The following is a 72,089-nucleotide window of genomic DNA, read 5'->3' as shown; positions in this document are numbered from 1 at the left end:
GCGCCTCTTGTAGTATATTAACGGGAAAGACCTAATCGTCCGTTACTTATGAATCACAATCTGTTCGGTTAAAGCCTGTAACGCTAGTCATTTTCGAACTGTATCTAATACCCGCTTAACCCGGGCTAGGGGCCGTAAAGCCTGCCATGCTTATTACATCTGCATGATGCCTTTATGAACAGTCGCAATCAAAGCACGACTGAGATACCTTGTTTAATTGTAATTTGACCTGGAACTCATTAATGACTACGAATTTGAACTTTGATAAGAAATTCATGTCTGGAATATCAGCTGTCTGCACGGCATCATTGAAAACTGATGACAGCTTCTCTCTTGTGTGTTACCGGCTTTATTTCCTATTTGTATAATTTCTTACATACCTTTGTCTTTGGGAGCTATTGTTAAACGTTGTTTTGGAAACTGATCTTGCGATTATCGACTTGGAACGCCCTTTACGGACTACAGATGGTATACGAATGTCGAAAATGAGGTTTATATCTATTAAATGTTACAACAGTACAAGTTTATTGGGTTGTTGTACAACTAGATTCATGCTCACTTCTGAAAAAAAATTGAATGTCGCTGAATTTTATGCTCCATTCTAGAAGCAGTGGCTTCTAGGACAACGGTAGTGTTGACTTCATCGCCGATGTCATAGCACGGCGTTTCAATAATTTCACTGTATTTTAGGAAAGAACGCAGAACAAAAAAACATCACTTGTACGCGAGAAAGACGGAGGAGCAAAATTGAATTTCTTCAGTTGTACTAAATTCAAAAACTATATCATAGCATTAATTTTAGACGTTGTTTGGTGACATGCCGGTCTTCTCATTCCCATAAACCTTCAGCATCCCTACAATGAATTTTGCACTGCTCAACTCTGATATTTGTTATGCAAAAACTGCTGACTATACGCTAAAAAAAACAAGAAAGGTGTTTGGGGAGACGAACACGACTTGTAAATCAATGGATTTTACGTCTGTGGTTGTCCATGAATGATAAACGCATGCAGCACAAAACTTTGTGAAATGTCCCTTCGGCTACACGAAACTAAATCGGTTGTAAATGATCTCAAATTGATGCCCTATGCAGCAGTTCTTTGTTATCAGATGTCACGTCATGGAGTGAATGGATAGAGGCTGCGTCGCAGCCTTATTCCAAGCAATCTTACAGCAACGTGATTGATTGGACAAAATTCTCAAGATGGCTGCCTCGGCATACACCAGCTATTTGTGCAGTAGTGTCATTTTGTTCTACATGTTATTCGGTGAAATCTCATTAAAATAATAAAGTATGACACTGTTTAGAAAGCTTGAGTATCCTGTTTTCCACTGAAATAAACTTTTAGCCACATACAGTCATGTCCTTGAAACAAAAAAACAAACATTATCGAATATCTTGACTTTTGTAAAGTTTCATAACAGTAACTTTTACAGTGTTTTACTTGTATTATTTTATAATTCACCTATTAATAGATAACATCCTGATATTCTTGATATTTTATATCAGGCTTAACAGGTATCATTTATTTATTTATTATATTTTGATTGGTATTTTACGACGTGATCTAGATTACTTGACTTATACTAAGCCGGCCAGCATTATGATGTGAGGAAACTGGGCAGAATCACGTTCGGGGTCAAGCCCGGGCAAAACGCACGGTCGGAGAGGAAGGACAAAAAGTTAAAATTATTACCCATGTTTTCAAATACTGAAGAAACCAGACAGTTTGTGTTCGTAATAGAAATAATACAGAGCTAGGATCTTTGTAACTGAAATTTCACTATTGTATGAGTTGTGACAATACGGCTGTAATACAGCCAGGGGCCTTCGTGGCTCAGTTGGTTAACACGCAAGCGCAGCGTAACGACCCAGGAGCATGTCACCAATGCAGTCGCTGTGAGTTCCTTTTCGGCCGTATGTGGGAAGTTCTGCAACCTGCGGATGGTCGTGGGTTTCCCCCGGGTTCTGCCCGGTTTCCACCCGCCGTCGTATAAGTAAAATATTCTTGAGTACGGCGTAAAACATCAATCAAAAAAATAAATAAGTACATGTAATACAGATAATGTGGCATTTAGCTGTATTACATTATTTACCATTTGTACTATCTTTTACTCTTCAGACTGATAGAGTCCACTCTTCAGTGCGCCCTTCGTTACCCAAGGAGAGAAAATCTCGACATTCGTTTCGTACTCCCCAAAGAGACGCGATCACGGAAAGCCGGTGTCGGCGTTTGGTTTTAATTTTTAAACCGACCAGACCGAGGTATTCGGCGTCTTTCTTGGAGGCACCAAGGTCACAGTTCTAAGAAGAAGAGAAAATAGCGACATCCACTGTCTAGGTGGCAACTATCAGCCACAATACTTAGACCAGACCAGGCCAGATAAGATGGCAATATTGTCAACAAATGTACACCTGGATGAAAACATTCCATGATCAAATACATGTAAATATATTAAATGGCTATGAGAACACCGTCCTTCCTTTTTAAAAGGAAATAGTTGTATTAATTTATTTATTTATTTGATTGGTGTTTTACGTCGGACTCAAGAATATTACACTTATATGAAGTCGGCCAGTATTGTGGTTATTAGATTGTTACACAACATGGAATACATTTCATTTCTTTCAACGCACTGATAATGCAATACTCATTATTACAGTGTGAAGAGTTAAACCAGAGCAGAGACGACAGCGTGATATCTGGCAAATGATCCCACGTAACCGGTGAAATACCACTTCATGTCAGTTTACCTCGGTGAGGGTTTCATTCTAGCTGTTGATGTAAATGTTTCCATTCTCTTATACCCCCTAGAACTATGGCTCAAGCACAATTAGGTAAAAAAATGCAGTGATGACGTTTGACATGTGTCATGTAATTATACATTGTATGTAGTTGTACATTTCCTAGCGCAGCTTAGTCACGTGACGTGTTCATTTCAGTGGCAGCCGGCTGGTTTAAATACAGAACATCTTGTAAATTTCTAGCCAATCAGTTTAGATTGACCGATGGTTCTGGAAAATGGCCTTGTTTATGTTTTTTCTTTGTTCTTTCTGGAAGCATCGATGACAATATATAAGGCAGCAGATCTGTAGGCTTAGAGTCAGTCAGTGATACTTATGAACAGTGATAGACAGTGATGAGATAGTGATACGACAGTGATATTTGGACAGCTATGAGGTGCTGTTAACGCGATGGTGGTTTATTTGAGTTACGGAAGATACCTCACAGCTATAGTCAGAAGAAATTGTTTGTGACTTCGGAGTGGAAAAGCTGGTGAAATTTGGGTCAGCCGGACCAAGGCTAATGGGTGATTGTTGGCGGGTATTCTCCTGTTTGTGAACTGTAATCATTGTGTATATATGTATATATATTAACTGCTTGCTGGAGGATCTGTGGTCTCGATACCAGAAGAGTATCAACCTCCATTCGTAAGACGAGTCGGAGGACTCAACCGTGTTAAGCTTGGGGAGATCAACAAACCGCATTAGTAAAGAGGAATATTCCAGGGCCGATTGGACAAGGACGGAAATTCAAGTTCAATCCTGTGCATTACTATTTAGAGTTTAACTCATTATTTTCCTTTTTGATTTATTAAATTGTTAAAGCAACCGTTTGGGTGTTTGAGAGTGTTACTCTGTTTGACCCAGGTTAGGCTTGTTATCGGGAATTGATTTTGGCTTATTTTACCCTAACACATGCATTAGACGTACCGTAATGTATACGGGTCAAGTTGTTTCTTACATCGTTTAAGTCCCTTTCAGCGTGAATACCTCCGATTTGCAGGAAGAAAGCCTCAGGGCTATATCTGGCACTTGCGATTTGGAGAAATGTGTTTAACAGAAGAATGCCTTTGAATAACGATGTCTTCATATTTTCATCACTCTGGTCGTTAAGCTACGTGTCACATTGTATTCCGGCATTCTGAGACAGGAATGTGTCAGATTTCTGGCTACTTCTGTCCCTGGTGGCATACTCTGTCTGGGTCAGTGTTTGTCACATTTCACGCCGTGTACTCGTCAGGTATTCTCCCACTAGGATGTCTGTTGAAGAGATCTCCTGGAAATGTTTGGCATCGCCGTACCTGTCTATTACAGATTTTCATCTGAACCTGAGTGCCTTCACAACTGGGTTCTAATGCTCATATCATGTAATATGTAGAAATTTTAAATCAACGACAAAGTGAAAGCAGAAAATCCCTTACTGCACCTCCCACTGCCCATACCATTTCACTACAAGAAACCCGCTCTTATCAACCACAGAACCCCCTGGGCCAACGAAAGAATGTGATTTTCATTTGTGAATAAAGATTGTATTAGGAACGGGTTTATTTCACATGCCGTGTATTAAGAAATCTCACCGGAGTCGCGAAAATTCAAGGACAGACGTGTGATTTTAATTGGTGTGTAATATCTCTATTTGCTGTATTTTGGAAGTTTTCATACTCAGTAAATGTTATCACCAAAAGCTTTTATTTGTTGTATTTACATTATTTATTTATCTGATTGGTGTATATACTCGAGAATATTTCTCTCATTGTGAATGGAGGAAATCTGGCACATCCCGGTGGAATCTGACGACCATCTAAAGGCTGCCGACAGACATCCCCACATACGGCCGGAGAGGAAGCCAGCATGAGCTGAACTTAAACTCACAGCGACCGCATTACTGAGAGATTTCTAACTCATTCCGCCGCACGGTCACATCAACCACCTCAACCACTCATGCTCCACAAAAGCTTTTAAACACACGAATGTTGATCGATTGAAGTATTAATAGATTGTTTCTTTTTCAACGGCAGACTCAATAACGTTTTACTTTTTTGTGATCTTGATCAGATATATGTGTGCGGGGAACCAGTCGGTCATGGATAATTCATCGACCTTTGTCAATCTACTGCCGCACTTTTTCACCTGCAGGGTACACACATGCACATTATATATAAGTAGCGGACATATTGCCTTTCTATGACAAAATAAGAAACGATTAAATAAAACAAAGCCTTTTTGTCACCAGAGCAAGCCATAGTTTAGTCTCGTCTCGAGTACACGTTTATAGGTATGGATGGATTTTTTTTCTGAAAATCGTCATTTCATCTTTCACCAATGCTTTACCTACAATACTATGTTGCTAAATTTTGGCACATGACGCTCTGGTGTTCACGAGAACTCAATCTTTGAGTGATGCAATTTCAGTTTTTGGATCTACAGCAGACCCAGCATAGGATTTATCACATCAAATTTCCGTTTCCATCTGTTCAACCTACGAAAATACTACCTGTTCTAACAAATAGCGTGTTTTTTAAAAAATACAAGGTATATTCATCTTAAGATAAGACGACAAAGGCAGGCAAGGCGAGGTTAACAGTTTTCTTGAAGACCATTCGAAGGCATATGTGCTTTAGGGGGTATGAAGCGAGTCCACGGCGTGTGAACTGACTCACGATGGCCCAGACGATAAGTGTCACCAAGGACGGAGGTGACTAGAAATTTGACACCGTCCTATCTCTGAATGCCGGATTCGTCGGAGAAACACGTCATTTAACCACACAAATCAAACTGCTGAAAAATGCAAATCGCTGAAGGGAATCTTCAGTTAACAACAGGGACACCCAATCTTGTTTTCCCCCAATTCAGTGCATGTGCATCGCTGAAGGGAATCTTCAGCTAATAACAGTGGCACCCAATCTTGTTTTCCCTAATTCAGTGCATGTGCATCGCTGAAGGGAATCTTCAGCTAATAACAGTGGCACCCAATCTCGTTTTCCTCAATTCAGTGCATGTGCATCGCTGAAGGGAATCTTCAGCTAATAACAGTGGCACCCAATCTTCTTTTCCCCAATTCAGTGCATGTGCATCGCAGCAGGGAATCTTCAGCTAATAACAGGGGCACCCAATCTTCTTTTCCCCAATTCAGTGCATGTGTATCGCTGAAGGGACTCTTCAGATAATAACAGTGGCACCCAATCTTCTTTTCCCCAATTCAGTGCATGTGCATCGCTGAAGGGACTCTTCAGATAATAACAGTGGCACCCAATCTTCTTTTCCCCAATTCAGTGCATGTGCATCGCTGAAGGGAATCATCATCTACTAACAGTGGCACCCAGTCTTGTTTTCCCCCAATTTAGTGCATGTGCATCGCTGCAGGAAACCTTCAGCTGATAACTGTGGCACCCAATCTTGTTTTCCTCAATTCAGTGCATGTGCATCGCTGAAGGGAATCTTCAGCTAATAACAGTGGCACCCAGTCTTGTTTTCCCCCAATTTAGTGCAAGTGCATCGCTGAAGGGAATTCTTCAGGTAATAACAGTGGCTCCCAATCTTGTATTCCCTACTCCAGTGAGTGTGTAATGTTTACCTTATTTCTTCCGGCTATCCAGCTTCTTTGGTGTAATAAATTTTGAGGAATATTTTTAAACTAGGCGTCGAAACAAGCATTCATATTACAGCCATCAATTAAAATTCACGTTCCAGGTTAATAAACCAGGCCCAATTTACAAAACAACGTTCAAAACAAACCACCAAAGAACTGCGAAGATGAAGTACCAATAGAAAACAGATACATAGAAACAGAAGCAGTTAACAATTTTTATATCGTGGAAATCGTGAATATCGATTTTCTGCAGGTCGCAAATACGTGTTTTCATTTGTATTATTCCACATATGTTATGCTGTGCTCAGAGGCATATGCGCTAAAATGAAAATCTGTTTCTGTGAAAACGTGCACGCGAAATCCATTTGTTGTTGAGCATCTGAACGCCTGTTGGACACCGAGATCCAACAGATGTCCTTTGCATTACAAAGGCCCTTTGACTTCTGCTGATGAGGTCTTGTTCAAAGCGGTCAATGTTTCATATAAAATAGTGACACTGATTTCACACTGACTGAATCACCAATTAAAAGCAGCGTTTATTTAGCTCTGCCATATTTGTCTTTCAGTCCACAAGAATGATGCAAATGGGAATTGAGCGCACGCTGTTCGGATGTTGTTCGGATGTCGCTGGCAGTGCCATTTCAGAAACACTATTGCTGATTACACAATGTTTTTCGTTTACTTCTTTTACATAATATTTATTCTTTTACATAATAAATCATCGGTTTTGATACAACAGTCCATGAGGCAAATGCGTTGTTTTTAGAATCTCTGAGGTGTAGTTGTCTGCATGATCTCTGACAAATGGGAAGCGAAGGTGTTCTTCGTTTCATGTATTCCATGACCACACACCAGAAATTGACTAGGCGTATTCCCTTAACTCGTGGAGTGATTTTGGCGAGTGCATCTCTTACTCACACCTTGGCGTCAGCTTCCCTGGATAATTAAATAACCTACCTACTGGTTGCTGTGCTAAGGCTTAAAAACCTAATTACATTGTGTTTTATTTCAGTAATGCCATGTACATATTTTGTAATCTAGACACAACTTCCTGTCTCGCACCGAGATCACCGTACATGTTTTTTTCTTTCGTAGGCAGTATTGATATACAAAATGAAGCACTCGTCGATATAAACGTATTTGTTTATTGAGCTGCAAGAAAGACAAGGATAAGGGAGTTCTGTGAAGGAACTCTTCTGTCATCAAAGTCAAAATAAGTCTTACTATATCGCTTGACTTGTCAAAAATGATGGCCTACATTTGTTTACATGAATTTACAAATCATCCGCCTCGCCCGTGTTCAATAAGCACAAACGACAACCTTTCCATAAGGAATATTTTGAGTTCACAAACGCTCAGCTCTTCAAGTTTACCCACTTCTTGTTTACATTAAATGGAGATTTTTTGCAGACGTACAAGTTATAGTAAATGTGATGTAAGTTGTGTAACTTTTCTCACAGCACGTAATAAGCGGTATTAGATACAGTTCGAAAATGACGAACGTTACAGACCATAACCGAACAGATTTTGATTCAAAAGTAATGAAGGATTACGTCTTTCCCCTTAGTATGTTAGGATCTCATACTACAAGAGGCTCCATCTATGATGTTACACGTGACAGGCTGGTCTGAATAAAAGCTGTCTAAAAGATAGGCGGGGCCTCCGTGGCTCAGTCAGTTAGCGCAGCGTAATGACCCAGGAGTCTCTCATCAATGCGGCCGCTGTGAGTTCAAGCCCAGCTCGTGCTGGCTTCCTCTCCGGCCGTACGTGAGAAGGTCTGTCAGCGACCTGCGGATGGTCATGGGTTTCTCCCGGGCTCTGCCCGGTTTCCTCCCACCATAATGCTGGCCGCCGTCGTATAAGTCGTATAAGTAAAACACCAATCAATAAATAAATAAATACTAGATAGGCAGTTACACTCTGCAACCAGCGCCATCTATGTTGTTAAATACCATGTTCGCAATAAATATGTACACAAGGATAACAGCGCCGTCTATGTAGTTGATTACAATGCAGATCGCCAGAGATTCTGAACGCTCTGTCCATACTATACTCATTGTAAAATATGAGAAATTTAGAATGAAGACATTTGATGGAGTATCCTTGACAAACTAGTTTTTGAACTAACAGCTTGTGACGCAGATTGAAGCCATCGCAATTTACGGAAGATCTGACAAATGCTACAAGGCGAGATATGTATACGCCATATGCAGGACCCTTTGTTATTTAACCCTTACAGAAAAAAAGAGTTCAAATGCGAAACCCTTCCATCTTTTCTTGTTGAAAAATTTTATTTCTCATCATTTTCTATGTACTTTTACTTCTGAATGTGTAACCTCGTGAACCTACCATAGCTGGCTTAAGTAAGCGTTGGGCACACTTTGGGGGACATTGTACATACTTAAGGATAATGACTCTACAAAAATAAACGAACAAAATGTTCATTAAGGTGCATCAAATTTCACCTATGTGGTAATTAAAAACGCCGCTTTTCGGTAGGACGGTAGGGCACTTGTGCATTTAAACCACTTAAATTGAATGGCTGTGGTTGCGCCCGTGAAAAAACGGGGTGGCTTTGTTTTAACAAATGGCATTTTCTAACGTTATGCCTTTTATCGGCGTATTTCTTCTTGAGATTATGAAGCATTTCCAGAATGGCGTTAATATTTCCCCGTAATTCTTTTTCGCGTAACCAACTTTTACTTAGATGAATAAATATTACGTCAACAGTCCTTTTTCAACAACATGTGCTTAGAAAAGCACGATCACCTTCCGTTGCACGTACATGTGTATATGTTGAAGATTATGTATATATGTTTAACATTTTAAGAAGTCTATATTTAGCTCGAAAAAGCTAGAAACGGTCGTTACACGCGTTGACTTATTGTCTGTCTTCCGAAAATAGAGACGGCAGAAGAAATTACTAGTAACCAAAGCAGTACGTGATAAAGAGAAAATATACGTGATTTTTTTGTATACAGGATAAATTCTTTGTGTTGTGACCACGTGCGTTTGGTTGCATGTAAAGATATATTTGCCCCACGTGGAACAACATATGCATTCATGCTCCAGGAATCCCTTGATCTGACCTAGCTTCTTATTTGCAGTTGGTGATACCCTGATCTCTAAAACTGATGGAGAGTTTCTGAGACAAAACCCTGATTCTCCTTCTTGACTTATTATTATTATTATTGTTGTTGTTGTTGTTGTTGTTGTTGTTATTATTATTATTATTTCTCTGCACGAATCTCCAAATCCTGTGATATTCCTATCAAATATTTAAAACGATTTCCTGTACATAGATCTATGCTCAAGCCAGACAATAAATTGCATATTCAAGTACCGCCAATGTAGGTTACACCACTGGTGGATCATCTAAAATTCCAGGCTTCTTCTGCTTGACCAAGCTGATCCATTGTGATTTCCAGGCATGTGGTTATCTACTTTGGAGGGATGCATTTCAAGGAATTTATTCAGAACTAACACGAAGAGGGTATGAGATTTCAAAACCGACATGATCCCGGGATTTATTTATTTATTTGGTGTTTTACGCCGTACTCAAGAATATTTCACCTGTACGACGGCGACCAGCATTATGGTGGAAGAAAACCGGGTAGAGCCCGGGGGCAAACCACAACCATCCGCAGGTTGCTGGAAGACCTTCCCACTTACGGCCGGAGAGGAAACCAGCATGAGCCTGACTCTCAGCGACCGCATTGGTGAGAGGCTCCAGGGTCATTACGCTGCGCTAGCAGCTAACCAACTAAGCCCCCTGATCCTGAGAGTATTTCAATATAAATGACAGAGAATGAAACTAAATGTTCGCAAAAGCCATTTCCAACAAAACTTAAAGTCCGGTGAGTTGATTTTTTTTGTTGCGTACGGCAAGTCCAAAACTGGAACTTATTAAACAATATTTATTGTACTGAACGTGGTGTTTGAAGGAAATCTGATATCCATGACTTTGATTTGAACATAAAATCACCGTTTTTTTTTTTTTTAGGTTCTTAGGTTAAAAAATGTTTACAAAATAGTTTTCTTAATTCCCAGATAGTGTTTACATTTTCACTGATGGATGCAGCGTTGAGCAGTGTTGGTGACAAAAACAAAGTTTTCAGACAAAGATAAATCGCTACTTTCTTTTACACGCAGTCTTTGTTCGGCCTTGAGCTGTCTTCCACCCTTTTCGGAATTGTGCTTCTGTTCGATGAAGTGGCCATACGCTTCCGGTTTGTCTACAGTTTGCCCTCGGTCGTTCATTTGCCTAAAGCGCTGTCACATTTCTCAGCTTTCTCACATCGGCCGGCGTCAAGTGGGTTAGTATGTTCGAATGATACCCTCACTAGCATGTCAGCTAACCCACAAAAGGGTGGTAATATACTACACTCAAGGATATTTCACTTATTGGATGGGAGGAAATCGGGCAAAGCCCAGGCGAAACGCATGGCCATCCACAGGCTGCAGACAGGCCTTCCCGCGTACGACCGGAGAGTAAGACTTTATTAACTGGACTTGAACTCACAACGACCGCATTGTTGGGAGGCGTCCGAGTCACAGGGCCGTGCTGACGTGCAAACCCTCATGACCTTGTAGGTTGACATCAGACGTGTAAACAAGCAAAAATAAAAAACAAAAAAACAAACAAAAATAACTGAAGTCAGAACGCGAGCTACGAAGCATGCCTATTTTCAAATGTGTTCCTCTCGATAATGAACAAGTAGAGAAGCCACAAACCAACAACAACGCCGTTTTCATAAAGCTGATGATTTAGTGCACCAGGTTCAGCAGGTATCAATCAAATAAAAAAAGAGTATCTTTACAAAATAAAAGCATGCGCACCTTGGCTGTTTGAGTCATTCAAAACATTGAATTGTTGTTGTAAAGGCATTAAGCAAGGTCTCAGAGCTCTGAATGTCATTGGCAGTCTGGGTAAATGTCACTAGCAGACGGTTTAAGTAAGCTATTTGTGTTTGTTTTCAACGTCCTGTCGCTAACCGCCTTGTCACGTGGACATATTCCGCCTGAGACATTGCCGTGTCAGTTATCTGGCAATCCAGTCCTTGGTTTGGTTTGGATCAATTTTAAACCGTAAATCCACGATATGTACAAGCTGGATTTTAGCCTTTGAAATTACTTAATATCAAAAATGTTCCTCTACTTCCTCAACTGTCTGGTTACCTGTCTTCTTGCATGTGCATGGTGGAAGTCAATCGCTCAGGGTAAATGTTTTATTACCGCTTAATCGAAACATTGTCATGTTACACAACAATACTAACTGGAAAAAACAGTTAAACGAGGCAAACTTCTCAAAATATTAAAATCTTTTATGTATGATATGTAGTGCAGTTTAACGACTCATATTCTAGAAAGTTTTCAATATTTTTTTTGTCATTTATACGATAATGCGATTGCTGTATTTGAAAAGAGCAAGAATTTACTTGACATAATATAATGAGTCTCTATATCAGAGTTATTCATATCTGTACATATCCACGTGCCTTATGCACCGGCAGTTTAAATCATACCTGTATGCTTTTCGCATCAGAATGCTGTGTTTTTCCAGTATTTCTTCTTAACCGTAAGTCGGTAATGAACCCGCGTCAGTCGTTGTAAGACAGACTCTGTAACAGATTTTCATAATGATGTGTCACCTTGTTTGCATAAGATTAATTATCACCGAGTAAAATAAACACCACGAAAAGTTTTTTGTTAGAGGTAATGTGTTGGCCGCGTTAGATTCTTCCCCAAGGAAGAATTTGAAATTGATTATACTGTTTCTTTTATATGATGAAAAGCTAGCAGAAACTGTGTTTTTTATAGACCGACCTTTAGTTTTACTATAGACATTGGGGCCTTTTCACTGAGATTGTTTTCATGTTGAAAGCAAGTATTCTGTTTTTTTTTTAATCAGAACGTGCAAAATTGTTAGCCGGAAAAAGTCATAAATTTTCATATCTTTATGATTTTAAAAAGGCTGATAAACCAGAAAAACCTCATCCCACAGGCAGGAAACGCTGCAAACGACAATAGAAAACCTTATATGGTTTCTCTGAGATTACTTTATTTAAATACCGGACAAAATTCACAAACATATCAAGAGGTACCCTTTGTCAGCGGACTGGAAAAATAGTACTCCAGCACTGTGACCCTGTGTTTGCCTTTAAATTTGAGAATAGGCCTACTAAGATTGTTGGATTCGAAATACAAACGATAATTTTCCTTGAGAAAAAAACTAATTCTTTTCTTGTTGTAAAATAGTCAAGGAGTTCTGGTTGTCATTTGTGTTCGAGATAATCTCTTCCACTTGGGTTGATCATTAGTGGCTTGGACGTTTTTTTTTATCGCTCCGCCCTTAGCTGGTAAATTCTCGCATTTCCTTTCCTGTCAAAACATAGCGGTGTGACTACTAATTTTGTTGTAAGCCCTCCCAAGACCTGCGTCTGTTACTTGCATGGGACCACACTGAATTACCACGCTTGTGGTCACTCTCTCGATTAAAATGTGCGTTTATAGGTAAACTGCAGCTGGCTACACTCCCCAAGCACTGAAGATTAGATGAAAATAAGTAATATATGGGCAAGGTGGTGCTAACCATTTCATGAACACGATTCCCTGCCGGAGAAGATGAGACGAGTACACTGTGTTGATAAACACTGACCCAGACGTGCCACCACGGTCGGAAGTGACCTGAAATTTGACATCTCCATTACTCAGAATGCTGGAATACAATTTAACATAGCGCTTAACGACAGTGATCAGTGATGGAAATGCTAACGCATCTTTGTTGAAAAAGAATTTGCAGCTAAAGACATTGGACGAATCTATGATATTTTTAATTTCCAATCCTGGAATCTGGTGAAGTGGGTGAATTGCTCTTCTCTTTGGGGGTAAGATTAACGAATCTCCATTTCCATTTGTTGGTTAGTTGAATTTAAAAAAAAAATGAACGTTGTGGTGGTTGATGAATTCTTCATGAGTGGAGGTTTACAGTTTTCTAACATCTATTATTTATTTTCTGTCAGCGTTTTGCTATGTTTTATTCCATTGAAATTTAGATCATTATACGTGTTTACGTATTAAGGCGTTAAAAGAAAAGGCGATACACATTCAGCTTAAGATGAAATCAATGAGACAGACAAGGCGATGTTAAACGTTCTCAAGGACTGTTCTAACGTATAAGTCCCTGGGGTGGGGCATCAGACGTGTATATGGCGTGGACATTGACACATGTACTGACCCAGACGTCTGTGTGTCACCAAGCACGGAGATGACCGGAAATTTGACACAGTCTTGTCTCCAAATGCCGGAATGGCCGGGGTAATATTTCGCCTAATCCCACAAACCAGAGAAAGAAAATTCAACTCGCTGACAGAAATCTTCTTCTGACAGCCACAGCCCTTTAGGCTTTGTTTTAACAAATTCAGCGTTTTCGCAAAGAAAATGATTTAATCTATTAAAGAATTTCGCTTAACCTGCAAGCCCGTCACCCTTATAAGCACATGAGGAATTTGTTCCAGGTTTCGAACACAACTTAAATACACTTAAACGCATGTGGGTATTACATCACAGCCATCTTGTTTGTCTATATCATTTGAGATAAAGTGTACAGTTATTTGTATTAAGGTTTTCCAGTTTTGTTTTAGCTCTTATTGTTCCTGATTTAACAATTCTTCTGGCAGACTCTGTTTTCTTCCGTTGGTTTTGAGAAAGTACAATACATTGTGTTCAGTATTTGTAATTTTGTCCATCGAAATTTCATGCATTGGTCTTATCGCCGTGCAAAATCTTAACCTTATGAGACTAACACTTTCACCATGAAGCGTAAGTTTATTTTTCATTAAGAAGGGCCCCAATGTCTTCATCATCTCTTTAATCCAGGTGTAGATTTATCCAGTTTGCTTTTACTGTATATTTTTTACACCACTTACCCATAGGGCAAATGTAGAACTTATCAGAGTACATTATATCGATCCAGCATACTATACTACTATATATGTGTAAAGTATATATAAAACAAGTTGAGAAAGAAAGTTTTACCGATTTTAGAGAAAGGCTCTTTTTCTAAAATCGGTAAAACTTTCTTTGAACATCTGATAAAAGAATACAACAATTGTGGAATCACCTGAAGTATCCCTCCTAGGCATCACATGGTAAACCCAAGAAAAATGAGATCTGGCGTTTACACGGCATGGATATCAGTCAAAAAAAAAAAACCAGGGCAGATGATGTAAACCCCTAGGCGTCATGACCGGAACTTAGCGAACACTATGTCTGAGAAGGCGGAAAATGTCAGCGTAACACTCTAAATCATGACAGAAACCTGAGCGAAGAAAAAATACCACATCACTGAAAAAACGCTGGTTGATGGGATTCATCCAGATTCTAAGTGACAACCAGAACTTCTGGGCAATCCATTAGCAAAATACTAAAAAAATCAGCAAACAGGTATGTCGGTGGTTTTTTGTCTGTTAACCAGATTAAAGACAAGAGAGTTATTCTTGCATTCTAATTACATTTCTTCGTTGTTTTTTTTCGCGGACAACCGTTTCCTAACATCCATTTGATAAGTTTGTGCGATTAATGTTTTGTGTCTGAAAGTAAATGCAGGCAATTATTAAACCTTAGCACTATGGGACGAGAGGTGGGAACAGATCTACATGGCCACAAAAAGTTTGTTCTGACGTGCTTTGCAATCCTATAAATCAACTTCTAATCAGGAATTCCTACGAGGCTATGGGATACGCCATATTGGATCACCCCGAAACACAATGTCGTGTCACTCGCACCTTGCGCCCATACATCTTAAACGAATAAGGATTTTGGGTTCGTTTATTCTGTCCTTTTTCCTTCTGGCTGGTTTGTTAAACTTGATTTTGATAATTTACAACATTTTTCATTCACTAAAACATTTTGGGAAAACTATTAAAAACTTCTTTTCATGCATGGTTTTGGCATTTAGCAGATTCAAAAAGAAAATAAATGATTTGAGAGAATGAAAAATTCAATCTTATTTTCTGGCCTATTATTCACTTTAGAGCCATCGGAGGTTACATACATTGTTTCAGTTTTTACTAAAATTTTTTTATTGGAGTTGTTGCTTTACGCAGTACTTCAAAATATTTCACGTATACGACGATGGCCAGGGTTATGGTGAGAGAAAACGGTTACAGTCCGGGGGAACACACAGTCGTCCGCAGATTGCTGACACACCCTTCCACGCACAAACGGAGAGGAAGCTACCATGAGCTGGATTTTGACTCACAGCAACCGTTTTGAAGATAATTTTTATATCAAAATTGTATTGTACTATACACCCTGCCTTTCTTGCCTGCTAGCATTCCCTGTTCATCTCCTTTGGGTAAACGTTGGGTTATTACTGTTATTTAACGAAGTTTGGTCTGTTTTATCCCCTGATGGCTGGTTTCATGCAAAGCTCAGTATTATAAACGCTAACTGGTTTCAGCGTCTGTTATCAAAACGACAGACACGAGCTCGTTACCGATTTGCCTCAATCCGGAGGATAAAGAATGCATTCTGAAACAATGATGGAAAGCTGTACCGGGTGCAATGTAGTGACCATTGGGTTGGACGTTTCTTTGGTGAGAACAGACAAGAATCGAAACAGACATCCGTATTCTAGGATTCAACCAATAAGGACGGCCCAGTCAATAATCGCAAGGTCAATTCCCACAAGACGTTTAACACAAACTGCCAATAAACTAATAAAGTATATAAAGTACACAAATAAGACGAAATCATACAAAGAGCAGTCAATAGTTTTAGTGATGTATCAAAGATGCAAGATGTGTTCTAGTCGACTGACTGAAACCAGTATTCAAACCGTGTATTATGCTAGAATATAAGTTGTCAATAATAAAATATATATCTGAGCTGCACCTTAGGTATATATCCAAAGTTGCGACCCATTTCAACACGATGGATATACGCTCACTAGCTCGATCTTAACTCGTTGGTTAAGAGTTCATTATCACGATCTGAGTCAGCCAAAAGACTGGGAATAAGAAATGGTTGAAAAAGAGTTTTAGCATCGATACATATTGCATGGCTCTGTTAGCATATTCGGATATGTATTAATTAATACGACAAAATGCCCCCTTTGCATCGTTTTCATGTAAATGTTTATTAAATGTGATGTCAACAAACCCTTTTGAGTAATTCTAATAAAACGCAGTTAATGTCACTGTATTGTTTTCGTGCTTATTTCTGTTTAAACATACTGCTTGGAGAGTGTGTAAGATGCCAGCTTTTAAGCATTTACTTAAACACTAGGCATAAAACCGTCTCTGAAATTAACGGACAAAAGTCTACGTGTGCCGATATGCCAAATAACACACCGTTGTCTGTGCTGTAGTTTTGCTCTGCATGTTAAATATGCTTTCGCATTTAATTTAAAAATCGGACTTGAACAAGTCTCGGGTACCAGATGAATTTCGTTCTTGAAGAAGTTTAAAAATGGCGATTTGTATTTAATTATGAATCTGGAGTAAGCCCAGTATTCGAAATCAAACATTAAGCCTTATACAGCTTAAAGATGTTAGACTTTAAAACATTAAAATATTTTCTTGTATTCTTAAATGTTTAAAATGTTTTCAGTCTCCGTGGACATATTTCACTGGGACAGGACGAAGCATTCCCGTTGAGCGAATAAAATCTGACACATATGCTTCGTATGATACCCAATTTATATTATATCGTACGACAACTTCAACACAAGCAAATCCGACGTGTACATTACGTGGTTAACTGTAAAGACTGATCCTGATGGAATTTGATAGAATTATCGGAGAGTTGACCCCTCATTGCCTGGGAAGGCAGGGAATGTCAGTGTAATATGTCAGTTAGCGACAGAGCGGTACAAAAAATCACCGAAAGGAATCGTTGGTGCACGGGATAGATTTACTCATATTGCGCCAGTCAGCCCCGTATCTTAGGCCTTTATCTTACAAAATCAATAAACTTACAAAAAAAAGGTTTAATATTCTTAATGAGTTTTGTAGTAGGTCTCTTTCTCACGTTCTCTTTGAAGTGTGTTTCAAAGTTTTGCTTAGGTTTTTAAGCTAAATGATGCGATTTTTAAAGCACTCCATCCTACCTGAAATCCCTTTAATGCACTTGTGTGGTTAGTAATTATAAAGTTTAGTTTTAGAATTACAGATCTCAGAAATTATTGATGTCGACACTTTATCTAATTAAATTCAGGCAGTGTAAGTTACATTTTATTTTGGTGTTATTTATTTATATAACAATTTTATGAAAACAACACCTTTATGAGTGAATGAAACTTGCGTTCCCGGTTAAACCACTTCTAGGTAACTCACAAAATTCCTGAAATGAAGTCTTATCAGAAAGATGCATCCACCTCGCTCGTCCTATTTTCGTTCTACTGGTCAAATTCGAGACGTTGACAAAACCCTAATACAAATCGAACCATGCCAAAAGCGGATAATGTTGTAAAAATTTGTCATTCCGTGTTCATACTGGAGATATATTTAAGGACAAGTTCGCTATAGCAGCAAAAAAAAAAAAACATCATTTAATTAAAAAAGCAGTGGCTGTATTTATTCACCGTTTACGACGTTCAATCACTTTGTATATATGCCAAGGTGCTTATCTAACAATTATCACCTGTAAAAGCTCGTCATCGATCAAAGCAGATCTGATCAACACTTATAATTTTGCCCGGAACACGAATTTAACTTTAAACATGGATAAATTTTATGTTATAATCTGCTTTTACAAGTACTAAGGGGAAGTTACTCATAATGTTTATATACATGCGTCACCATTATCAATGTCTGATTGTGTGTGCTATAAAACTATAGTATTTGAGGTTATGGGTTTCTCCCGAACACAACAATGCTGGCCGCCGTCGTATAAGTAAAATATTTGGCGTAAAACTCGAATCAAGTCAACCAAATACAATATTGAAAAGGAAGCAGATGTTATGCATCAGCCCACGCATGGGAGCATTTTCCCAATGTCAAGTTTTCTTAGCCGTGCCCATTCGTTCAAATGCAACCCTAGTTCTCTTAAGTTCCTTGACTGTTTAAGATTTAAGACTTAACGATAGCTGTCAATTTTGTGGGTGCAGAAAACCGTAGTGACAGGTATAAATCACATCCATCGCATCAAATCGCATCTGACAAACCACTGATGACCATGCTGTATTCACATGTGACGAATTGATTTACACACCATATCCTACTTATAAAGAACAAGTTGTCGGCAGCGAACATTAGATTAAGCAAACTCTAAAGTAATGCGCTGGAAAAGGCAAAGAATTGTCTACTCCAGAACAGCCCAGTAAAAACGTTAACATGTCCATGGACAAGAGACAACAATGCTAACAGGTGTGATGGCTGCTCTGGTCTTTTGTAACCGCTGACCCGAGTCCATCTATCACAAATTAATTGTCTGTCCATAGGTATTCATTAATGTTATCAGTTTATCATGAGAAAAGAACAGATAAAAATAACGGTGGTCTGGTTTATTTTACATCTAAATATGAATACTAATTTTGTGTACCCGAAAGACCAAGATTATGAACAGTTCAGAATCTTCGTTAAGTCAGGCCGTGTCCCCAACGAACAAGGCTCCTATGGTTTGATATTGTAAACGTATTTAATCATGATTTGTTCACTAATTGCTCAATACTTATTCATTTACGCGAAAGCAGTCATATGAACAGGTTGTGGAAACTGGAATGCGTGGGGTAAATTGTCTTCTGGCAAGCTTTCTGTGTGCCATCGCTGGCGGCTTTATCCAAGGGAGCGATAATTTAATCCAGAATGCAACCACATTAGGCAAGAGCGTCACTTAGGCAAATGAGCAAGCGAAGGCTTTTTTGAGACATTGGAGGCGTAGGTCAGTTCATCAAAGAGAATAACAATTCCAAAAGGGTGGTAGACAAAGAAGATGTTGCATAAGGCTGAAGCAAAAATACTTTTCCGCAGTCAAAAAATTACAAAAAAAGTTTTGCAATTTTTCTTGATCTTTTTGATTGATGTTCTACCCAGTATTGCCATAATATGGCTATGTAACTCTGACAAGAAATGAAGGAAATTGTCTTTAAAACCTTCATATCAGGTAAAAAAAACCCCACAAAAACAGAGATTTTATGTTGAGACTAGTACAGTCAAGAACGCTATCATCCACAAACGTGTTTTAAACGATAATTATTGTGATTTCCACGTACGATTGAAATAGAAATACACTTTATATACACTTTATGAGACTCCACGCTTTTCTTCACTTTAGTGTTATTATAGTCTTTTTCTTTTAGCGAGTTGCCTGTATCCAGCTGTTTGTAAAATCAGTCATGCTCGCTACCAAAATTGCCTTTAGTCAGTGAGTCGCAACAATACAAGCTCTACACATAGATATGCTGATAGTCTATATCACTGCAAAGAAAATTAAGTTCTAATTCACATTGTTAAAGTCCATCAGCTAGGTTTTGACGTCAAGAACCCATTGCGTCGGGTTGCATCATAAATATTCAAAAAACAGTGGCATGCTGGATATTGGGCTGAGTTCAACGTGTTGTGACGGAGGGCGACACTAGTTCCCTAAACTGCTATCGACTTAACTAGTAACCCTGTAACTGACCATGCCATATTTGAAATTGTTTACGTTTACGTTTACGTTTTAGTGTGATATAACTTTAATAAATGAGTTTTATTTTGTTTCTTGTAGTATATGATCTCACGGCGGAATGGATTTAGAGATGGATGTTAGGATATTTAAGCCATATAGGGCTAGTCTATCTGCGGAGACAGTAGAGTAGGCTGTGGTACTGTGTGGAGTTTGTTCTAACCGCTTGTTGGTGTCATCCATTGTAAAACAAATTCCACTACAGCATACAACTTGTTTTTAATTACTTATTTGGTGTCGAAACTAAGCTTATGGAGCGACGGGGTTGTGAAGCTCGCTGTAATTTATTCAAGTCCATTTGAGAACAGTCACATTTACTGTTTTCCATGGTGAAGGATTTTGCTGGGTTTAGATATATCGACATTCATGCCATTCGACATTCGTCATTTGAACTCCATTCTCTGTACAGAGCGCTTTGTAAGCTTATATTTCTCTAATTGCTATTTTTTGAGAAGTTATTTTGTAGCTTGCATCGCTGATTGTCGCTTTGTGTGACTGCGTACATTTCATCCCGGTTTACCCAGAAAGTGACTTTGTGTACATTTCCGAGGGGTGAAATCCTGTGAAAATACTGTCAATCCGTCCGCCCTGAGAAGTTTCACATTGAAAGGCAGTTGAGGAATGAACCATTTTTTTTTTTTGATTGGTGTTTTACGCCGTACTCAAGAATATTTCACTTATACGACGGCGGCCAGCATTATGGTGGGTGGAAACCGGGCACAGCCGGACTTGGACGCTGTCATCAGTAAGATACTATATACTTTTGAAATAGTTTGTATTGTTTTGTATATTATTGTCAATTTTATTACTTACCTATTTTGGTCAAATATATGTATTGAACTTATTCAACCATCTTCATGTTTCTTTGTTTGATCTTGTGTACAGTTTATCGAGTATCTGAGAATTAAACAAGCCAGCTGTTTCTCATCTTTACTCTCCGATAGTCATACTCTTACACATGCGTTAACAATTAACAAAAGAAACGAACGTAAACAGTGAGTTATGTTAAATATACAAAAGGCTTACACAACATTGGTTATAATATATTAGAAGAAAAAGAAGTGGCATCAGAAAGCGAAAATCTATTTTGATCTAATGTTGTCGGTCATCTTGAGGTCGCCAAAGAATAAATCTCTTTGTTTCTATTATATTTCTACCCATAGCTCTGAAAATATTTCTGGATGCGGTTGGATCATTGCCTTTTCCGCACAGCAAATCTTGAGATATCAAATCAGTAGGAATTGTTTTCATCAGCCGTGTCCTACTTGTAATATACAATGGGCAATGTAAGAAAACATAGTCTACATCCTCAGACGGAAGTCCACACCGACAACTTGCGTCGGTGGTGAGATGTGTTTGGAGTAGGTGAACACTTTGAAGACAACACGTATGTCTCATGTGAGCGATAATAATGCTTGCTTTTCTGTTTCCTATACATTGTTTTGGTTTAGCTAATCGCCCTGATATGGAGTGAATAAAACCGACGATAGTAGTCTTCTTCCTCACATCTAATTCAAAGTTATTCCGTAAAGTCTAGTGACTGCTGTTAAATTTGACCTTAGACATTCTGATGTCTTGGAGAGAACATGTTTGAGCTGTGTGTGTCTTGGAAGGATTTCTTTTGTTAATGATTTTCTTGATATTATTCATTCAGCCTTCTGACATAAAGCTAATTGGTATTTTAAACATGTTTCTCGCTTTAATGTGGCTAAAATATTGCCAACGCGGCCTTAAGTCATGATATTCATTTAATCCATGGGGGCCGTGGCTCTGTTGGTTGTCTTGCTGGGGGAGCGTAATGACCCAGGAACTTCTCACCAATGCGGTCGCTCTGAGTTCAAGTCCACCTCATGCTGACTTCCTCTCCGGCCGCAAGTGGGAAGGCCTCCAGCAACCTGCGGATAATCGTGAGTTTCCCCGGTCTCGGCCCGGTTTTTCTCCCACCCATTATGCTAATCGCCGTCGTATAATTAAAATATTCTTGAGTACGGCGTAAAACACCAATCAAATAAATTCAATTTAAAATAATGCATCAGAACAGTATTCGAAATCAGGGTTTGATTATGAACAAGTATTCTTGATTAGATGCCAGGTAAGGTGATGTTATACTTGTTAGGAATACTGTTCTGGATTAGATTCCAGTTATTGTGAAGTTATACTTTTTAGGAATACTGATCTAATCGGTATTCCTGTGGGATACGACAAAACGAGTGGCCGGCGTGCGAGTTGACACATAAGCCTACTGACCCAGAGGGTGTGTGCCATCAAGGACGAAGATTACTAGAAATCTGACACTGCCTCGTTGGGGTAACACCAGAGACCACGGCCGATACTTATCAACTTCAGTCAAAAATTCAAACGCATCTAACATGAAGATGCTCTGCTCTAGATAGTTTAAACTTTGTACACTGGTACTTTACTCCGGAACAATGCGCCAGCGTCTATTTCAGTTATATTCTGTCCTGTTCTAAGTATGATTTTTCAAAGACTTGAAATGTATGACTTAAGTCTTAATTGTTTGATTGATACGAGCCCAAAGCAAAGAAAAAAACACACACATAACCGTCGGGAACCATACACCTTAGGCATTATTTTAACAAATATAGTGGAATCAAAATAAAAATCATGTAAAGGTAACAAAAATTGAGCTCTACCCATGGCTATAAGCACTAAATTTCGAACAATTGGAATTCTATACAGTAAAACCGTTAGAAATTGTGTTAATCTAAACGCACAGTCATTACGTTTGTTTTATACTTTCCGTTAGCCTTTCACAGATCATTGTCTACTTAACACCTTTTGTGGTCAATACAACAGCTTCCAACGCTGAGTTTTTTTTATATTTACATGTGATGGCTTTGGTCTAACAACCCTGAAAGCTTAGCAGTATAAAACATTCAATTCAAGTATAAAGAACTCTTTAGAAGAATATCTACATTATCTCTCGAGGAAAGTTATCCAGAGGCCTGGGTTCGAGAACAAAAAGCTTGGCACTTCATTTATTTCTGTGTCGTCTCCCTGTAGCTGTAGAGAGATAACCACCTGATGTAGACCTCTTTCCAGGGTAAGATACTGGCGCAGACAATGCTTTTTAGCGAAAAGAGCGCCGTTGATAGTTTTTTTTCTCACCAAGATCCCGAGAACGCTGGCTGAACATCTTGGATAATTACAAACAATCCCAGATGAAGTAGACATGTCTCCAAAGACAGCACAAAACATTTCCAAGTAAAAACAGATGTGACTTGTGCACATTGTGGTTGTCAAAAAATTCTCATTCCGCCTTTGTCCCCGGAGGACCTGACTGGAAGTTTGACACCGTGATGTCTGAGAAGGCAGGAAATGCCATCGCAAACAACATTCTGGCAGAAATCAAAGCGTTGAAATAAGCCGCAAATCACTGAGAGAAAAAAAACAAAAACAAAGGGTTGGTAGAACTGATTCCGATTGCAAGTGACAACCAGAATTTCCTGGAAGAATTTAACAAAATTCGATTATCCACAAATAAGAATTCGTATTTAAATAATTGAAGAATTCGATCAAATTGATAAAGTCTCCAGAAGATATCTCAGTATTTTTTAGTTTAGTAAATCCTGTGCGCAATTAAAACTTCTTTTCTTCTTGTACTCTTGGTTTCGTTTGGTTTTGTCATGTAACAGTGCAATGCTGTCCTTCCAGCACCTTTAAAATCGCAGGTAATTTCTACCCTGGTAAGGTGCACTCCTAACTGACTGCTTGTCAGTACTGATGTGCAATTAAAGCAATAGGACTATAGTTTACAGCCTAAGAGCAACGATTCATATGCTTTTACACAATTTGGAACAAACACACACTTGACATTTGTCTCTGATGACCATAGAACCCCTGAAAATAATACAGATTCCTTACTGTACAAAAATGAGAATGATTTCATTGTGCATCACGTCTGGCAAGAACTCTCGAACTCACCCTTGTGGAAGACACGGTTGAAGTGAGCTATTGTCAGAGCCCGTGATTTATCACTTCGGCAGATCAGTGTTCCTTTTGCGGACCATTATTCCTAATCAAGGAGTCTTCGTTCGTGTTTCCCATTTTACCCAGAAATGATTAAATTTCGTACTTAGTAGCCATTTCTTCAAATGCATAACGAGATCGGATACGTGTAGTGATAAGTAAAAACTAACACAGAGGGAGTGTGTCTGCGAACGACCTGACCGGAAGTTTGACACCCCGATGTCTGAGAAGACCTAAAATGTCAGCGTAACATGGCAGTTAAAGACCTAAACAACAGCCTAAAAGTTAAAACAGCTAAAAAAAATCGCCAAATAATGAGATTTAGTCGGATTTCAACTGACAGATAGAACTTCTGGGGAAAAATGCAATGGAATTACAAAGAAATTTAAGATTTTAACCGAATGTGGAATTCATCCCTGTCGGTACGCCTGTGCTAATTGATCGCTTCACAGGCAGGGGAGCTTGATGATGGGTTTAGGTTAGTTTTTACGGCAAATACACATTTCCTTACATCCATGTGGCACCTTTGTGCAGTTATAGATGCAATACAAGAGATTATTGGCAAAAAGTCGGTCAGCGCAAATCTAATCGTTTAAAATCAGTAACCGTTTCAAATTGTTGGTAAAGGAGATCCCAACGACTTCACATCCACACTAAATACTCTCTACACACAATATTTATGATATGATAGTCTGTAAACTGCTTTTTTTAAAAAATGTGTTATGCCAAGCCCTGGGAGGGTGACGTCATGCCGGTAAGACCTGTCGGGATAATATATTGACAAGCCCTGTAAAGCATAACCGAATCCACGCGTTGGGTCTACCCACTGTATGCTTTTCCAGAAACCATTGTGTGACTTAATCTATAGTTACCCCCAAGTGTACACCTCTTAATTAGTACCCTGAAATTTATGTAAGTAAAACAGTTTTAGAGTAAATATTTTGAAAAGACAGACGACCGAAGTTGCATAAGATCCTTGAAAACGGTGTACAGCATATCGACTGAGCGATACGATGACCGATTTTTACTCACATACCGGCCACTTAGATGACACAAGCGTGATATGGTTTGTTTGACACGAATTGGACATCTGTGGAATTATAGTAGTATCTGTGGAGAATTTGGTACTGTTTCGCAGCCCACAGACTATAATTTTTTTATTGTCAAGTCGAGCGATACCGGCTGCGACTCGAGGATTCACGCTGGATTGTGAGTTGCAGTGACGACAACAGTCTGTCACCCAACACCGGTGAAAGGAACAATGGAGGTAATCTTTAATGTTTTAAAAAAGTATCATCGGCAAAAATAGATAAGGTAACACATATAAATGTCAATTTAAAGTTTGTCTGTGTTCCCGTTACGGGTTTCAAGATACGGCATGCTGTGGGGTATCAGGTACGCACGGGGCCTATATGTAAGAGGAAACTGAGCTGGAGGGCCGCCCTTTTGCCTCGTGGCCGTTGCAGGGCAACAGTTGGCGGCGCTCTACAGTTCATGATTTCACCGTCTCCTGTTTCAAACAAACAAGTAGTTAGACAACTTTTGCATTCCGAAAGTGAAAATCCGGATGTCTTTTATTTTTCGTTTGTCTTTTTCGGAGGGATAATATATCAGGTTCTTCCTTCGCCCTTATTCTTCCAGAAGCTGTGGCTCATACGACTACGATGGGGTTCCCCGTAAATCAAAGTGCGTTTTAAATGAGATCTATTTCAAAGCTTTTCAATCTATGGCAGTTTTCGGTCACGTAGAAGATAGAAGATTTTCAAATATTTTTATTGCTATACGCATACGATGTGGTAATAATTGCGGAAAGTGAGATTGAACTTCAGGAGTCTCTAGATGCATTAAAAGATTATTGCATTTCATGGAGATTAAGCATAAAAATCATAAAGTGCAGAATAATAGCATTTAGAAAAGGAATAAGACTATCTAAAAACGAATCTGAGTTTCTGTTAAGATAATCGAATGTTAGAAACTGTGGACAAATTTAGTTTGCTTGGCATAGTATTTTCGCCCGGGGGATGTTTTACATTAGCGGATCAATCAAGAAAGGCCATTTTAGCCTTGACCAATTTCTGTACAAATCCAATGGAGTGCGAGTTAGCCATATGCTAGATTTGTTTGATAAACTCATTATCCCAATAACGTATGTGTAGTTGAAGTATGTGATTTTTCAAACGCACAGGTCCCATAACGGGTCCATCTTGGCTTTTGTAAACGTCTATTGAACAATCTTTTTTATGGGGAACCGGTCGCAATACAATATCGGTCGGGAGAGTTTCAGCCATTATTAAATACTGACTTAAAATTCCTCATTCGGAAGACAGACGTATAGTAAAACGAACTTATATTGTATTATTGAATGATTATCTACCCCGAAACAAGGTTAACTGGGTATCAAAGTTACAAGTTTTTGTTAAATTCTCTTGGGCCTAGTTATGCAGGGTACGCCCAGTCGGTAGGTAACGTTAATGTGTTCATATCACCTGTAAAGCAAGCTATATATTCATACAAGATTGGCAGGGACGACTATCAACTATGAGTGGAGAAAAATTCTATATGAATTTATGTAGCTTCTGCATACAATCATTCTTAAAGGTTATTACGATAATGGAGTTTTTGGTGACACTGGTCAGGTTAAGAACTGCTTTCCATAGATTATCAACCGAAACTGGGAGGTGGCACAAGTCTCACAAACTTCCTGTCGACGATAGAAAACGTGGTACTTGTAAATGTTGTTGAAGATCAATATCATTTCTTACTTGTTTGTTCATTGCATAAAATTATAGAGAAGTACATTTCCCAGTATTATGCTGTCAATCCAGACAAGAAAATTTTCGAACTGATGACAACAGCTAATGTACAACAGTTACGAGGCTTGACACTCTTTCTTGAAAAAATGTTTTAGATTAATGGAGTCTTAAAGTCGTGTATTAACTATAATGCATCACATGTTTATTGACAGTTAAAAATGTTGATGACTCCAGTCCGTCATCACGAAGTTATATGTTACTTGTTTATTTGCTCATGAGCCATGGGCTCGACGCAATAATAACCAAACTACAACTGTATAACCATATATAACTTTACAGGATCCTGCCTTGTGTTATTGCAGTCTCAAATCACTCTTGGGCATGCAATAATCCTCGAAATTAGCTTTAAAGGTATTATCTCATGTTCTCTGTATTGTACATGTAACGAACACTGACATGCATGCAGCGAAAGCCGCGCTGTGACGTCACAAGGTCAACGGATGTTCGATCGTAGTGGTTTAGAATTTCTGTTGTTTGATCACCAAATTCTGCCGTTTTCGACGTTTTAAATAATCGGAATCGATAAAGCGGACATCCAACCACCTATCTGCTGTTTGGAAGGCGCAACATTGGGGATCTACTTTAAAGTACAAAACAGTTTATAGATTTATAAATCGGATTATGGCTTTTTCAAACTTTACAATCATTTCAACACCATAAACAGTACAGGTACAAGTCGGATATTTTCTGAAAGGAAATAGTTTGAGCTACTGTGGGTAAATACAGGAAGTTTGATTTTATTAGCAAATTTATAGTTTTTTGTCCAAAAAACTTCAGTACACACTTTCTTTAAAGGTTTTCTAAATTTAGTTGGACAAATACTGGCGAAGATAACACATGCACCTATTTACTTTTAACTTTCTTCACCATGTGCTGATCTAAAACTTGGCTTCTTCAGCTTGTGTCCAGCTTATTGGTATTTACAAAGCACATTTAATCAAATGCCTCTTGACTATTTGAAAAGAAACGGTCACATATCGATCCTAACGATACATCTGGCACAGATGTGGGTCGAAACATCCACGTATGAAGGGCGTAATATGACTGCAAGATGTTTACATTATACGCCAATTATACAGCAAGGATGGGACGTAGGATCCGCGGATGATGGGTGTAGGATCCGTGAAAGATAGGCGTAGGATGCAGGGTTTTACGACATACACTAACATTCAAACATAAATTCATCTAACTCATAACAAATGCCACATTGTTCGACACCATACCTTGTTTGTTTTCTCGGAATAAAAAATACCTTTCTCCTCACCACACCTGTCTTACCAGGTAAGCTGCCCCACAAGTTGCGCTTAGGACGAGCGTATAATAGGGCGTAGAGTATATCATTAGGATCGGGCAGTCCGGTGAATCTTGTAGCCTGGGTCACGCTTGAATAAATACCTAAAATTTAGCTTCGGCAAGGCAATCTCACTCCCGTGTCTCACACCAACCAATCAGAATCGATTCTTTATCCCTCTAATCCAGTAACTGTTTATACGACAGGGATAAACAGGCTCAAGAGCTGCAACTGGTTAAAAGCCAGGTCTCTAGCAGCAGCCAATAAACCCCATTCGGTGCCCCTGCTTTGCGTTCACGACAAGCGACGTCCAACTGTCTTAAAGGCTTTTCGGATTTAATCCAGCTTAACTTTGCCTGTGTCTTTATTGGCAATCGACTTCAGGTGCTTGGCAACCTGGTTTTGTCAAGAAAGAACATATGGTGTGATGATAGTAGAAGGAATGTCTCACAGAAACGTACAGATGGTCGTGGGTTTTCTTCGCACTTCTCCAGATTTCCCCACACCATAATGCTGGCCGCCCACGTACATAGTGAACTATTCTTGAGTACAGCGTAAAAATGGATCAAATAAATAAATCAATAAATATATGATACTAAAATCCTTGAAAGGTTGAATTCGTGTTGCGATGGCGTCTTCATTATAAGGAGTGATTATGGCTTGATATTGGTTTGTACACAATAGTCTACAGAGAATTGTTGAAGAATAGTGCAAGGGTCATGTATCGTAATGATTATATTGTTACTCATAGTGCTAAGCGTTTTATGGAACACTAATGAATACTTAAGCATTTATCTCTTTAACTGCTTAATGATCAATGCCATGCTGAAAAAGGTATTACCGATACAATGGCGGCCTGTTTGACGGATGAAGCATAGCAGAATGGCCGGGGTAAATCACTCACTTTTAGCAAATTAATGTCGAAATTTCCCACTTGTGGCAAACAGACGCGCAAACAATATTAGTGGAAGACAAATGATACTTACAAACATAAGACTGCACATACAGCCCTGGAACGTTGAGGTCACAGACCGTTGCGAGTAGCGGGTGAATTTAACAGTTCTCTCTCCAAAAACGAGGCGACGTTGATTGGACTGACCTTGTCGCATGGGTTTACCTCAGAAAGCCTGTTTTGACACCGTCGTCTCCGTTTCACTCAGGCGGTCTTCAGCTTTTGTGCATTAAAGATCATATAAGGGTATTGGAGAACAACTCTGCGTAGTGACATCGACACATCCAAAAGGATATACAATCTGACGGCTATACAGCGTGTAAAAAGCAAGTACCCGGACACTATTACATTACGGGATGGGATATGTCTGAACTCTGTGAAACTGTTATGTCTGGCGAGGTAGGAAGTGTCAGCATAAATGGCTATCCTTTGCAAAAGCAAGACTATAGTTAAAAACACGATAGACGTAAGCCACTCAGTTGTGTGCTACGACTAGATTGGAATAGACGGCAGTCTCCCGGTGTTTCTAAGTTTTCGACTTTCTGACAAAGATATTGTTAAATGAATCTGATCGATTATGTGGCTACATGCACGTTTTAATCCAATATAGAGATCAAATTTGAATGAATAAATGAATGATTATGGCTTTACGGCACATCGCCAATTTTCTGCCATGTCGTGAAGAGAACAACCTTAAGACAGGAGCCAGTGGATGGTTTTCGAGAGAACACCAAGTATTTAAAAAAAACTGACAAACGTGTTTCAAAACTGTTAAAAAGAGGCAAACCTAAGTTAAAAACTCAAAAACCATCTTTATATCGTCTCTAAATTTTAGCTATATAAGATTTATCTGTATATATAACCAAGAATTATGTTTTATTATAGGTCAATTGCCTATATATGTATTTAATGAAAGCATCCATCCAATGTGAAGGTTTGTATCAGTATGTAGAATGTCTCCCTTCTGTGTCCAAGCATCTTAAGTAACACGTATAATATTTGATATGTTAGAATGAAGGTTAAACGATTATTCATTCTTTGAGATCCCCAATGGAGAGCAGGTATGTTTGTCTTGGGAAGGCGTACATATCCCAAAAAGCGGGTTAACAATGCTATTTGGGATATCACATTGCCGAAGGGGCGCGTATTTATTTTAAAATGTACCTTTTGGATTGATACAGTATCTGGTCACATGGGTGTGCTAAATGTCAAAGTGTCTGTAAAGGACACACTTACCAAAATGATTCCAGGAATTCAGAGAATCTTGTATACCCTTTGACGCATGTTTATTCAGCTAATACAAGTAATGAAGAACAATTTAACACTTTATTTAGCTCGGATCTTAAAGACTTCTTTACCAGAGGCCTAGCTAGCGTTTTATCGAGTGGCGCTCCGCCATGCCTCTCGGAACGTCCGCCATCCCTCTGTGAATCCGCAGTACCTAGCGCCATGCCTAAAAATGGCCTTTGTAAAGTATTTTTTTCCCGTATTTTTAATCTTCTGTCGAATAAAACAACGCTATGCACTATAATTCCATCGGCATATGATCTCGTACATACGTGTAGTTATTTTTCGCCTCCAGTTCCCCGAGAGTTACTTCCAAATCGGAAACCCGTTAGTTAAGACATCTTGAGTGCCTGAGGCATGGTTTCCGAACTTCCGGAGTCGGCTGGCGGCGCAAATGTCTGTGCAAACGCTCAAATTTTGTGACCTGGCCAAGCTATTGCTTACTAAATCGTAAATTATGCGTGTAGCGTCTAGAATGGCGATGCACTGAGTTGACACAATAGCATGCCGAGTTCAGCTCGGTTATCTAGGAAGCGTCAGTTCATCCTAGAAGACAGCATGATTTCCTCATATAAAATTTGAGTTTAACCTCCAAAGGCAATATATTAGCCTTTTAATAGGTGTTTTCAGGTGAAAGTTTGTCGAATATGCCAGTGCGCTGACATTTAGTGCAGCTTAATCTCAGAGTCTCAGATTACCGTTAAACCTTACACGGTTTTGATGTAGGAAATTCTTTTCAGTACAGCCACAGTGCATGACCCCTGATAAACTGTTTGCTTTCTGTTAGAGAAATTTTTGCTGCTTTGGAGGGATGGCAAACCCGATTTACTTTCAAAAGTAATTGATCCTGTTTCCTTTCAACTGAAGAAAGTTGAACACAGAAGTTAGTGAAAATAAATCTTGGAAGGCTGGAGTGATAATATATGAAAGATTTTGTAGGCTTCAAAAATCAGTTTCAATTAACATTTTGTTTATCCAGTAAGATATTTGACTGACTGACTGATTGTTGTTTTACGCCACACTCATGATTATTTCACTCATATGACGGTGGGTTACTATTGTCAGGTGGGTGAAGGTAACGCCGGAAGAAACCGTGGTAAACCACCGATCATTGGCAAGTCACTGACAACTTCCCCACTTGTCTTACAGTAGCTCCCTTTGCACAGTTCTATAAACGTCGTCATCCACCTCGCCACCAAACCCCATGAAATTAAGCTCTAAATTGCCTGCGGTGGAATGAGAAAATTCCCTGCCATGGTCACCCTGGAATTATGGTCAGATGTCAAATCTATCGATTCGGGTACAGCAGCAAGCCTTGCAATTAAGGATCCCGTTTGACTTTGAGGATTACAAAGCTTACTAAAATACAATATTTTAGGCCACTTAATTTATCCTGATGTTAGATGTAAAACTACCCTTTTGACGCGACGAAAGCTTTTCCGGCAATGCAAGTTTTCCGGCGGACAGTGGCCGCAGGCCCCGAGACGCTCGGCTCTTTTGGCTAGGACGCTCTTCCCCAATGCCTTCACCAAATCCTAGGTAGGGGTCTGTTTACACCAGAGTCTTGCAAAAAAAAAAAAACACAATAATTTCACTACCGGCAAATTCTTACGTAAGGCGTTGGAATAATATGAGCAATCATATGTTAATTTTTTTTTAATATCATTCACCGGTAAATGTATTGGACATGTATTGCTCTGTACCGTGTAATAAAATATCAATAATGATTATTCTTATACCGTATATGCAACTTACCTATTGATGACAACCAGAGTTTGGTGTTCGGTGTTTTGTTCGCTGCCACTGCATTAAACGTGAGGTAAATGCGACAATGCGAGAGCATCGCTTTTGGCTTCTGAGCCTGCGAAAATGGTAACGCTGAACATAGAAATGACCCCATGGGCGTGATATCTCTTTGTGCATGAGTGTTGCAATCATTCTCATTTAGTTTTCTGCATACTGATACTGCTTCACGGTAATTAATTCATCTACGCTCAAAATAATGTTTGGTAATGAAGTAAGCTATACTGAAAATCTACATTACACGAAGCGATAACAGTAAATCATACTGGTTTCACCATTGTATGGCAACAAATGAAATGATCATCATGGTAATCATTATTACTACCCGAACAATAATTATCAAAAATAAATAAATAAAGAAATAAATAATACTGCACGGAAAGCCTTTCTATTTTATTTATTTGGTTGGTGTTTTACGACGTACTCAAGAATATTTCACTTATAGGAAGGCGGCCAACCTTATGGTAGGGAAAAGCATCAACTTTTTCAAAGAAGTAAACCGCAATGATGATCACCGTATTATGGACATAGATATCGTTCAACGTTACCTTGGGATCTTGCAGTATCAGGGCGTGTGCCCTCGAGGAAAACACTGCGTCAATGGGCAACTACATACACCCTGATGACCTGGAGCTTTACTCTTCCAATTTGTCGAGAAAGCACATGAAAAGCCTTGGCTAAGAAGCTCCCCATCTGTTTGACAGACAAGGGTAGAGTCAACGATCATCAATCAGCTGAGACGGAGTTATACTAAAGGTCACTGGTGGTACATGTATGTAGCTGGTAAGATGGTAACCACAGTTATATTTGCACGTCAGATATATGTGGCGTTAGATTTTAACATCGTAAGATTTGGCATACCAACAGTTAAATTGAATCCTAGGTTCCGTGGATTCTAATTGAACTTGATTTCAACACGTAAACAGTGTTTTTTAATGTATACTGAAACGCCTATGGGCATTTTTGTACAGGTAAATGCAAAAATAACCGATTACTTTGTTTATAACAGACCTGGTACGGTAAGGCGGAGAATCGGCCCCTAACAGGTACTATCAGCAAGTGCAAATTTACAAAATGAAAAATTTAAAACACTTGCATATATGTATCTCTTGGTGCTGTCAAAATCTCATTTTGATTATCCTTTGTCTTCATATGTAAAACATAAACTTTATACTGTAATCAGTTTTGTCATGTTTTTGCAAGTTTAAAATTCGTGTTCCTGCCATAGCTGGGTATCCTTTATAGTACAATGAACTGACGAAGTCACTGGGGGAAACAAGTTGCATACTCTAGGAAGAGTGCGAATCTTTGTGGTTCTTTTTTTTTCTGTGTTGGAAGCATACATTTGTCTGAGTAACGTTATAGGCCACTTATAAAGTGTGACAACCACATCAAAATCATTCTTGTTCAGAGCAGACGTTCCGGGTCGTCTGGCTATCATTAACATTAACATGCGCAACGGTAGTATAAAGTTGAAAGTTGCTCTTGTTAAATTATTTTTTATTTGATTGGTGCACAGCTCAAATATTTTTCAGAATGTTACATTTGTGGTGCAGTGGTTTTCCCGAATCAAGATTGTCTAAGTCAAAAAAGATATTTAAGTGTGACTGGAGTAGGATACCATTTTTCGATTTTTTTTAACAGAGCATCGCTTCAGTGCTTGTTCGGAGCTTTATAGGTCGCATTCTTGCCATATAACAGGAAAAGGAGAGTAAACAGAACTGAAAAAAGAAGTAGCCTTATGAGTGTGTCACTCGGGGGCATAGTCAGTTTCGCTTCTTGAGGTTCACAGTTTCCCGCACAAGAGCCGAATCCCCGCCTTAGCATACTAGGTCCTTTCTTGGACAGTTGGATTTGTTTTGTACACATTCATACACATCGAGAGTGAGTATCACTGTCCTGTACCCAACAATCATTGAAACCATCGCTCAAGCGAAAAAGGGATAAAGGGCTATACGTGATCCTGTATCTAATGCCTTTTACCCACATTGTTAAGAAGCGTGTTCAAAAATCGGATATATACAGCTGCAGCAAAGGCGGTACTTATAGATCTGTAATGTACATATACTATATGAGGTTGTTTAATCGCCAAAACAAAACGCCAGAAAGCTATGCTCCGCGTCAGTGTCGTCAATTCTAAGTGTACATACATACTATCTGTGTTACAGCATAGCGAAGGCGAAGTTCTATACGTTAGAAAGAAAGCACCTCTAGAATTCCAGATCAAGGAAGCAAAGGCAGGATATTCGAGCTGTTTCACTGGAGGTGTGAGTGGAATAACAGAAAAACAAGGCTATATTAACATCCGTGAAGGAAATCAAACGCGCCGATAAGAAGTACGACTTGAGCCAGAAAAAAGGCGATGGAGAGGTCCACTCTGCGTATGTAACAGTTGAGTAGCAGAATTTAGGCTGTACCTTGAAAACGTACCTAATTTTTATTAAAATAGCATACACATAGAATGAGCTGAGTATATTGAAAAATGAAGATGAGAAAGTGTTCTGGTTTGATTGATTGATTAATGGATGGATACATTGATTTGCCAATTCGTTGATTGTTTGTTGTTTATACTTGCTCAACATTTTTTCACTTGTACGATGTCGGGTACTTTCACGATTGTTGATGGTAAGACAACCACCTCTGATTCCCTACTACATGTGTGCTTTGGAATTGCCGTGAAAAAAAAATCACTTTATACTACCTTTATACATTACGTTTAGTGGAATCAACTCGCATATTTCGTCTTGCCGAATAATAATAGGACTCGCTTAGTTTCTTCGAAAACGCAATTTTCGACTAAAATCATATAATCTAATTCAGACGTTGTCACGTTTTAAAGATTTTGTTAAATAAATGAAACACTGTAAAGCACACATACGAAATGATACGTCATCGCCGCCTTGACAATTATTTGTCTGTTTAGCTGGGAGATTTCTTCGCTTTTATCGGTATTTAGGTCACATTACCACCTAACCAGAAGCCCTACACCGGTACTTGAAGTACAAGACCAGACATTACAAACCCCCTGCCAAAGTGGTCTAGCAGCCTGTGGCGCATGAATCATATTTCGAGGATTCTGAAATCTGAAAACCGAGAAATGCCCACAGTAGCTAAATGAATATATATACAAATATGTGGGACGGGCGTGTAAAGCTATCATCCGAAAAAAGAAACACGGACAGCCAAATTATTTCTGTTTTTGGGTAATACATATTAAGCAGGGTTGAAATGAAAAAATTTCGCCTACGACTAACTTGCTCATTTTTCCTGATTCGGAGAGTTCTATTTATTTTAGAAGGTGTTTTTTGGTTTGCTTGGAACATTGTTTTGTCACATTTATTTGTCCCTAAAAATTCACTTTTTGGGGGGAAAATTTGTATTTCATTAACGTTACATGCCTAGCGGCTTCACCTGAAAATGCCTCTTGGTAAACTGATAAATCCAATAACGGTAAACAAGGAGGATATTGAGTGAGGCATATTTTATCCCGCGTGTCGATTGGAATGTTCCGATAACCCTTTACTGTGAATATGTCACAATTAAAGTGTTCTTAAATGTATATTTGAAGTTCTTCTGCTCAGGCCGCATGCAAAACCGAGTGAATGAGAGAGGTATTAAAAATAACTGACAAAAGATGTTTTAAACAGGCTTGGCCAGGCATGTCAGCATGACTTCCTTTCGGAGCATGAAAGATATGTCACTGTCCTCCATAAAGAAGACAGATGGTGCTTAACGAAAGGTGAGTATAGAGTGTTGATTACAGATGAGAATAGCTCAAGGCTTGATGGCTCAATGGCCGACTAGTGCAAGAACAAGTTCGAAAGAGAATGCCAGAGGGTATCCAACATGCATCTTAACGGATGCGGGCCAAAGCCTTGCTGATTAAAGCAAGAGTTCTGTTATCTGAGAAGTAAATGAAAGATACTTCAAGATTAGAATTACCGCCTTGAACTCCAACCGATTTGTTTATGCATAGAAATGTTTTTGATGAGTTTTAGCCTCCATCCATAAAGCAGGGATTGGATAATGGAATGGTTACAGTTATTTATTTATTTATTTATTTGATTGGTGTTTTGCGCCGTACTCAAGAATATTTCACTTATACGACGGCGGCCAGCATTATGGTGGGAGAAAACCGGGCACAGCCCGGGGGAAACCCACGACCATGGGCAAGTTGTAGGCAGACCTTCCTACGTACGGCCGGAGAGGAAGCCAGCATGAACTGGACTTGAACTCACAGCGAGCGCATTGGTGAGAGACTCCTGGGTCATTACGCTGCGCTAGCGCGCTAACCATCTGAACCGCCTTTGCCTTTGACTTTGTATTTATACGATGGCGACCAAATTTATAGTTTCTTCATGTGAAACGATGCGGCATGTCCTTGATATCTATGATAACTAAATCTACAGTTTCACTTTAATTACGCTAGAATGAACAACATTTTGATTTAATCAAATTTATTACAGGTATTGGACTCCACAAACATTTCCAGATTCATCAAGAAGTACACACTGGGTTCTCTACACAGTATCAAAAAGTGTACATAAAAGGCTGATGCACTAAGACCAAAGGAATTTTTAAGACGCTTCATCCATCCATTTTGTACATATAGGACTTATTTATTTGATGGAAAAGTTTCCCTTATTCAAGAGACAGATTTTTTAAGCTAGTATAGCGGAGTAAGAATATAGAAGGTATATAGCATAGCTAAAACGTAAAACCAGAGCACAGGTGACAGTGTGATAGTAACGGGTGAAATACGACCTGTTGTCAATTTATCTTTTTTTTTTATTATTGCCGTTCACATGAGTGCTTGAATAGCTGCAAACCACTCTTCCCTTTCCACCATGACTTAAGCCAAGTTAGATAACAATAATACCCTGTTCTAGAATTACTCAAAAGTGTTGTGATCATATTTGATGAAGAATGACATGAAAGTATCACCGCCAGTGGCCAGGTACCTGAGAAACCTGCTAATCACCTTATTCTTTTTACTTTCCGGTCACGTTGTGAGACTTTATCACCTTACACATAATGTCGCCACTTGTATGGTGACAGACGAGCTCCTGTTTGTGGGGGCCTTAGTGTGGGTGGGTCTCAGAAAGTGGGACTTTACTGAATATTACTGACATTGCTGACATTAATTTACCGATCATTTATTTCGCTGTGTTCCACAGGCGCACAAAATGAGATCACTTTAATTTAGGAACCTTGTAAGTGCAGGAACATTCCGTTTGTTCGTTTTCGGCATCGCCCGTCTACTCTAAAGGTCACACTAGCACCAGTTTGCTTACACTAGCTTCTAAAAATGTCCTACTGATTGGGTATATTTACTCACGAAGAACCATTTTCACGCAACGGTTAATATTCTAATATTAATTCAATATTCTTTATCGAAGAAATCTACCGAAAATCATCAGACACTAATATTCTCCCACAAAAGAACCAAAGCTGCGCTTCCAAGCTATTTATTCTATTTGCATACGGTATTTAAAATTAAATTAAATCCACAATCTTGCGTGTTTGTATTAACATCATCAAAGCGTAACCCACGCGAGAAATAAGAAAAAAATACCCCAGTAAATAGAGATACAAATATCAATAATAAACGTGCTAAAGTACTCTCGTTATGACAAGTATAACCTATGCAGAACATCCTCGAATATGATCCTCTGGCTGTGTAAGAAATCACATCAAAATCCCTAACGCCGTAGTCAAGAATATTTCACCTATGGCGGCCAACATTATGGAGGGAGGAAACCGGGCATAGCCCGGGTGAAACCCAAGACCATCCGCAGGTTGCTGGAGGGCTTTCCCACGTACGGTAGTTGTCATATACGGTAACAGCTGGTATATTTCGAGCGCGGGAAACCATAGTGTCTGGTTTCATCCCCCAGTACCAGGAAGGTTATTAAAATCCAAGGAAACCATATGGAAACCAAGGTGCAAAAATTTCAATGGCCATAAATGGCTTAAAATCTTAACGTAGATCAGTTTCATCAACGTGTTGCTGTTGTACAAAAATGATAGTACTATCTGTAGAACACTATAACGACAAATATTCTGTCCTGTGGAGATAGATTAAGCCAGCTCAGCCTTGGAAGTTCTAGCGTTGGTTCGCTCAATGTTACTTGGAAAAAATCCCTTTTTACATGCTAATAAAGACATGGTAAACAATTTATCTAGAAGGCGCAGAAGGTATAACAAAACATAATAATAATAATGGCTATTGTTTTCTAGCCTATTAAAAGTTACAGCAATTTCTTATATTGTTGCTGTGTTTAGCAGGGACCTCTTGGCACCGCGAAAATGTTTCTTTATTATTTGTTTGGGGATTTACACGGTACTCAAAGATAATTCACTTATAAGTGGTGGACTGGGTAATGAATGGTTAATAACGTGAAAGGATCACAGAAAATCACTACCCTTCACGAAGACTTGGCACCTCCTTACAACATACCCCTCCCCCCCCCCCCCCATAAGACAAGGATTTCAGGCTGGTAGAACATATCCAGGTCATTCGAAGATCAACTGTTTGCAAAGGTAATGCTCACCTACCAGAAACACCGGCCCCTCCAGTCGACCCCGCCTCCAGGGAGTTATGGATTACGCATTTGGTAGTGTACACCGTAATGGAAAACGTCCTTTGGTGTGAAGAGATTGCAAGTAACTAGATAATCAAATATCCCTAATAAATTATGAAACATTTTACATATATTTCCGGGAAATATGGACGGATTATGCAATGCAAAGAGATATTACACAAGATCAGCCAGGATCATTTTGGAAGTCTCAAGGGATGAACACACAACTGTCACAAAACATCTTGCTGAATTGTTTGAGCAAAAACGCCTTGTACAGGCAACGGTGTTTGTGGACAATGAAGCCACTGGAATCGTGAACAATTACGAAGTTGTAATCAGGTATCACAATGTATCCAAGAACGTAAAGTGTCAAATTTTAATTTAGATGCGCTCATATTTTAGGGACCCATGGCGAGTCGGGCGAATGTCCCAATCACTGATTACTTCTACTTTAAATTATTGCAGGTCAGTTCTAGAGCAATGAATAAATCCGAATAAATGAACTACTCGTAAGATGGGAACAAAACATGAAGAAGTAGGCCCGTCAGAGGCGGCTGTTTATATGTCCAACGCCGCGATTTAATAAAACACGATGTATACACAGACCCTCCCCACGGTTAAAGCGGAATTACGCACAGCTGTACTGAAATCGTCACATAACGAAACAGGATCTAACAAATTCTTCAAGGCGATATGTACACGCCACATGCAGAACTCTCCTTTATGGTATAGGTAGCATAACGCCTGAGATTCTGAGCGCCCTGTCCATGTTTACGTACATGACAATTATACTTACTGTAAAGAAATGATTAAAGGCGTTTGATGGAATAATCTTGACACATTAGTTTTTGTAGTAATGACCTTCGTTGAAACGTCACAACAAACAGGATCAAGCTTCCTAAATGCAAAGTAGTATCAACACTCTAGTATGGTCTACCAATTAACTAACCCCGGGCTAGCAAGCACCATTATCTCCTGCAGTATCCTTCAACGTATCAATTGTGTTTGCGGAAAAATCAAAACGAATTCATCAAAGCATCCAGTTTACTCTGTACGTTTACAGTGTGCAATGACACCAATGATTAGTTCTAAATGGACGCTAAGTGCAATGTCCGGTTTCCGGAATACAGTGCTCGACTGTCAACGTATATATCCGGAATTTAACAGCTGTAGAAAGCACAGCAATGAATGCAAATAGAATTAGTCCTTGAGAAACATTATTTGCCTGCTCATGCAAAGTCTGATATTCGAGTTAAAGGTTGACATACAGTAGTGTTCTAAAGGCCAGGAATAATGCACATTATGATGAAGAAGAACGAAGGCCCGAAAGTGGGCGCCTGTTTTCAAAAATCACTCTACATTTACAATATATTGTTACAAGTGACAAGAATGAGTCCAGGGTGCTAGTAAATGAGTCGTAAATTTTGTGATGAGTTCAGTAGTTCAAAAGCTTCATAATCCGATGAGGAAAGATTAGCGGTGTGTAGATCAACAATAGAATACCAGATAAAATTGTAAAACAGACATGCTGCCGGGAAATACCAGCTGATTGTTCGAAGAGAGACAGGGGACATGTTGAAATTGTCAAGAGACGCACAATCTCTGTTCCAGCCAGACATCTGTCTGTAAACATTCGTGTTGAATTGTTTGAATAAAATTACTATCAACACATTGTGATGGTAGGCAATCAATCTGCTAGAGTTGCGAATTGTCATTTTACGAAAAACCTGAACTGCAGGGTTTCCTATTACATACTCCATCAACAAAGTAACCGGGGTCTTCCAAAGCCGAGGGTGTTAGCACGCCACCACGGCACAATGACACAGAAACCTCCAACCAATATGGTCGCTGTGAGTTCAAGTCCAACTCATGTTGGCTTCCTCTCTGGCCGTACGTGGGGAAGTTCTCCCAGCAATATGCTGTTGATCGTGGGTTTACCCCGGGCTCTGTCTAGATTCCTCCCACCATCATGCTGGGCGCCGTCGTAAAATTGAAATATTCTTGAGTACAGCGTAAAATACCAATCAAATAAATAAGTAAATACATACAGTTTGACCACAGCCGCTGAAGACGATTCCAGGAAAATATTAAGCGTATAAGATTAAAAAGGACGAATACATTGCATATTGTCGCCTTCAGTACATTGCATGCAGGAGAAAATTGGGGTTAAAGCTTTTTGCTCCTCTAAATTTCAAGAGCTACTGTAGAGCTTCATGGAAGTTATCGGATAACAGATTCACTTCCCACTAGCAGTCTTTTATAAGGTGGGTATGGAGACGTATCACGTATTCAATGCAAACTGTGGCAGTTTTAAAGTTAGTCCCAGACCAGATCTATGATGAGTAAATACCATTAAATCAGGAAGGCGCGATTAACGTCACGTCATTGTCTGTGGAAGTCACTAACCATCGTTTCTTCCAGTGGTCCGCAAATAAACAATTTGCCTGAGGAATGCATTGATCCCACATGGTGGATTTGTTTTCCCTCGCAAGGGATGAGTGAAATGTTTTTTTGTACCAGAGCAGTTCTAACACATTTTACTCACACCCGTTAACAATTTTTCCAGTTGAAAGTTTCCAACATTTGTGAATGAACAGTGCCAGACTCCAATGTAAACGCCCGCCATTGCAAAGTACAAGGTAAACTTAATGACATAACTGAGTACACCAGAGCCCCACGCGCTGTGAGAACGGACAAATCTCTAGAACTTTCCTGCCCATTGATAGTTGTGAATTCGTATTTCGTGTGTCCAAGTTAAGCATGCCCTCACATTATCGATATATTAGTATATAATCAAACTAGTTTGATGCGCACTGTATGACAAAATGTTTGTATATTTCGCCGTTTAAAAGAATTTCAAATTTGGAAATAGATATAATAACAAAACTGACACGGCTTCTCAGTTGAACATAAAAATTTTAATGAAAAATATTTTCATTTACGACAGAAATTCAACTGTTTGGTGAAAGAAAATTAATCCACAGTATTGTTACTTGTCTACTAATTTGATGAATATTGTATGTTTAGGTTGGCGCACATAAGTTTTTCTATCTATCCCGCATCAGGCAAAATTCTCCCCTTTTATTGGACAGCAACAGTTGCGAGGGCGAAGGAACGTCCATCTTGCTTGATGGCAGGTTTACGAATATCTGTTTCGACTCATAGGTCTGTATGTTTGTGCTCGTAAAACCAAAATGGAATTACAGTATGTAAAAAGATTAAAATGTGGTTTAGTACAACTTTGAAACGAATTGCACTAAAGGCGACAAATGTTATCCATTCTTGTGAAGAAAAACCGAGGTCCGAAAACGGGCGCTTGTGTCCTTTCATTTCCACCCACTGCCAGAAGATCGACCAGAATGAATACAAGGTGTTAGAAAAGATACCAGCTCCATCGTGTGGATGGCATTTTGTTGACCTACCAGAAATCCGCTGCGTTCCTTTCGACAGGAGAACGTGGGCGCTATCATTAACGTATTTTGTAATAGGCATCGTAATGGAAAAGCTTCCCAATCCAAGGTTTACAGTTGGCGAGAAATTGACAGTGAACAGATAGACAATTGTAAAACAGACTTGTTGCCGGGAAATACCAGCTGACTGTGCAAAGAGAGATTACACAAAATGAGCCGGAGCAAGGTTGAAATTCTCAAGAGAGTTACAATATCTGTTCCAGCCAGACATCTGTGAGTAATCATTGGCCCTGGGTTGTTTGAATAATAATACTATGTACAGGTAAATGTGATTGTGTACAATCGAGCCACTGGAGATGTAAACCGTCAGGACGCGACAAACATGAACCGCAGAGTTTCCTATTACATAACGTCTTACGATGTAATTTCGATGCGCGTAATAGGATAGCTATGGGATATTTGGGAAAGCTAGCCAACGCGTGATCCTATCGCTAATTTCGCCCACTTTATGTTATTGTCGACCACTATCACAGCAATATAACTAGTCAATATAGACTTGTAATCCACACGCAGCTTGGGTTAAAGAGTTTGTACTAAATGTAGCAGGGAACCTATTCCGCCAAAGGTGGTTTAAGCATCAGTTTGGAAGTCGACCATTTAATGCAGCTCGCCGCGGTATTGCTGAAATATTGTCAGTATGGCATTAAGCCAGACTCCTTTTTTCATTCATTTAGTCCAGCATTTGCAATGGCGTTTCGTGGTTAAAATTATTAACACACTTCTCGTACATGACACGAAAACTATGGTCAGTTCACCTTGGATCCAAGTTGCAACTGCATACGGTAAAACTGCGACAATCATGAAATATAATTTAGGCGTACAGCATGGAGAGAAGAACGAGAGCCGCTACTGCAGTATGGTAGCAGGAAAATGGTCCCACGCAACACTAAACTATGGCCTCTTGTCAATTTTCCTTAGTTAGGGTGTTATTCTAACTGTGCGTGTAAATGTCAAATTAGCACCAAATTCCACTCCCCTAGCATCATTGCTTAAAGCGATTTAGGTTAACAAAATGCTTTGATATTGCTTGCAATTTATTACACTTCACCGGTATAGAATTATTCCAAATAATGTGCTGTCATCACATTCAAAGTACAATAACATTGAAACAATACAATGCAAATACCGTCAGCTTATCCAGATGAACTTAGCAGATACATGAGAGATACAGTCCATAAACACGTACAGTCGATATGTTTTCGGTGTGATGCTATGGGGTAAATCATTGCTGAGCTAAGATCTCAATCTTATTGACCTAAAACGGTCATATCTTTCAAAAACAAATATCATAGCAAATGCAGTTTACACGACATCTGGCACACAACGACAGTTAATATGGTTCATTCATTTAGAAAGGATCTGTACGCAAGACGATATTAATATGCTGTATGATGTTTCAGCTATTGTCTCTTCAGCTTGCTTTCCTACATGCAACTAAATCAAGTTCATTGGCTTTAGAAATCATCACGAACCGATAGTTTGAACATTTCATGAGATGCATGTTCTGTGTGCCTTGTCCGTTGACTGAAACGCAGTTGGTCGAGGCGGCGAAGTTTCCACGTTCTATTATTTGTAATTAAAGTGACTTCGTTTCATATGTCTTTTTGAGCTAATATACTCTGGTTGGGATCTACAGCTTCATCACAGTCACAGGAACTGATTTCTGGAGAGTTGGATTTATAAGGTCAGAAGGACCAATTTATCATGTCTCCTATAGTTCCGTCCCATGTAGAGGCCATCGGTAATGGCGCAGACGATTGGGGTCAAATCTTCTTTCACCTCTAAATATCACGAGCGCCTGTAGAGCTTCGTGGAAGCCACCCGCTAACAGATTCGTTTACCTACTTGTGATGTTTTATAAGGTAAGTATGGAGATGCTTCAGGTTTGCATTTGCAAAGTGCAGTCGTTTAAAAGTCAGCCCTAGACAGGATCTTTCATAGCTACATATATATAAGACGCAGTTAACGTCACACCATTGCCTGTAGAAATCATGCACCTAAGAGTCTGTATGCAAATATTTTGCTTTTGGAATGCATTGAATCAACACGATTGAAATGGTTTCGCACGTTATGTGAGGAATGAAATGATTTTGTATAATCGCAGATCCGAAGCGTTTTTCTCAGAAGGTGATTGAGTTTTTCTTCATTTAAATGTTTTCCACAGGTTTGCGAATGAATCATACCTTAGCCCGAGTTAAACATCAACTTTGCTGATGACAAGATAAACCTCTTGACATAACCGAGGACACAAATGAACGGGAGCTGGATACAGCGGCTTGATATGACGTTATATCTGTTACATACTCTAGAATAGTAATAAGGTTACCTTACCACCAAATGTCAACCCTAATCAACTATGTGTAATCTGTTTATGTTTGGTCAGTGTCGTGGAATATTTCGTTACATAAGCTTACGAGGTCTTCAGGCGAATGAACTTATCAGACACAGTTTCACTTGTCCAAAGCAAAACAAAAAACCCTTGATCAAACATGAAATAGCTGATGCATGACCGATAACGTAGACATTATTCTGCCACAGATATGCGTGACTAATTATTGGGCTGAAATGTTTTTGCACAAAATTCATGTTATCTAATTTACTGACTGTGGCATCGATTATTCCTTTAGCGAGTATTCCTTTGCATCGTGTTCGCCGGGGTGGGTACACATCGACTGTTTTTAAGTTAGGTTGTCAGTATTTTATGACATCTTCCAGCGTCAAATAACGGCTGACAGAATCCCTAAATATCCCAGTAGTTGGATATATGATTTCCAGATAACACATACTTAAGACGTTATAAAGACGTCCGTACGTTGATCTGTTAGGGACGTAGCCGTCGTCGTTCTGCTGTTGGCTCTTGGTCGTGGGCCCAATGTCTTTTTTCCCATCGGTCCGACGCTTTATTTGCTGATGTCGGGCCGTCATCCAGTATGGACAATATTGTAAACGCTGTAAGGCAACGTTAACAAAATTGTTTTAATTATTGACAGCCGCTATTTCTTTGGCATTTGCTTCAATTCTGCTCATGCATGGTTTAATACCCAACTTTCTCGTTTGGAGCTTTATAAACCTGCTGAGGACGCATGCGATATGTTAAAATGAAATTTTAAAAGTTTGACACAGCAGAAAGTTTTTGTCGGCGGCAGGGCAGGGTATTTGAACAACTGCATTGTTGTACACAAAACTTTAGGATATATCTGTTGGAACTTGAGGGAGAGATGAATACAGATGGTGTAAAATCACTTGAATTTACTTGGTGTGTAGTTACCTGGAAGATCGGGCGTAATCGATGCATTTTGAACCTAAGAAGGCAACAGGTTTGGGGCGGTTTCTTTCAGAGGTATTTAGGAATTGGGATGGTGTAGATTGACAGAGGCATTACTTATGGATAACAACTCCTGGATTTATTGTGTTGGCCTCTATTGTGTAATGCCTCTGTCAATCTATACCATCCAAATTCCTAAATGCCTCTGAAAGAAGCCATACGCCATCAACATGGAGATTACTTACTGTTTTACGGAGGTACAGCAGTGATAAAATATATAGCATACTCTACGTCATCATCATCTGTGAAAAATTTCAAAGCAGCAGCATCAAAGTCGAACGCTGATGACCTTCGACACCGCAACTTACAAAATAGACCGAGGGTTACGGAGAGGTCATCCATAGGCCTATTAAATTTTAGAAGCACAGGATCGTGTAAAATCAGATCCCGTAGAAACTGATTTTTGCAGACTTTCGAGGTTGAAAAAATATCCTTGTGGCTTCTTAGCTATGTATCTTATCTATGTTTTTGTGTAAAGATTTGGCATTTTGTCATTGAAATATATTTTCGAAATCTTCCTCCTTGTCTTGTAGCTCCAATGTACATTCAAGCAATAAATGCAATCTGCAGTGACAATAGTTTTTGTTTTAATATAATAGGTACAATCGTAAGTTCATTGCGTAAATATTATACCACTGTGGTGCACACTGATAGTTGGAAAAGCATTTTCCGTATATAATCCATGTACGGCCTCTCGGAAATGTTTTACGCAGATTTTGCCAATCAGCCCGTTATAGTTTGTACACGAAGAAACTTTAATTATTTAAAGACTGACTAATCTAGTTTGTCACGTTCGATCGTGAGGCGGGGAACCACGTTGAAAAAATTGCCGACCGCTATGGTGGCCTAATTGTTACAACGTCTGCCTTAAACCAGCCAAGATGGACGTTCCAGATCAATAATGGCAAGGCCTATTCTCTAAACGACGTTTAACAGAACCAAAAAACTAAGTACGAAATCAGGGTGAAATGATGCAAATAGAAGCAATCAACAACAGTTTTCAATGGTACTGGAAATGCACAAGGTATGTTCTAGGCGAATGGGTAAAGTAAGTATTCAAAGCATGTACCATGCTAGTATATAAGTGGTAGATAATAAAATGTATATCTAAGTTGCGCTTTGACTGCAAATGTTCATTTGTCCAATAATGCAATCCAACACGATGGACATTTTTCCTCTCGTCCTATATCGAGAGGAATTAGACACAAGCGCGGAACAGAGCGTACGAGATTCCGGAAGCACAGTCCGTATTTACTCACAAGAGAAATATACCCATTGTAACTTAAGACAATAAGGGTGAAGACGTTTGATTGAATAAGCTTGACACGCTGATTTTTGCAGTAATAACATGAGATGTTGATTGAAACCCTGACATATCAAAGAATGTAACAAACACAAGGTGAGACATTGTCAAAATTGAATTTATCCATTTTGTCCTAAAGTCTGAGAGAAACGAAACCGATTTGGTGTGTTGAGATATACGCCCACATAAGGTGTACCATCTGGAGAGTTTGTGGTTTCCTTTAAATCCTTCAATGGTGGGTGAATATCATCCACATCTTTTGCTATATATGGATGGTTTAAAGCTAGCAGTGTTGGCCGATGCAGTGTTGAACCATACAGTGAGTACGACATAAAACCACATAATATATATAAACAAATAAATCAATTAATTTTGTGATTAAAATGGTGTTTGAGGGTCTAGTTCTTCAGTCAGACGTTTGGCGTTTATCAGAATCCACATAAAGTTGACGCTTGAATATACCGTTAGTACTTTTTTTCCACTGTACTACTTGCACTGCCTTGTTAAGAGAGTAAATAAATTTGCTGGTACAGCTTCTTCGCCGCGCAATTAAACAAGCTTTCCGTCTCACCGGTTACGTGAGACCATTTGCCAGCTATCATACTACCTATACTGTACGTCGTTAATTATGATGTTTTTTCAAATAGTTTCTCCATAGTGAAGGTCATAATATTGTGAATTTCACATATAACCTTTTTCTCTACTAACTCTTCTTAAGTGTCAAGGGCGGAAGGCTCTACTTTTTCCCGTTTAGATCATTTTGCAAAGTTTTCATGTGCCGAGAGGGCAATTTTCTCATCAGTTCTCATATACTGTATATGTTTCTTGGCCCTCTCTATTTGATACCCCGCACATGGCACTTCACAGTATGACGGTTACCAGTCATGACATGTTTGCACCGATGGTAAGTTAAGTCTGACAATTCACAGTCACAACTGCAGCCATATGAAGTATAATCAGACATCTAAAAATCTTAGTACCTTGGTAATGATTGCATGGGGGCTGTTGACATTATTCGGCACAGCATTGCGAACCTCTGGTTGATTGGAAACTCGTGCTATGTCGATTAAATCAAGTGCCCTATCTAGGTAATCACCGTCGTAAAGGCAAAACGCTTCAGTATAGCCTAAAACAACAAGCAAATATATAAAACAAATGAGTGTCCATTAAGAAGCAAATGTGACATTTCTTGTGTTAATTGTCAATTTAACCATTGACTAAAAAGTGCCACTGCTTTATATGGCATCATCAACTGGCGCTAAATCGCTTTGGGCTTTCTCTTTCCGCCAGTATTCAAGCCGTATACATTTGATGCAAAAATGACCTCATGTGTTTTGCTGCAAATCTGGCAAAGTAAAAAACGGAAAAGAAGGGCCCTAGAGGGTGACGCAGATCGGTGTGATGCCGATTACCAAATTGCTAGCAATTGATCAACTATACTATAATGATGGTGCGTTCACAGTTTTACACCCATGGTTCAGTTGAGGCATTGTTGTCAGCCGATTTAGATCGATACACCTATAAAAACCAAAATATAAAGGCTATATTTTGTTTGTCTTGTTAATAAAAAAGTGAAGCGAGATCGTTTATGTTACATAAGCATAACCGCGTACTGATAGACTTGTTTCTGGTAAGTAATATGTTTTGCTTTTCAGCATTCAAAAGTTTTCACACAGATATTTTTTTTCACGGAGATTACTTGCAAACCCAAGGGCAAAACAGACAAACAAAATTGACCAAGCAGACACTTGGAATTGATTTATCAATTTATGGGGTTGCCAAGGGTTATATACGTTACGTTTTTAAGACTTCCCACATCGGGGCACAGAGGGATTAATCTGTCTGGTATACCAAAGGAGTTCTCATTGACAGGAGAGAGAAGACCGACATAGTGCCTGTTAGTCCTGGTCTTTCATTATAGTATGCCTACTATCTTCCATGTTTACATCAGCTTTTGTCTGACTGTTGGTAGCATTACCACGGTCTATTTGCGTGTGGATAGGTGCCACTAGTTTAGGAAAGCTTAGAATGCTGTGTAGTGATGTTCAGCAGACAATAGCATTTAACAATAGAGCTGGCCAATATGGGCTGCAGAGCTTCTGTTGTACATGCACCACTGTTTTCTTGTGATCCCTTAAGTGAGAATGCATGTCGTGCGTTTGGAGGAAGTTGTCTGTTTGCTTATACGTTGTCATTCTGGTGCCTCCGTTGAAATGCTGTCGGTAGACGTTGTCGTTTTGCTTATCCATTGCCCCTCTGCCGGTTGTTCTTCTGCTCCTTAAGTGGTCGGAGGACATTGCCCTACTACTAACATATTATCGTCCTTCAGTCCTTCAAATGCTGTTAATGAACGCTGTTGTTCTGCTTACACGTTGTCTCTCACTGCCTACACGTTGTCGTTCTCCCTACACTATATCGCCCTACCTACTCTTTTGTGGCCCTGTCTACACGTTGTCGCTATGCTTACACGCTGTCGCTCTGCCTACACGTTGACACTGGCTGTAGGCGTCGTTATGGTGTTTGAGATAAGGTCGGTGTATGCTGTGGTTCAGCTTACACTTTGTCGTTATCCAAGTCATCGTTGTTGCGGTGTTTGCTGTGCGGTTTTCGGGCTTTGCTAATGGACTTTATTGCCCAATCAGCAGTCTTTTGGGGGTCAACATTCGCTGCTCCCACACTAAACACCTTATCACCTCGTAGTTGCGCCTTGATGAGATCATACAGAAAAGCTTTACACCCCAATGCCGCATGAAACAGTGTGCTTTCATCGCACACAGTTATCTGCAAGGGCTTTTAGGATTAAAAGCTCTAAATCATTGGAACCATGCAGTGCTAGATGAAAAAAAAAGCTGTGCCCAGAAGCGATAGCATGTAACCTATCGCGCGTGGCTATGTTAGCAACACTCCGGCTTGCCGTGGCTGCTCTATTTCACCTAAGGTTTAGCACTTTTAAGTGACACATTTTGCTTGATTCTGGGTCATTAATTTCAACATTTCAGGCCACTTGAAAATATGGTATTATGTTTGGTTAACTTATAATCAGCAAAGTTTGATTGTTGGTATGAAAAGTTCCACTTTAACGTCTTCTGAAAGTTCAATTTTACATACCAAACTTTAGCTGAAACACAGCAATTCTCACATGCATCTAGTTGTTACAATAGTACAGAAATAAGATAAGGTTTCTATCGCGCGGCTTCTTTCTGGATAATTTAGCTATTGACGGAGGAGTTCAATTATTCGCCATGATTCCTCGGCAAGGAATCTGATGCAGGGGACAGGGTTTGCTGATGACTGTTGAGTTTTATACCGATGAGGAATACAAGGTTCAAGTATAGGCTAATTGTTCATTCACATTCTATAAGCCTGCGTTCATTCACGCAATTGTTTAAAAGCGGTTATAAACCCGGGTTAAATTTGATATAAGCTGCACTCGTAAGAATCTGCATGTTCGACATCACACAAAATAAAAGAGACAGAACAAATGTTCTAGGACTTGGTTTGGGCTTTTGGAAGGACGGAAGAAGATTGATTATGTTCACAGACAATTAGGAACAAAATCTCCCATGTTAATGAGCTCTGCCTTTCCCACCACCATAATGCTGAATGCCGTCGTATAAGTGAAATATTTTTGAGTACGGCGTAAAATACCAATCAAATAAATTAAATTATTCCTCACTGCAGTATTACCTGCAGGTGTCTTTTTAAAAATATATGTTAAATAATTTTGGTCTAGAAAACATGTAGCCAGAATTGTGCAGATGTACTGATATATGTTGATATCAAGAATGTTACATGTTATGTCATTGACACACAACCCTCGTTACACTGAGAAATCCACTGGTCTATCATCTGAAACCAGAAGTCTTCATTGATCTGGCGGAACTTCCACTGTAGTATGCTTCACGTGCCGTGCGTCATAATAAACTTCCAGCCCAGAAATCTTCACATTGTTTGCTTTGGTTTCGGCGCATGCGTAAATGGCAGACTTCAAGTCGTGCTTTGCAACAAATCAAAACATACCCATGCCCATAACAGATAATCGTATTGTTTTTAATGAACTACCTTTTGAGACAAAATTACATCACTGGTTCAATTTTCCAATGGATACCTGCTTTAGCTATTCGAGTTTGATCCCAAGATTTAATTTTTTCTTCGAGAAGGTAAATTGCGCCGTAAGTTTCCCCACTAAACGCCCTTGCAAGCTTATCTTACAAAATATTGCAAAGCACTTATACAATGCACACAAATCATTTGAAACCAATCCGCAATCATATATTCTGTAACAGTTATATGGCAGAAAACTACTCCAGCCTCATGTATTCTGAAACGCGATACTGACAACAGCTACCGCTGGCCTCTGTGTTCTGTTATACCAGAAGGTTTGTCTTGTAATCAGACCACGATTGCCTCGGACTCTGGCATCATTCACTCACAAACCTTTGGAAAATGTCCAAGACTTTGAAAGAGTCTGAGCCAAATCCTTCAGATTGGTGTTGTATAAAACACTTCTCTCATCGTCTTGCGTGAGAACAAAATTTCCACAGTGTGAATTCAATGTATTCCAAAAGTTCCAAAACTGTTTATTTACCGATGAAGGGTAGAAACGCTGGTTAGTGATTTTCATACACAATGGTGTGCTGCTAATCACGGTTTTTCTACTTAATAGTATTTATTTGTCACGGAACCGGTCTCCGCTGAGTTTGGAACCACTACGGTTTTCATTCAATATGTGATTCTTCTCTGTACTCATCTTTTCGAAGACGGCTGCTCGGTAAGTAAATCTGTTTGCCGATCGCCCCTGTGGAGTTTTACAGACCATCTTGACATTTGGAATCGCAAAAAGCTTTTACCCCAATTGTCTGCATCACAACCTGTGTAATCTACATGCAACGAACCTATATAGGAGACCTGATAAATTGGTCATTTTTCACCTAACACGGCAAAGTCTTTCCAAGAATCGGCTTTATCAACTGTGGTGAAACTGTAAACCTCAAACATTGAAATTCTACTCCCTCAGTCAACTACACCTTCCGTTAAAGCAGAAAACATTGAGAATAAGCATCTCAAGTGCCATTTCAGCTCGATCATATATTCAACACGAGACCTGACTTTACTTGCTCGCGACAAACGCAAGCAGACCTGGTGTGTAATGACATAGAAAGCCAAGAAACTGATTTGGTGACATGTAGAAAAGTCAAAGTCAATTGGGAATAGTCGCGGCATCCCTCAGCAAATTGATGTCGTTTTGCATACAAGTTCCTCCTAATCAATGCACCATGGTAAACCAGCTAAAGGGGCGAGACTACATGTAGGTGACTTTGCTATATGATTGTATCAAATCAAAGCAATTGAGGTCGTAGTTCTTCAGCAATGGTTTACCCGGTTTCAACAGAATGAAAATATGTTGACACTAAGTTTGTGCCGTTTTTATTTGTGATGTTATGCATATTTTGCTAAGGACATTTTGTGTAAACTAAAAGCCCTTAATGATTATCGCTAAATTTACCGTAATGAATCGCCACATTTAGGCTAAATTTATTTATTTATTTATTTGATTGGTGTTTTACGCCGTACTCAAGAATATTTCACTTATACGACGGCGACCAGCATTATGGTCCCTTAAGTTACAACATGTTTTTATACCCGTGTTGCAACACTAAACATCAAGTACGGATTGCTTTATTGTATTGCTGCAAAACTGTCCAGCAATAACAGAAGCGGCAATTGGTGATTGGGGCTTTCGTTGGCTAGCTATCCTACAGCGTGCGTCCCTAAAATTTACACCCATCTAAATTACGTCGTGACACGTTATGTAACTCGAGACCCTCTAGTTCATATTTTACAAAGGCCCACAACACCATTATGTTCATTGACCACAACTGCTTTTGTCTGTAGATGGTGTTTTCATTCAAACAGTCCAGCAATGGCTGGAACACATATTCTTCCTCTCTTGAAAATTTCAACATGGCGCCGGTTCCGTTTTGTGTAATCAGTTATATCCTGTAGATTGTCGTAGCTTTCTCCCGGGCTCTGCCCGATTTCCTCCCACCATAATACTGGCCGCCGTCGTATAAGTGAAATATTCTTGAGTACGGCGTAAAACACCAATCAAATAAATAAATAAAAAGAGAATAGATGGTCTTACAAGATGCCCACCTGCTCACACAATTACCAGTTTTAAATTGCTTCAGCTTTAAGCAACTATACAATCTTAATGCAAAAGATTAAAAGAATGAAATATGCCCATCCATTTTTCATCCACTTTAGTGCATTAGCATTTATCGCCGCTGTCATTTTTTTCATTTTATAGGACAAACATCTTTTAAGTAAATTAATCCATGGACTAAATCAGAGTGGTATTCCTGAGGCAATCCCACTGTAAATTGTAAAAAAAACTGTAAATTGCTGAAGTTTCCCTGTGGTAGTGGAGTCAGTTTTACTGCCGTGGAAATCTGCATGACATTATGTTTAATTCATTACTTTATTTAATTTATTTATTTGATTGGTGTTTTACGCCGTACTCAAGAATATTTGACTTATACGACGGCGACCACCATTATGGTGGGAGGAAACCGGGCAGAGCCCAGGGGAAACCCACGACCATCCCTTGGCTACTGCAGGCCTTCCCACGTATGGCCGAAGGGGAAGCCATCATGAGCTGGACTTGAACTCACAGCGACCGCACTGGTGAGAGACTGCTGGGTCATCACGCTGCGCTAACCAACTGAGCCACAGAGGCCCCTAATTCATTCTCATCATCTGTTATTCCTCCAGTGTGTCACCATTGGTCTCAAATCTCAGTCTGCGCCTGAGCAGGTAACTATAATTTCACAGTGATTAACTCGACTTACCACTATTGCCGTGCTTTCTAAAGCTGCCGGGATACGGATATATACGTTGCAGCTTAATACTCCCGAAGCCGAATTTTGCACTTAGCGTCTACTTATAACTAATGTGCACTTGTTTGCCGTGACTGAAGACCGTAAACTAAATGAGAATAGTGGGTGCCCTGGATAGTTCACCTTGAGTTTTCGGCAAACACAAATAATGCCTTGATTGGGAATGCCAAGGGTAATGGGGTTTGCTCCTCAAGGATTAATTATTGGTCATCGTATACTAGTCTCACGGTACTAGGCTCTATTAGGAACGCGATCTCTCTTCTGCCACCTGTCATTAGTGTCTCTAACGTCATTAGCCTTTCTGTGATATATTTCGTTAATGATTATGTAGTCACAAAATCAAGTCTGCCTATGATTACTGAAAACTGTATCACAAACCAGCTTTACTTGTTTTACCTGCTTTCAAATGTATAAATTCTATGATGGGCGCACTATTACTCACCTACAATAATTTCAATTAGAAGCGATCAACAATAACAACATTTCTTCACTCGCCAATTTCACCATGGGCCCCTAAAATTAAAGCTCATCTAAATTATATTATCACACTGGATGTAATTGTATATGATGTAAACCATGTTTACATGTGGGCTACTGTTTACGATTCCAGAAGCCTAATTTCCTCAAATCACAGTGGCATGTACACGATGTTGTCTGCCTGTCTGGGCATTGGTATTCTCTTGAGAGAATTTCAGCATGGCGCGTTTTGTGTAATTCTTCCCTCATTGCCGTCAGACCATGAATAACAGGTTTTACAACGTTTGGATATGTTTGTTCATCTAGTCATCGACAATTTCTCCACACCGGGGAACCTTGGACTGCGAACCTTTTCCATTACGGTGTTTGTTACAAAATGCGTTATCAATAGCTCCCAGAGGGGCAAGACGGTAGGCGGAGATGATTTTCTATTAGGTCAACATTTCCCATTAACCTCGCAAATGGCCGATCATAGAACGACATGGCTATGTTTTCCAACAGCCTAATATTATTCTTGCCTTTCTGGTACCATTGATAAGACTGACCACCTTAGAATCTTTGTTTTTAGCACTGGAATGGGGAACATTTCCCACCTGCATTGCCTTATAATCCCTCGTAGCTTAATGAGTATATCTATACTGAAAACGTAAAATAAAAAAACCGGCTTAGGGCGTCCTCTTTGTAGCGGAAAATATTTTTTCATTGAATAGAAGCTACGCTGTGGACAAACTTACTGAATTAGTGGAAGAGTAGTGGGAATGTGTTTCCTACAGACATATATCTTGGAACTGTAATGCTCACCTGTCCAGCTTTCGTTGGCTAAGCCCAATTAAACTTGAACATGGCGGTAACTCCCAAGCAAAAGATACAGAAATATTTTTAGGACGTCTTTAGATCGAAGCGAACGGAGGCACCATTATAGCAAGATATTAACCCAGTTCACAGAGCAAGACTTTTGTACAGCTTATTGTCTATATTTTAATTCTTGTGTGGTTTGAGGATAAATGATGGTTGTGTTTAACACATTGTTGTCATTGCATTATCATTGCGTTCTGTGTTTCGAACGTAGAATGCTTGTAGCGCTGACCTGTTTGGCACGTGTGTGCGTTTTGTGTTGTCAGCACTGTTTCTCATGTTGTTAGAAACATCACAGCAATGTTAGTTAATTCTTCTTCAAGGAAATTGAACTAATACATTTACCATGATGTAATATTCCTCCGCTAATGCGTTTAAGAAAGTGTCTGATTCGACTTTTATTCGTTTTAGCCTAGAGTAGCAAACAGTCCTTACTTCTAACAGATCATCGCTTTAAAGACGGTAAAAAATAATTTAGGACAACTTGTCATGGTTATTGATGTTCCTGGGGTTTTTTTGCAATAATTCATTCCGATGTGGAAAAAACAACCACTGTTGTAATTACCACCAGATAGTGCCATCATCTTTTTTTTACAACAGGTCGACGTTCTTAGTTTACATTCCATTGTTGCCCTTGTGGGGCCTCTGTGGCACAGGTGGTTAGCGTGACAGCGCGGCGCAATGATTCAGAAGCCTCTCACCAAAGGTGAGACATTGTCAAAATTGAATTTATCCATTTTGTCCTAAAGTCTGAGAGAAACGAAACCGATTTGGTGTGTTGAGATATACGTCCACATAAGGTGTACCATCTGGAGAGTTTGTGGTTTCCTTTAAATCCTTCAATGGTGGGTGAATATCATCCACATCTTTTGCTATATATGGATGGTTTAAAGCTAGCAGTGTTCGCCGATGCAGTGTTGAACCATACAGTGAGTACGACATAAAACCACATAATATATATAAACAAATAAATCAATTAATTGTGATTAAAATGGTGTTTGAGGGTCTAGCTCTTCAGTCAGACGTTTGGCGTTTATCAGAATCCACATAAAGTTGACGCTTGAATATACCGTTAGTACTTTTTTTCCACTGTACTACTGTACTTCTTGCACTGCCTTGTTAAGAGAGTAAATAAATTTGCTGGTACAGCTTCTTCACCGCGCAATTAAACAAGCTTTCTATGGAGATTTTGTTTTTGTAATCCAGTAAAGTTACGGTATATCGGTGAGACGGTCGGTAGTGATATAACCCCCTGTTTAAGTACCGGTTACGTGAGACCATTTGCCAGCTATCATACTACCAATACTGTACGTCGTTAATTATGATGTTTTTTCAAATAGTTTCTCCATAATAAAGGTCGGTACAGAATACGTCGATGAGTTGATGCGGTGATGTAAAGCTATTCTAGAGGAACCTGATGGTAATAATTGTTGCAGGCAAATATAATATTTTTAGGAGCTTTGTCCGCAGGAACAATAACGTATTTCCTCTAAAAATCATCAAGTACTTTTCGCACGGTAGGATCCGTCGGAACTTGTTTGTCTGTCACATGAGCATTAGTCATAATATTGTGAATTCCACATATAACCTTTTTCTCTACTAACTCTTCTTAAGTGTCAAGGGCGGAAGGCTCTACTTTTTCCCGTTTAGACCATTTTGCAAAGTTTTCATGTGCCGAGAGGGCAATTTTCTCATCAGTTCTCATATTTATGTTTCTTGGCCCTCTCTATTTGATACCCCGCACATGACACTTCACAGTATGACGGTTACCAGCCATGACATGTTTGCACCGATGGTAAGTTAAGTCTGACAATTCACAGTCACATCTGCAGCCATATGAAGTATAATCAGACATCTAAAAATCTTAGTACCTTGGTAGTAATTGCATGGGGGCTGTTGACATTATTCGGCACAGCATTGCGAACCTCTGGTTGATTGGAAACTCGTGCTATGTCGATTAAATCAAGCCCCCTATCTAGGTAACCACCGTCGTAAAGGCAAATCGCTTCAATATAGCCTAAAACAACAAGCAAATATATAAAACAAATGAGTGTCCATTAAGAAGCAAATGTGACATTTCTTGTGTTAATTGTCAATTTAGCCATTGACTAAAAAGTGCCACTGCTTTATATGGCATCATCAACTGGCGCTAAAGCGCTTTGGGCTTTCTCTTTCCGCCAGTATTCGAGCCGTATACATTTGATGCAAAAATGACCTCATGTGTTTTGCTGCAAATCTGGCAAAGTAAAAAACGGAAAAGAAGGACCCTAGAGGGTGAAGCAGATCGGTGTGATGCCGATTACCAAATTGCTAGCAATTGATCAACTATACTATAATGATGGTGCGTTCACAGTTTTACACCCATGGTTCAGTTGAGGCATTGTTGTCAGCCGATTTAGATCGATACACCTATAAAAACCAAAACATAAAGGCTATATTTTGTTTGTCTTGTTAATAAAAAAGTGAAGCGAGATCGTTTATGTTACATAAGCATAACCGCGTTCTGATAGACTTGTTTCTGGTCAGTAATATGTTTTGCGTTTCAGCATTCAAAAGTTTTCACACAGATATTTTTTTCACGGAGATTACTTGCAAACCCAAGAGCAAAACAGACAAACAAAATTGACCAAGCAGACACTTGGAATTGATTTATCAATTTATGGGGTTGCCAAGGGCTATATACGTTACGTTTTTAAGACTTCCCACATCGGGGCACAGAGGGATTAATCTGTCTGGTATACCAAAGGAGTTCTCATTGACAGGAGAGAGAAGACCGACATAGTGCCTGTTAGTCCTGATCTTTCATTATAGAATGCCTACTATCTTCCATGTTTACATCAGCTTTTATCTGACTGTTGGTAGCATTACCACGGTCTATTTGCGTGTGGATAGGTGCCACTAGTTTAGGAAAGCTTAGAATGCTGTGTAGTGATGTTCAGCAGACAATAGCATTTAACAATAGAGCTGGCCAATATGGGCTGCAGAGCTTCTGTTGTACATGCACCACTGTTTTCTTGTGATCCCTTAAGTGAGAATGCATGTCGTGCGTTTGGAGGAAGTTGTCTGTTTGCTTATACGTTGTCATTCTGGTGCCTCCGTTGAAATGCTGTCGGTAGACGTTGTCGTTTTGCTTATACATTGCCCCTCTGCCGGTTGTTCTTCTGCTCCTTAAGTGGTCGGAGGACATTGCCCTACTGCTAACATATTATCGTCCTTCAGTCCTTCAAATACTGTTAATGAACGCTGTTGTTCTGCTTACACGTTGTCTCTCATTGCCTACACGTTGTCGTTCTCCCTACACGTTATCGCCCTGCCTACTCTTTTGTGGCCCTGTCTACACGTTGTCGCTATGCTTACACGCTGTCTCTCTGCCTACACGTTGACACTGGCTGTAGGCGTCGTTATGGTGTTTGAGATAAGGTCGGTGTATGCTGTGGTTCAGCTTACACTTTGTCGTTATCCAAGTCATCGTTGTTGCGGTGTTTACTGTGCGGTTTTCGGGCTTTGCTAATGGATTTTATTGCCCAATCAGCAGTCTTTTGGGGGTCAACATTCGCTGCTCCCACACTAAACACCTTATCACCTCGTAGTTGCGCCTTGATGAGATCATACAGAAAAGCTTTACACCCCAATGCCGCATTAAACAGTGTACTTTCATCGCACACAGTTATCTGCAAGGGGTTTTAGGATTAAAAGTTCTAAATCATTGGAACCATGCAGTGCTAGATGAAAAAAAAACTGTGCCCAGAAGCGATAGCATGTAACCTATCGCGCGTGGCTATGTTAGCAACACTCCGGCTTGCCGTGGCTGCTCTATTTCACCTAAGGTTTAGCACTTTTAAGTGACACATTTTGCTTGATTCTGGGTCATTAATTTCAACATTTCAGGCCACTTGAAAATATGGTATTATGTTTGGTTAACTTATAATCAGCAAAGTTTGATTGTTGGTATCAAAAGTTACACTTTAACGTCTTCTGAAAGTTCATATTTACATACCAAACTTTAGCTGAAACACATCAATTCTCACGTGCATCTAGTTGTTACAATAGCACAGAAATAAGACAAGGTTTCTATCGCGCGCTTCTTTCTGGATAATTTAGCTATTAACAGAGGAGTTCAATTATTCTCCATGAATCCTCGGCAAGGAATCTGTTGCAGGAGACAGGGTTTGCTGATGACTGTTGAGTTTTATACCGATGAGGAATACAAGGTTTAAGTATAGGCTAATTGTTCATTCACATTCTATAAGCCTGCGTTCATTCACGCAATTGTTTAAAAGCGGTTATAAACCCGGGTTAAATTTGATACAAGCTGCACTCGTAAGAATCTGCATGTTCGACATCACACAAAATAAAAGAGACAGAACAAATGTTCTAGGACTTGGTTTGGGCTTTTGGAAGGACGGAAGAATATTGATTATGTTCACAGACAATCAGGAACAAAATCTCCCATGTTAATGAATTTGTTTCAAACACAATACGCTATTGATCACAGTACGAGGGAAGGTCTGTCAGCAACATGCCGATGGTCCTGTGCTCCCCCGAGCTCTGCCTTTCCCACCACCATAATGCTGACTGCCGTCGTATAAGTGAAATATTTTTGAGTACGACGTAAAATACCAATCAAATAAATTAAATTATTCCTCACTGCAGTATTACCTGCAGATGTCTTTTTAAAAATATATGTTAAATAATTTTGGTCTAGAAAACATGTAGCCAGAATTGTGCAGATGTACTGATATATGTTGATATCAAGAATGTTACATGGTATGTCATTGACACACAAGCCTCGTCACACTGAGAAATCCATTGGTCTATCATCTGAAACCAGAAGTTTTCATTGGTCTGGCGGAACTTCCACTGTAGTGCGCTTCACATGCCGTGCGTCATAATAAACTTCCAGCCCAGAAATCTTCACATCGTTTGCTTTGGTTTCGGCGCATGCGTAAATGGCAGACTTCAAGTCGTGCTTTGCAACAAATTAAAACATACCCATGCCCATAACAGATAATCGTATTGTTTTTAATGAACTACCTTTTGAGACAAAATTACATCACTGGTTCGATTTTCCAATGGATACCTGCTTTAGCTATTCGAGTTTGATCCCAAGATTTAATTTTTTCTTCGAGAAGGTAAGTTGCGCCGTAAGTTTCCCCACCAAACGCCCTTGCAAGCTTATCTTACAAAATATTGCAAAGCACTTATACAATGCACACAAATCATTTGAAACCAATCCGCAATCATATATTCTGTAACAGTTATATGGCAGAAAACTACTCCAGCCTCATTTATTCTGAAACGCGAGACTGACAACAGCTACCGTTGGTCTGTGTGTTCTGTTATACCAGAAGGTTTGTCTTGTAATCAGACCACGATTGCCTCGGACTCTGGCATCATTCACTCACAAACCTTTGGAAAATGTTCAAGACTTTGAAAGAGTCTGAGCCAAATCCTTCAGATTGGTGTTGTATAAAACACTTCTCTCATCGCCTTGCGTGAGAACAAAATTTCCACAGTGTGAATTCAATGTATTCCAAAAGTTCCAAAACTGTTTATTTACCGATGAAGGGTAGAAACGCTGGTTAGAGATTTTCATACACAATGGTGTGCTGCTAATCACGGTTTTTCTACTTAATAGTATTTACTTGTCACGGAACCGGTCTCCGCTGAGTTTGGAACCACTAAGGTTTTCATTCAATATGTGATTCTTCTCTGTACTCATCTTTTCGAAGACGGCTGCTCGGTAAGTAAATCTGTTTGCCGATCGCCCCTGTGGAGTTCTACAGACCATCTTGACATTTGGAATCGCAAAAAGCTTTTACCCCAATTGTCTGCATCACAACCTGTGTAATCTACATGCAACGAACCTATATAGGAGACCTGATAAATTGGTCATTTTTCACCTAACACGGCAAAGTCTTTCCAAGGATCGGCTTCAGCAACTGTGGTGAAACTGTAAACCGGAAACATTGAAATTCTACTTCTCAGTCAACTACACCTTCCGTTAAAACAGAAAGCATTGAGAATAAGCATCTCAAGTGCCATTTCAGCTCGATCATATATTCAACACGAGACCTGACTTTACTTGCTCGCGACAAATGCCAGCAGACCTGGTGTGTAATGACATAGAAAGCCAAGAAACTGATTTGGTGACATGTAGAAAAGTCAAAGTCAATTGGGAATAGTCGCGGCATCCCTCAGCAAATTGATGTCGTTTTGCATACAACTTCCTCCAATCAATTCACCATGGTAAACCTGCTAAAGGGGCGCGACTACATGTAGGTGACTTTGCTATATGATTGTATCAGATCAAAGCAATTGAGGTCGTAGTTCTTCAGCAATGGTTTACCCGGTTTCAACAGAATGAAAACATGTTGACACTAAGTTTGTGCCGTTTTCATTTGTGATGTTATGCATGTTATGCTAAGGACATTTTGTGTAAACTAAAAGCCCACAATGGTTATCGCTAAATCTACCGTAATGAATCGCCGCATTTAGGCTAAATTTATTTATTTATTTGATTGGTGTTTTACGCCGTACTCAAGAATATTTCACTTATACGACGGCGACCAGCATTATGATGGGAGGAAACCGGAAGAGCCCGGGGAAAACCCACGACCATCCGCAGGTTGCTGGCAGACCTTCCCACGTACGGCCGGCATTTAAGTTAAACTGTCCATGGTTTTCGCAGTGCACGAGTACTGTGTTAATAGTTATTTTTTTCCACGAAAAGTGATTACTAAGACCAGAATATATCATTTAACTACACAGCTTTTCTTTGAATGATCTCAGGCGGAAAAAGTTCCGTTAAGTTATAACATGCTGCAATAACAGAAGCAGCAATTGGTGATTGGGGCTTTTGTTGGCTAGCTATCCTACAGCGTGCGTCCCTAAAATTTACACCCATCTAAATTACCACAACTGCTGTTGTCTGTAGATGGTGTTTTCATTCAAACAGTCCAGCACTGGCTGGAACACATATTCTTCCTCTCTTGAAAATGTCAACATGTCGCCGGTTCCGTTTTGTGTAATCAGTTATATCCTGTAGATTGCCATAGCTTTCCTCCGGGGTCTGCGCGATTTCCTCCCACCATAATACTGGCCGCCGTCGTATAAGTGAAATATTCTTGAGTACGGCGTAAAACAGCAATCAAATAAATAAATAAAAAGAGAATAGATGGTCTTACAAGATGCCCACCTGCTCACACAATTACCAGTTTTAAATTGCTTCAGCTTTAAGCAACTATACAGTCTTAATGCAAAGATTAAAAGAATGAAATATGCCCACCCATTTTTCATCCACTTTATTGCATTAGCATTTATCGCCGCATAGTCATTCTTTTCATTTTATAGGACAAACGGCTTTTAAGTAAATTAATCGATTGGCTAAATCAGAGTGGTATTCCTGAGGCAATCCCACCTAACTGTAAATTGCTGAAGTTTCCCTGTGGTAGTGGAGTAAGTTTTACTGCTGTGGAAATCTGCATGACATTATGTTTAATTCATTACTTAATTTAATTTATTTATTTGATTGGTGTTTTACGCCGTACTCAAGAATATTTGACTTATACGACGGCGACCAGCATTATGGTGGGAGGAAACCGGGCAGAGCCCGGGGGAAACCCACGACCATCCCTTGGCTACTGCAGACCTTCCCACGTATGGCCGGAGAGGAAGCCAGCATGAGCTGGACTTGAACTCACAGCGACCGCACTGGTGAGAGACTGCTGGGTCATCACGCTGCGCTAACCAACTGAGGCCCCTAATTCATTCTCATCATCTGTTATTCCTCCAGTGTGTCACCATTGGTCTCAAATCTCAGTCTGCGCCTGAGCAGGTAACTATAATTTCACAGTGATTAACTCGACTTACCACTATTGCCGTGCTTTCTAAAGCTGCCGGGATACGGATATATACGTTGCAGCTTAATACTCCCGAAGCCGAATTTTGCACTTAGCGTCTACTTATAACTAATGTGCACTTGTTTGCCGTGACTGAAGACCGTAAACTAAATGAGAATAGTGGGTGCCCTGGATAGTTCACCTTGAGTTTTCGGCAAACACAAATAATGCCTTGATTGGGAATGCCAAGGGTAATGGGGTTTGCTCCTCAAGGATTAATTATTGGTCATCGTATACTAGTCTCACGGTACTAGGCTCTATTAGGAACGCGATCTCTCTTCTGCCACCTGTCATTAGTGTCTCTAACGTCATTAGCCTTTCTGTGATATATTTCGTTAATGATTATGTAGTCACAAAATCAAGTCTGCCTATGATTACTGAAAACTGTATCACAAACCAGCTTTACTTGTTTTACCTGCTTTCAAATGTATAAATTCTATGATGGGCGCACTATTACTCACCTACAATAATTTAATTTAGAAGCGATCAACAATAACAACATTTCTTCACCATGGGTCCCTAAAATAAAAGCTCATCTAAATTATATTATCACACTGGATGTAATTGTATATGATGTAAAAACCATGTTTACATGTGGGCTACTGTTTACGATTCCAGAAGTCTAATTTCCTCAAATCACAGTTGCATTTACACGATGTTGTCTGCTTGTCTGGGTATTGGTATTCTCTTGAGAATTTTAGCATGGCGTGTTTTGTGCAATTCTTCCCTCATTCCCGTCAGACCATGAATAACAGGTTTTACAACGTTTGGATATGTTTGTTCATCTAGTCATCGACAATTTCTCCACACCGGGGAACCTTGGACTGCGAACCTTTTCCATTACGGTGTTTGTTACAAAATGCGTTATCAATAGCTCCCAGAGGGGCAAGACGGTAGGCGGAGATGATTTTCTATTAGGTCAACATTTCCCATTAACCTCGCAAATGGCCGATCATAGAACGACATGGCTATGTTTTCCAACAGCCTAATATTATTCTTGCCTTTATGGTACCATTGATAAGACTGACCACCTTAGAACCTTTGTTTTTAGCACTTGAATGGGGAACATTTCCCACCTGCATTGCCTTATCCTCCCTCGTAGCTTAATGAGTATATCTATACTGAAAACGTAAAATAAAAAACCGGCTTAGGGCGTCCTCTTTGTAGCGGAAAATATTTTTCATTGAATAGAAGCTACACTGTGGACAAACTTACTGAATTAGTGGAAGAGTAGTGGGAATGTGTTTCCTACACACATATATCTTGGAACTGTAATGCTCACCTGTCCAGCTTTCGTTGGCTAAGCCCAATTAAACTTGAACATGGCGGTAACTCCCAAGCAAAAGATACAGAAATATTTTTAGGACGTCTTTAGATCGAAGCGAACGGAGGCACCATTATAGCAAGATATTAACCCAGTTCACTGAGCAAGACTTTTGCACGGCTTATTGTCTATATTTTAATTCTTGTGTGGTTTGAGGATAAATGATTGTTGTGTTTAACACATTGTTGTCATTGCATTATCATTGCGTTCTGTATTTCGAACGTAGAATGCTTGTAGCGCTGACCTGTTTGGCACGTGTGTGCGTTTTGTGTTGTCAGCACTGTTTCTCATGTTGTTAGAAAAATCACAGCAATGTTAGTAAATGCTTCTCCAAGGAAATTGAACTAATACATTTACCATGATGTAATATTCCTCCGCTAATGCGTTTAAGAAAGTGTCTGATTCGACTTTTATTCCTTTTAGCCTAGAGTAGCAAACAGTCCTTACTTCTAACAGATCATCGCTTAAAAGACGGTGAAAAATAATTTAGGACAACTTGTCATGGTTATTGATGTTCCTGGGGTTTTTTTTTGCAATAATTCATTCAGATGTGGAAAAAACAACCACTGTTGTAATTACCACCAGATAGTGCCATCATCTTTTTTTACAACAGGTCAACGTTCTTAGTTTACATTCCATTGTTGCCCTTGTGGGGCCTCTGTGGCACAGGTGGTTAGCGTGACAGCGCGGCGCAATGATCCAGAAGCCTCTCACCAATGCAATCGCTGTGATTTGAAGTCCAGCTCATGCTGGCTCCCTCTCCTACCGTACGGAGGATGGTCTGCCATCAACTTCCGGATGGCCGTGGGTTTCGCCCATGTTCTGTCCGGTGTCCTTCCACCATAATGCTGGTCCGTCATAGAAATGAATTACTGTTGAGTATGGCGTAAAATATCAATAAAACAAATAAATAAATAAGTAAATAAATAAATAAAATTGCTGCTCTTTGCTGTTTGTGGGACCCTACTGATCAATGCGGTCCCACAGCCATTTAGGCAGTCTAAAGTACACCGATGGTCACTGGTTTGTAATGAATATGATGTATACAGCTTGTTATTACATATAAGCTGTCAGATACTGGCGTTTGACACCGGATTTCCCCCATCAAAAATATTCAAACTCTCATAAAAATGAAAAACCTTGAATATGGCATTGAAAATGAATAAAAACATATTTAATAAAAAACAAAATTAGAAAACTGAAACGAAATGTATAACATATAAGAGATTTACATTTGAGATTCGTACTCCAGGGCTCCCCGCATAGGTTATATTTCCCAGAGTACTTTGGCATGCATGTTCTGTTTGTAATATTTGTATCTCTGTAGATCGATATACTTTGGTCCTTTATTTTGCTATAATAACAATGCGATGATGTTACCATTGCCCAGTCTAGATTTGATTTGATTCAATTAGAGTGCACAAATAGTGTTGGTGTGTGAAGATGTGTTGTGGGAGAGCATCTGATGATTTATGGTATATTTTTTCAGTAATTTAAAAACGATTGTACTTGGAGTGTACCCATGCCGAATAAGCGGAAATTTGTTAGTCTCAGCAATCACACGCTAATGGATACATTCCATTATTGTCTGGCGTTTTCCTTTAACTCTTTTTATTGGATAATGTTATAGAGCACCGTACTTTGTTCAATACTGCTGAATTGCAGAAATATTCTTTGACTTATTCATATATTACCATATTATTCACAGGTTTGGTGAGATGACAAAGATACATGTAGGGGAACTGATTATGTCAGTGAAATAGTCGTCATGACGACGACAAACGCCTCTACGTCTCAAACCAACTGTGTGGCCTTGTTAACTTTTTAGACAAATCTGAAGGATTGTTTCGGTGGCCTTATGGTTAGGTCACCCGTCTTGATGTCGGGAAACCCCGGGATCAAACTCGGATCGGATCATACCAAAAACTTTAAAAATACTTCCTGCTGCCTCGATTGGCGTTCAGCAGTGAGAGATTAGAGCAAGTTAGAGCAAGGGAATAGGTTGGCCCGGTGCTAGTATAATGTGACTGCATCGGCTCGCCTTGCCACAATTTGGGTACACAATATTTAATGACTCCTCGTCGTCATATCACTGTAAAATTGCTGAGTACAACTTTGAGCCCCATGCATACACACAAATCTGAAATCATCTCTGCATTATTTTTAACTAAATGTGGTTGTATAATTTGCTACGATTCTGGTATTTAGCTGAACAGTTGTAACAAAATTCTACCTGGCTGACAAGATGCTGTATTTTATCGGTTATGTGTAATCATTTGTCTAGTCTCACACTTTCGTCTCTGCTCTGGTTTTATGCTGTAAGTCTTTTATACTGTTATTCGTCAAATTCGTTAAAAGGTTATTTTAAGTGTTAAACTGAAGAATTTAGGCCCAACTGGACATTTATATGTAACTGAGAACGGCCATGTATGTTATATATAATTTAGACGTACAGCATAGATTAAAACCAGAGCAGTGTAGGCGGTATGAGAGCTGGCAAATGGTCACACGTAACTTGTGATATACCCAGGTAAAGGGTATCGTGTAAATGCTTAAACAGTAGTAAATTACACAACCCCTAGCACCACGGTTTAAGCAGAATTTGGTACAAGTTAGTGATGTTAGTTTCAATTTGTTAGACGTCACTACATTACCTACGTGTTTGGCGAGAGACTGCAGTAACTTACCCAGGGGCAGCGTGCAAGGAAAGTGCCTCAGGGCAGCAATTGCTCAAGAAAGATACCATTGTATTCTCCAGTCAAGTCAGATTTAGTACGCAAATATCTTCCCGACATGGACGGGAAAGCATCAACTCCAAATGAGAAGGTCATGTTGTGTTAGGTAAATTGCCCTGATGTCAGTACAACCAGCTAATGCTGACACTTTGATGTCAGTACAGCCAGCTAATGCTGACACCCTGATGTCAGTACAGCCAGCTAATGCTGACACCCTGATGTCAGTACAGCCAGCTAATGCTGAAACCCTGATGTCAGTACAGCCAGCTAATGCTGACACCCTGATGTCAGTACAGTCAGCTAATGCTGACACCCTGGTGTCAGTACAGCCAGCTAATGCTGACACCCTGATGGCAGTACAGCCAGCTAATGTTGACACCCTGATGTCAGTACAGCCAGCTAATGCTAACACCCATGCAGAATCAATCGAAGACGAACTGGGCTCTTGAAAGACGATGTTGTGCCCACGAAGTTCGCCATACTTAATTTAAGACAAATCGCTTGTTTGAAAATGGGAGTGAGCTGAAGCTCCTGAGTTGGGTATCTGGCGTTGTTTTGTTTAATTTTCTCATTTTTAAACCCGATAACGTTCACTGGAACAATATGACGTTGGTTACTATGTGTTATGAGTTATGTAGGAGTTATGTGACCACGGACTAGATATCTAATGTGTCACAATGTCGTCATCACATGAGTTGTTTATTAGTCTGTTGAAAAAATGTTCTAGACTTTTTGGAACATTTTAAGAGCACCTGTTAGAAACTGTTGCAATAGCTTCAAATTTAGTGGCTGACTTTATAATCACTATAAATAAATGGCACAAACCGGGTAATAAATAAGGTTGATTACTTGTGCAGTCAGGGAGCGACGTGGGTTAAGTGTCGGTATTCATGGTATCAGATGTCTTCTGTATCTTAGCTTACCACGTGAATATGTCAGCATTTCAAACACATAACCGCATTAATGCTTACAATCATGGTAAAATCTTTATACAAAGTGACAGGTCAAGTTTGCATACTATCCCACTCACACATATCAAATGAAGCCGTTAAAACATCTCAAAAGATTCACCAGTGTTAGTGCATGTCACTTTATTAACAGATCACAACTTCATAATTTGACATACCAAATACAAAAATCCGAATTTTGTAGTCTCCAGTTAAATTTTAGGATATTGCGTATTGAAAGAAGACTATTACTTCAAATACCAAACGGATGTGGGCTCGTTGTCACCATCAACCATCCCTACACCCAAGGGAAAATTGTGTTTTCATTTATTAGATTGTTTTTAAAGCCATACCGAGGACTCTTGAGCTTATGCAATCGCGGCCTGTTTTGTGGATGAAAAAAAAAGAGCAGTTCCCGAAGTAAACCACCGATCTTGGTAAGCTGTTGACGAACTTTCCCCACATGCGATTTATTTATTTATTTATTTATTTGATTGGTATTTTACGCCGTACTCAAGAACATTTCACTTATACGACGGCGGCCGGAGTTATGGTGAGTGGAAAACGGGCAGAGCCCGGGGGAAACCCACGACCATCTCCAGGTTGCTGACAGACCTTCCCACGTACGGCCGGAGAGGAAGCCATCATGAGCTGGACTTGAACATACAGCGACCGCACTGGTGAGAGACTTCTGGGTCATTACGCTGCCATAGCGCGCTAACCAACTGAGCCACGGACGCCCCCACAACATGCAACTTATGCATGTTCACACCATTTTGGTGGCGGGCAAATGGCCTCGAACTAAAGATTAAGTGGAGGAACTTAAGTCGCCAACCGCGTATTGTCAAAAGGGCCCCATGGGCAACAAAAGTGTATGAATTCATAAATTCCATGTCCAAGGTCCGGTTTGATCCCACACTTCATGGATTCTGGCAATTCATAGACAAATGCCTTAACCACCCGCCCACGACCGAAAACCTAGTTTGGCCTAGAAGGCCTGGTTTATAAAAACTCCTCAGCAGTTGTTTTAATGTATAAAGAAACCGATGGGAGTTAAAAGTGGTAACTCTTTGAAGAACTTTCATGGACTGATCAGAAAATATACCGTTGCTTTAATCAGCATTGAGTCCCTATCCATATCCGTTAAGATGCTTGGTGGATGTCCTGTGGCATTCTCTTCTCTTTCTAATTATAACTGAATGTACACCTTTCTCTAAGCATTATCAGGCTTTTCAATGAGGACAGTGACATTTTTACATGCACCATGAAGGTCATACTGACCAAACGTGTATAAAACATATTTTGTCCATTAGTTTAAAATCTCCGTGATATAATCGGCTTTTACATGTAACTAGGTAGAAAAAATAAAAAGGCCTAAATATTTCAACAGAAAGAAAAACAAAAACCGAAGTATTTACTGACTCCAAAACCATAAACGTATACTCTGGATATTAAAAGACTAAAATGGATATATTCTGTGCGTCAAAACAGACATCCGCATACCAGCAATCAACCAATAAGGACGTCAGTAATCCTAAAGCCACTTCCCAAAATTACAAACCACCAAAGAACTATGAAATAAATGAAGTACGAAAATAGAACAGAACCATACAAAGAGAAGCAGTCAGCAGGTTTCAATGACGTTGGAAAGACACAAGGCTTTAAGATAAAAGAAATTTCAATATCAATCAAATGCCACTGAAAAGAGTATGCATTTCCTCGTAGGGCCATGGCATAAAAATCCAAATGTGTACCTAAAGTTGATAAATTATAATTAAATTCAGCGCCATAATCCGCTATGGGGCCTCCATTTTGCCTAAGAACTAATCCTGAAGTCTTCTGTGTTAGGCGGAGAATTGCTGTCGGAAACCGCCGAAGTTCAGTTCGTACATTTCCGGTGGACTTCTTCTTTCCAGAAAGTTGCGAACAGTACAGTTCGTTTTCCTCTTGACGATCGAGAAACCGATCATCCAATCATCCATACGGGACATATACTAATTTACCATCTATCTTTGAATTTGATTCATGCTCCACAGGCTGTCAGACCACTTCACAGGGTGTCATCATGTCTGGCCAGGCACAGAGTATAGCACTTCCGGTTTTGCTGCTATAGGCGGTGGTGTGGCCTAAGTTACAGTAAAAGAAAAAGGCAAACTCCAAACAAAGAGACAAACTTGAGCCAACCATGAAATAGTAGCATCCTGATTTACACGGTTCCACTTGTTTTACAAAGTCATCGTTATTTTCCATGAAGGCTTATGTTTCCACCATCAGTACAACTGACTGCAATCGTTTAAGTAAAAAACTCTTGCGTATAACTTATCAGCAACAAACGATCACTGAAGCAATCATTGAATATATCAATCACTCCACAGTATTTTCTCGTCTTCCTTTTTCAATATACTCGTCTTCTGATACCGTGTTTCAAACTTTACGCAGGGTACAGCCTACAGACTGCTTCACGACGTATGCAGGCATTGAACTTCTCCACCGCTTTCTTTATCTATAGTTCAGTTCGTAGGCGGCTTCCGTACATTCTATGGGCGCGTTTGATTTCCGTCACAGTTGCTATTGAAGTTTTATATGTCTGTGGTTCCTCTGACATCTCCGGTGATATAACTTGGATGTGTATATAGAGCTTCGAAAACAACTGGAAATACAATTACCATCTTTGCAATAGCGCTATCTGTTGTTGAGCTGTTATCGGTTTATCAGTTTATCATTAAAATTATGATGCCATTGTAGCAGGGGAGGTAAATTGGTGATCACGGGCCCTGGAGTAAGACAATACCAAAACTAGGTGAGTTGTTTATAACAAGAAAGCCATCCGACAACGGACTCATTTAAAGTCGTCACAGAAGAGCACAGTGCAACCCATACATGTGTAAGAATCCCAACGTTGTCCAGCGTGCCCGTCTTCTTACATTAAAGAATGTGTTAGGCAATGTGGTCGATGGAATAGAACTACCGACCTTCGAAAACTCTTACATCTCTGCAAAAAGATATCATTCTCGCAGGAAAGCTGCTTGATTTAGTTCCATTAGTCTGGAAAGAAAAAGTTATGTCAGCGTGCAGACACCCTTTATGTGTAGTTACAAACATAAATCACAACATTAATACAAAGTTGTACAAGGTGAAATAATTAATAAATTGAATAAATCTATAAATAAAATGGCGGATTAGTGCAAGAACAAGTCATCAAGGTACAGCCACTTTAATTTTAAGGAATATACATAGTTGGTCTATTGCACATGGGTCGCATGAATAATTTTCCTGAAAGGAGAAGTCGATAACAGATTTAAGAGTACATGCTCAGAAATAAATGTGCCATATAGAGATATTAAATGTTCTTCGGCTTATGGCTGTGAGGGAACCCTTATGGGTTGTATGTACAACCCTTTTTGCAGGGTTCTATATGGAACCATTTTAAGGTGGTTTCACCTATAACAATTTTCTGGATAGGGCTATTCTAAATAAAACGCTTTTGGAAGGTGCCTTATGGAACCACTAAATTGCATTCCGAGCCTGGCATTACAGATAAGGAGGATATCATACCGCATCAATTGATCCATTCGCACATACAAAATGTCACCTGTTTGGTAAACTTCGCACAAATATATTCTGTTGTAATCGGTCTAAAGAGAATACTGCTCTTATAACATACCATGCAAACACGTAAAAAAAGAGTTAAAGAATTACAACATCCTAGTAGCTCTGGTATTTATGGAAACTCAGACCACCAGATCAGATCATGTCTTCCTGGTGTTATCGACATGGCATGGAAGTATAGTTTTTACTACGTGGTGTAGCGATCAAGTTTCCTAAGAGAGGTGTTCGCTTGGTGTTTTTCTGAAACATACCTAGGCTCGCGCTGAATTGGATGAAACGCTAATCCCCATATCTCTCAGTTTCAGCCCTAGTCGAACGTTCCTATCAAATAAGCAGAGCCGACGAGCGGTCTAATGCTTTCCCTCGTTTCTCTATTCTCTGGAGCAGAGATGTTTATGACTGGAACGATTATCGATTTCTGTATTTTGTATTAAATGTCTTCAATGAAGAAAATCTAATCATGCTTTATTTTGCGCGGT

The sequence above is a fragment of the Liolophura sinensis genome, chromosome 4 (assembly GCF_032854445.1).
Source record: "Liolophura sinensis isolate JHLJ2023 chromosome 4, CUHK_Ljap_v2, whole genome shotgun sequence".
Taxonomy (NCBI): domain Eukaryota; kingdom Metazoa; phylum Mollusca; class Polyplacophora; order Chitonida; family Chitonidae; genus Liolophura; species Liolophura sinensis.
Note: the sequence above shows the minus strand (reverse complement) of the source record.